The 63,773-nt window shown below is 38.5% G+C and overlaps 2 protein-coding genes across 6 annotated transcripts; both read left to right on the top strand.

The window, feature by feature from the left end:
* Positions 1-19,829: 19,829 nt before the first annotated feature.
* LOC104000039 (cell division cycle 20.2, cofactor of APC complex-like) lies at positions 19,830-22,023 on the top strand. Its single transcript, XM_065135971.1, has one exon. It carries the CDS (start codon positions 20,527-20,529, stop codon positions 21,820-21,822), a length of 1,296 nt encoding a protein of 431 aa, XP_064992043.1. The 5' UTR covers positions 19,830-20,526; the 3' UTR covers positions 21,823-22,023.
* A 1,339-nt stretch (positions 22,024-23,362) lies between these two features.
* Positions 23,363-41,440, top strand: LOC135628334 (protein FREE1-like). Of its 5 annotated transcripts, XM_065134948.1 has the most exons (14): positions 23,363-23,613; positions 24,412-24,464; positions 25,595-25,646; positions 28,431-28,508; positions 28,604-28,689; positions 30,580-30,703; positions 31,139-31,204; positions 31,301-31,411; positions 33,088-33,180; positions 33,375-33,402; positions 33,496-33,566; positions 33,701-33,763; positions 34,290-34,351; positions 38,344-41,440. In XM_065134948.1, the coding sequence occupies exons 6-13, from the start codon at positions 30,662-30,664 to the stop codon at positions 34,302-34,304; spliced, it is 489 nt and encodes a 162-aa protein (XP_064991020.1). In that variant the 5' UTR covers positions 23,363-23,613; positions 24,412-24,464; positions 25,595-25,646; positions 28,431-28,508; positions 28,604-28,689; positions 30,580-30,661; the 3' UTR covers positions 34,305-34,351; positions 38,344-41,440. The 5 variants fall into 5 exon arrangements, 3 of the variants coding, with proteins under 3 accessions (XP_064991020.1, XP_064991019.1, XP_064991018.1); XR_010492822.1 differs by lacking the exons at positions 23,363-23,613; positions 24,412-24,464; positions 25,595-25,646; positions 28,431-28,508; positions 28,604-28,689 and having other exon boundaries at positions 29,709-30,703; positions 38,344-38,559; positions 41,168-41,440; XR_010492821.1 differs by lacking the exons at positions 23,363-23,613; positions 24,412-24,464; positions 25,595-25,646; positions 28,431-28,508; positions 28,604-28,689 and having other exon boundaries at positions 29,709-30,703; positions 38,344-40,219; positions 41,168-41,440.
* The last annotated feature ends 22,333 nt before the right edge of the window (positions 41,441-63,773 follow it).

Genomic DNA, 63,773 nt, shown 5'->3' with positions numbered 1-63,773 from the left:
GCCTAGTACTTCCGTAGTCGATGAGTCGAGTGAATTATTACAGAGATAATAATTCACTGAGTTAGAAGGAGTTCTGACAGGTATGACTCACGGCCAGCTCGATATTGGGCCTAGAGGGTCACACACATATGGTAGGCATTGCGATGAGTAGAGGTTCGGATATGAGATATCCGACGGAGCCCTTGTCTTATTGGATGCAGATCCAATACCCACTAGGGAAAGGACCCATTAGGGTTTTGACACGGGATCTCTATAAATAGGAGGGATTCACAGCCTCATAGGCTAGAGTCTTTGCTTGCCCTTCCTATTCTCCTCTCCCTCTCCACCTCAGAGTAGGCCTGGAGTTTTGAGGAGCGTCGTCGCAACCCTGCTGTGTGGATCACCGCTAGAGAGGAGGACGCTTGACCTCCTTCACCCTCTCCTAAGGATCTGCAAGGAAACAGGGATATACGATCTCCCTAGGTAACACAATCTCTATACGCAGTTTTGTGTTTTTGCGGATTTTGCGCACCAATCTTCGCACGACGATGAACATCTTTTTGGGAATCGGGGATTTTTGTTTTCTTGTTCTTCCGCTGCGCATATGATGTCGCCCCCTTATGATTTCCCAACAGTGGTATCAGAGCCAGGTTGTTCGTGCGAATGATTGGTTTTTGAACTGCGTGTGTTGTGTTTAGGAAGAATATTGACGTCAAAATCGTTGACGCAAAAGCAAGGAAGGGCAGCAACAGTTGCTGCCCTCGATCTGCATGCCTGCAGCCAGCCGCAGCCGCAGCCAGGCAACACAGCGCCGGCGCATGCGTAAGCGCTGTGCCTGCAGCAGCCGGCCGGCGGTCTGCTTGCAGCAGGCTTGCGGCCGGCGGGGCTGGCAGCCCGCTCGGTAGAAGCGCCTGCGGCCACTGAGCCCGCGGGCAGAGGCGCCGCGGGGCAGCAGCGCGGGCTGAGGCACCGCAGGGCAGCGGCGCCTGTGGCCGCTGCTCCCACGGGCAAAAACCCCGCAGGGGCGGCCGCCAGCGAGGCAGCACCACCTGCGGGCGCTGACTCGCAGGCAGAACCGCCCGCGGAGGCGGCGGCGCCCGAAGAGGGCGCCCACCCGCAGCGGCATCGCCGCCAGCGGGCGTGCCGCCTGCAGGCGAGGGCAGTGCCCTCGCCCCGCCGCACAGGCCGCCGCCGGCAGGGTGGCGGCGGCGGCAGCAGCGAAAAGGGGAAAGGGTATTAGGGTTTTCTGCGCAAAAGACAGTTTTCCCCCTCGGAATTTGAGAAATTCCAGTTTCTGTCTTTTGTCCAAATTACGAAAATACCCTTAGGAATTGAGAAATTCCCTATATATCCCTGATTTCAGAAAATATTAATTAATTAAAAGGTTTAGTTGATTATTATTTTTTATTATTATCTAGTAGTCCTACATGATGATGATTATTTATACATGTGATGTATGATGAGTGGACGGATGATCATGGACCGTGTGATGTGTGTACTTGTGATTATTATTATTGAGGTCTGCGAACCTCCATTATATTTCTCGTTTATTGTCGGGCCTGCGTGCCTATGATTAAGTTGTAATCACATGAGGAGGCGCAGCGGGAGCGTGGAAGCCATAGCGGGACCCACGAGACGGACGATCGTGATGCATGGAGATGCATCAAGATGTCGACGGAACCGACGAGGACGAGATGGACGATCACAAGGCATGGAGATGCACCGTTGCACACATAGATCTTGATGTGAGTGATTAGGCCTACTGGCTCGGGCCTAATCATATTAGGTTGTGGTCCATGATCATCTGGTGTGATTGCTTATACACATACTAGATATGTAAATATATTTGCATGCGATGTAGATATATATTAAATATGTATATGTGTGACATGTCATATTAGGAGACCAAATCATAGAAACATCTCTCGATAATATTAAGTCGGTAAACGTGAGGCAATTAGATTGACCCACGTGGCCTTCCATCGTTATGAGTAGGAACCGAATCCCGGTGTAGGTTGAGTTGGTCGAATCCCTCGAGACTCACCTATATCACGATTCGCTATCTTGCTTACGACATAGAGATGTCACCGGTGACCTGAGGGCATGATATGCTTGGTCGAGTCCCTCGAGGGTATATCATCAAATCAGACTCATCTTGTAACGAAGGTGTTGACTTAACCGAGCATCATGGTTGGTCGAGTCCCTCGAGGCCATGGTGATTCGGAGGCCGAACAGGACGGGAATCACAAGGAGTTGTGATCGGCAAGAGTTGTCTACCTTTTAGGCTTAGTGTGATTGGTCGAGTCCCTCGAGGTTACACTAAGACGCTGATTGGATCCTAATCCCCACTAGAAGTCTGCCGGAGACTTCCGTTTCACGTGCTGAGGGTGTCGCGTGACTCGTTAGTAAAATAGTGGGAGCATATTAAGATAGAAGTCCATATCTTGATAGTTTATTTCTTGCAAAATCTGCATGTTATTCATTTTTGCTACATCTTTATTTTCAGAAAATGTCGCTTTCAAATCCCTTACGTGGCATACTTGATGTCAACCGCCTCACTGGTCCAAATTATACGGATTGGCTCCGTAACTTGAGAATTGTTCTCACAACGGAGAAAATCGTGTACGTCCTTGATACAGTGATGCCTACGCCCGAAGAAGGGGCAAGCGAGGATGAGATCGCTCGCTACGTGAAGTACATTGATGACTCCACTCTTGCTCAGTGCTATATGTTGGGCTCTATGACTCCAGAGTTACAGAGACAACATGAAAAGATGGATGCCAGATCCATTCTCCTACATGTCCGCAAATTGTTTGAGGAACAGGGAAGGACTCAACGATATGAGATATCCAAGAGCCTTTTCCGCGCTAGGATGACTGAGGGGACACCGGTTCAGAACCATGTCCTAAAGATGATTGAGTGGATAGAGAAACTCATAGGTCTAGGAATGGTCCTAGAGGATAACTTGTGTGTGGACATTGTGCTTCAATCCCTACCAGATTCCTTTTCACAGTTCATAATGAATTTTAATATGAACAAGCTTGAGGTGACTCTCCCAGAGCTCCTCAATATGTTGAGGGAGGCAGAGAGTACTATTAAGAAAGAGAAGCCAGTTCTCTACACTGGTGAGACCAGAAAAAAAAGGAAAGCAAAAAGGTCCCTTAAGAAGGGAAAGGGCAAGGGCAAACAAGGTAAAGCAAAGGTTGCTAAGAAAGACCCAACAAAGGACAAAGGCCAGTGCTTCCACTGTGGTAAAGATGGGCACTGGAAGAGAAACTGCAAAGAGTACCTTACAGAAAGGGCGAAACAAAAGCTTGATGAAGCTTCAGGTACATTCATGATCAGTCTCCATTTATTAGACTCTTATGATAACACATGGGTATTAGATACCGGTAGTGCTTATCATATATGTAATTCGTTGCAGGTTCTGGCAAGGCCTAGGAGACTAGAGAGAGGCGAGATGGACCTCAAGATGGGTAATGGAGCAAAAGTTGCTGTATTAGCTGTTGGCGAGGTCGCCCTACATCTGCCTAGTGGAGCTTTTATTGCATTAGATGCATGTTATTTTGTTCCTTCTATTATCAAAAACATTATCTCCATTTCATGTTTAACAGTTAGTGGATATAAATTTGTTTTTGAGAACAATGGTTGTTCGATATTATTAGATGATAAGATCATCACGAAAGGAACATTGCATAATGGTTTATTTATGTTAGACACCACTCCACATATCATGAATATAAATGTGTCCAAAAGGAAACGAGATGAGTTGAACAGTGCATACCTGTGGCATTGTAGGCTAGGTCACATCCATGAAAGAAGGATTCAAAAGTTGCTAAATGATGGATATCTAGATCCATTCGACTATGTGTCATATGCAACTTGTGAGCCTTGCATTCGTGGAAAACTGACCAACTCTCCATTTAGTGGAACTGGAGAGAGAGCCACTGAGTTGTTGGAACTCATACATAGTGATGTATGTGGACCCATGTCAACTCATGCCATTGGAGGTTACTCCTACTTCATTACATTTACTGATGATTTCTCAAGGTATGGATATGTGTACTTAATGAAGTACAAGTCCGAGGCCTTTGAGAAATTCAGAGAGTATAAGAATGAGGTGGAGAACCAGACTGGAAAGAGTATCAAAACTCTACGATCAAATCGAGGAGGTGAGTACTTAAGTACAGAGTTTACTCACTTCCTCAAGGACCATGGGATATTATCCCAATGGACACCTCCTTATACACCTCAGCTCAATGGTGTCTCTGAAAGGAGAAATCGTACATTATTAGATATGGTACGGTCCATGATGGGTTTCGCTGACCTACCCATCTCATTCTGGGGATATGCCCTAGAAACCGCAGCTTACCTTCTGAACAGAGTTCCAACTAAGTCGGTGGTGTCTACACCATATGAGATATGGAAAGGGAAGAAGCCTGATCTTAAAGTAGTTAAGATTTGGGGCTGCTCTGCCCATGTTAAAAGACACAACCCCGATAAGTTAGAATCAAGGACAGGGCGATGTAAATTTGTGGGATACCCCAAGGAAACTTGTGGGTATTACTTCTATCATCTCGAGGACCAAAAGGTCTTTGTAGCTAAGAGAGCAGTGTTCCTTGAGAAGGAACACATTCTTGACGGAGACAGTGGGAGAATGATAGAATTGAGCGAGGTTGGAGAACCAAGCTCAAGCACCACTCTACAGCCCGAGTCTGTTCAGGTATCTAATACACAAGTTTCAACTTTACGCAGGTCTGATAGAGTATCCCATCCTCCTGAGAGATATGTGGGACATATTAGAGCAGAGGATGTAGAGGATATTGATCCTCAGACCTACGAGGAGGCTATTATGAGTATAGACTCCGGGAAGTGGAAAGAAGCCATGAATTCTGAGATGGATTCTATGTACTCCAATAAGGTTTGGAACCTAGTTGATGCACCCGAAGGTATTGTACCCATCGGTTGCAAGTGGATCTTTAAGAAAAAGATCGGAGTAGATGGAAAGGTAGAGACCTATAACGCAAGGCTAGTGGCTAAGGGGTATCGTCAAAGGCAAGGTGTTGACTACGACGAAACTTTCTCACCCGTAGCAATGCTAAAATCCATCAGAATTCTATTGGCTATTGCAGCACACTATGATTATGAGATCTGGCAGATGGATGTGAAAACGCATTCCTCAACGGGAACCTGGAGGAGGAGGTGTATATGATGCAACCTGAGGGATTCGTGTCCAAGAACTGCCCAGATAAGGTGTGTAGGTTGCTTAGATCCATTTATGGACTAAAGCAAGCTTCCCGAAGTTGGAACATAAGATTTGATGAGGCAATCAGATCTTATGACTTCGTTAAGAACGAAGATGAGCCTTGTGTATATAGAAAGGTAAGTGGGAGCGCTATTAGCTTTTTGGTGTTATATGTGGATGACATCCTCATCATTGGGAATGACATAGGAATGCTATCCACAATAAAGGCTTGGTTATCTAGACACTTCTCCATTAAGGACTTAGGGGAAGTATCCTATATCTTGGGGATTAGAATCTATAGAGATAGATCCAAGAGGATGCTTGGCTTGTCCCAGTCCAGGTACATAAAAACCATTGTCAAAAGGTTTGGCATGGAAAATTCCAAAGGGCAAACATGAATATGATACCTTATGCCTCAGCAATAGGGTCTATCATGTATGTCATGCTATGTACTAGGCCTGATATAGCGCATGCTCTGAGTGTCACGAGCAGGTATCAGGCGGATCCAGGCTTGGAGCACTGGAAAACAGTAAAGTGTATCCTTAAGTACTTGAGAAGGACTAAGGATCTTTTACTAGTATATGGAGGTAATAGCCTTAAGGTTGAAGGCTACACTGACTCAAGTTTTCAGTCTGATGTCGATGATAGCAAGTCGAATTCAGGGTATATGTACACCTTGAATGGAGGAGCAGTGTGCTGGAAGAGTTCCAAGCAAGATACCACTGCTGACTCGACCACAGAGGCGGAGTACATTGCTGCATTAGATGCAGCAAAGGAGGGAGTCTGGGTGAAGAAGTTCATCACAGATTTGGGAGTCGATACAGATAGTGACAAGTCGACTTACTTATATTGCGACAACTATGGGGTGATTACTCAAATAAGGGAACCCGGGTCTCATCAGAAGTGTTCTGAGGAGGTTCCAGCTTATAAGAGAGATCGTAACCCGAGGAGATGTAGCAGTGGAAAGAGTTCCATCCGAAGATAACATTGCAGATCCACTAACAAAGCCATTGTCTCAGATTGTCTTTGAGCGTCACAGGGGTCTGATGGGGATCAGACACATAGGTGATTGGCTTTAGGTCAAGTGGGAGATTGCTAGTCATAAGTGCCCAGCAAGCCAATCACGTGAGTGATGGCACGTGTGACTTGATACAGAATCTTTTTGCTTATTATATTTTGGCGTATATCACTTTATAACTATTGCATAAATGCATATATATTGTGATGTCCTTGGATTTGTGCAATGGGAATCGGATCGTGATGAGATCACGATAATGAGATCGATTCACCTTTAAACACATATCCTAAATAATCCCGGTCATAGGTTACTCGAGAGGGACATCGTGATAACCGGATAGACTGGTGTGCTGTATACCCGTCCATATGATGGATGCAGCTGGTCTCATAGCTGCTCGTGTAGGGACACTAGGGATACAGTACAGGTGCTCATTGGAGAATGAGTTCACTGATTGATCCGCTTACGGAATGCTGGATGGTTGATGATGCCTTATTGTCAGACAACGATTCCGTAGTCCTAGTGGTGTATCTGGTTCTTAGACTTGAGACACCAAGGATGTCCTGTATGAGTGCTCCACTCTTTGATACCAGACTTATAGGTTTGGCTGTTCCCAGATCTAGTACAGCTGGTCATTGGGAGTGGTAGTCGACCTTACGAGGGCTATTGAGTGTCGATAGAGGATCATCCACTCTCGGTATCATGAGAGGAATATCCCATGTGTTCTTGCTCAGACAAATCCCTGGCCAGGGTCATTCGGGTTGAGAGAGAAAGAGTTCTCCGGGAGAATCCGATTAGAGCGAGACTCGAGTAGAAACCGTATGGGTCTGACAGCACCATGCTCGATATACGGTCTCTGGGATATTAGATGGATGAGGGACTATAGGTACATGGTAACTGAGGACAGACAGGTCCAATGGATTGGATTCCCCTGTATCGTCTGGGGACTACGGCGTAGTGGCCTAGTACTTCCGTAGTCGATGAGTCGAGTGAATTATTACAGAGATAATAATTCACTGAGTTAGAAGGAGTTCTGACAGGTATGACTCACGGCCAGCTCGATATTGGGCCTAGAGGGTCACACACAAATGGTAGGCATTGCGATGAGTAGAGGTTCGGATATGAGATATCCGACGGAGCCCTTGTCTTATTGGATGCAGATCCAATACCCACTAGGGAAAGGACCCATTAGGGTTTTGACACGGGATCTCTATAAATAGGAGGGATTCACAGCCTCATAGGCTAGAGTCTTTGCTTGCCCTTCCTATTCTCCTCTCCCTCTCCATCTCAGAGTAGGCCTGGAGTTTTGAGGAGCGTCGTCGCAACCCTGCTGTGTGGATCACCGCTAGAGAGGAGGACGCTTGACCTCCTTCACCCTCTCCTAAGGATCTGCATGGAAACAGGGATATACGATCTCCCTAGGTAACACAATCTCTATACGCAGTTTTGTGTTTTTGCGGATTTTGCGCACCAATCTTCGCACGACGATGAACATCTTTTTGGGAATCGGGGATTTTTGTTTTCTTGTTCTTCCGCTGCGCATATGATGTCGCCCCCCTATGATTTCCCAACAGTGGCACCGCTTGAGCTCGGTCTCCGAGCTTTGGCAGGAGGTGCAACCGCCCCTGACAGGAGGTGGCACCGCCCAGAGGCTCAGTCTTCGAGCTCTGCTAGGCGGTGCAACCGCCCCAGTCAGGCGGTGCAACTACCAAACCTAGGAATTCCGGGAATTGATAGTTTTGAGCTCGGAATTCAAACTGGGTTGGGGCCTATAAATACCCCACCCTTTCAGCAATGACAGAGTAACCGAAATCCTGATCTTACTTTGTGTTTTTTTTAGAGCTCAAAAGTGTTGTATGAGTTAAAAGTACTCCTTCCTCTTTTCTTCCAAGTTTTGATTTGTTAAGAGAGGAAAGAAAATTCTGTAAGGGTTGTCTCCTAAGCCCGTCAAAATGAGTGAAACTGTAAAAGGGTGGTTGGTCTTCGCCTATTGAAGGAAGGCCTCTAGTGGACGTCGGTGACCTCATCGGTGGAGGAAGCCAAAAGTGGATGTAGGTCAAGATTGACCGAACCACTCTAAATCTCGGTTTGCATTTACTTTGAGCATATTATCTTTACTGCAAACCCCCTCAATAACTTACTGCCTTCTACGCATTTACGATCGTGTTTCAAAGTTCAATATTTTTCGAATCGGCGTTTAGACGTAAATCAGTTTTATCGTACGAACATCATATTTTAGTTTACGCTTACATTCTAATTTCCATCACAACTGCAAATGGCCTTCGTAGACTTACTTTAACTGCATCTTGCTTGATCACAAGTTAAAGTGATTTACGAATCGGCTTTTCTACCGAAATCGCTCTTATCATACGAACGTAGTTTTAATCGTCGAAAGTTTTCCACTGCACTAATTCACCCCCCCCCCCCCCCTCCCCCCCCCTCTTAGTGCTCTTGATCCTAATAGAATTTTCACATTGATATCCTCCTTCATGAAATGATTTCTTTGCATTATTGTCTTGTATGCATCATGTGATGATTGAAATATTGATTGATGCAAAGTTGATGTAAAAGTCTAAATCATTGGTTCCTCTCCTTCTTTTTGACATTGACAAAGGGGGAGAAAGTTATTGCTAGCTTGCACACTTGAATGAAGAATTTGCTAGCTCGATCATTGTAATGAAGAAATTTGCTATATCAAATATCATAAATATTGTTACTTGCAAAGAAAAGCAAAGTGCAATCTTGCACAAAAATTCAAGTGTTGAATTGCCGTGATTGAACTTAAGAATCTTGCTATACTTTTGTGCTTATATGTTGTGATGAAAATCTAGCTTCATGTTGCAAAAACTTGCATATCTTTTAAAATAGCTAGAGCTACTTATCCTTTTTGTTGATGACATAAGGGGAAAAGAATATTGATGACTTATGCATTGAATTGAATATTTTATATATATTCGCATGATGGTTTAAATGTTTTTCATAACATGTGATGAATGTTACTTGGATTTGGGATAATCCAAGTGTTCTATCAATGGCATATTGATAGGGGGAGTTTGGTTAAACTCCGGGGAGTTAAGGTTAACTCCGTTAGTCATCAATTAGTTGTCATCATAAAAAAGGGAGAGATTGTTGAATCTCGGATTTTGATGATGAAACTAATTGATTGTGTTTAGATGTTTAACTGCATTTTGAGTGATGCAGGTCTACTCGATCAGGATTAGACAGTTGACGCAGGAGGAATTGACGTTGCGCTGGAGGAGATCACATCTGGATATTGGACGGCAGAAGGCTTCGGACGTCGGGCATCGGGCCAAGGAGAGCGGAATTGCGCCAAGGATATCGGGGTTGTGGAGGTCAACCGCCGATTGGGCAACAAGCCATAAGAGAGGATGATGCGCTGAAGAATCGGACAAAGCGCCAACCAATGACATGCCGGGCAACAGAATGTCAATTCGCGTTGTAATAATTGTCTAGATCGAAGTAGAGTTTTGGCTTGTGTGTGCAGGATTAACTACGATAACGATGAAGACATAAAGCGAAACAAAGTGTCAGAGTCAAGCGCGAAGGATTCGTTGCGAGTTCGAGAGTTCGACGGAAGTCTGAAGGTTCGTCGGAAATACTGCCGGAACTAGCCAAGAATGAGTAGGGAGCTTGCCAAAGGGTTATTCGGAAGCTCGCCGGAAGGTTTGTTGGAAGTTCGCGAAGCTCGCCGAGAAAAATCGGAGCTTACCGAAGAAGCTCATTGGAACTCGCCAAGATCAAATCGTGAAGTCTAGGAGCTTGTTGGGAGTCCGCCGGAAGAAATCCGAGAGTGTATCGATCGACGTATCGGCAGAAGGCTTCGGGCCAAGAAGAGTGGAAATTACACCAAGTAAATTGGAGTTGTGGAGGTCAACTGGCCGATTGGGCAATGGGCTGCAAGAGAGGATGATGCGCCGAAGATTCGAACGAAGCACCAATAAACCAATGACATGCCGGACAACATTTGATTTGCTTTGTAATAATTTTCTAGATCGAAGTAGGTTTTATGTGTGCAGGATTAACTACGATAGTAAGGCATAAAGCCAAATGAAGTCCTGGAGTCAAGAATGTGATTTCGTTGGGAGTTCAAGAGTTCGTCGGAAGTTCTGTCGAAATTGACCGAGAAGTCTAGCAGCTTGCCAAAGAAGCTCGTCGGAACTCGCAAAGAAGATTGTCGTGAAGTCTAGGAGCTTGTCGAGAGTCCGGTGGAACATTGCCGAGAGATCGTCGGAAGTTCACCGAAAGAAACATAGACTTACGGACTTGTTTAGCTTAGTAAATGTCTTAAATTTCGTAGTTAGCACATAATTGAGATTGAAATTGGGCCAACCCAATTAGTGGCCAGTTGGGCCCATGTATGGACTATGTTGGGCCCAATGAAAGGCTCAAACAGTGACCCAACAGGTGGCACTATCGTAACACAATCTCCGAGATTGTGTTAGGCGGTGGTACCGCCCAATGGTAGTGTCAGGCGGTGGTACCGCCCAGACACAGTCTCCCAGGTTGTAACGGACAAACTTCTAAACAAGATGTTGGATGTAATGCTTATGTCTGTCCGTTGTCTTTTGGCATGTTCATGCCTTGTACAGCAGGTAGAGGGGCGGCCGAAGGCTAAATAGTCCCATGTTAGTTGGGTTGGTAGCCTCTTTAGGCTTGTAAATAAAGGTTGTGTCATGTGGACACGTGCGAGAGCTTTTCGGTCTGTAATGGATCATTTTACCCTTTGTTGTGCCACTGTTCAGAGCTTGTAAAGTCTGTTTGTAATTTGCATTGTCTATGAAGTGTTTTTCGGACATGTTTGCTTGTGGATCCCGATTGAGGCGTTCTCTTTAACCCGTTCTCTCTTTTGTTGGTCCTAAGGGACAATGGGAGGCTTCGGGGAGGCTGACCTTTGCGGACGGACGCGCGAGGGTGCCGCACGCCTTAGGCAAAACCAGCTAAGGTCGTGACATTATGGTATCAGAGCCGGACAAGCACTCATAGAAACACTTGACATGCAAACGTGGGGGACCTAGCGGGGCTGCGTTGAGGGCAGTCAGCACATGCACGACCGTTTGGGGGAAAACGGGCATGGTGATGTAGGGAAAAGGAGTCGCTCAGAAGAGCGGGCATCTGAGATTGGCATTCAGAGGAATGGCCAACCCTTCGCGCAAGAGGTGCTAGTCATAGGTGCCCAGCAAGCCAATCACGTGAGTGATGGCACGTGTGACTTGATACATAATCTTTTTGCTTATTATATTTTGGCGTATATCACTTTATAACAATTGCATATGTGCATATATATTGTGATGTCCTTGGATTTGTGCAATGGGAATCGGATCGTGATGAGATCACGATAATGAGATCGATTCACCTTTAAACACATATCCTAAATAATCCCGGTCATAGGTTACTCGAGAGGGACATCGTGATAACCGGATAGACTGGTGTGCTGTATACCCGTCCATATGATGGATGCAGCTGGTCTCATAGCTGCTCGTGTAGGGACACTAGGGATACAGTACAGGTGCTCATTGGAGAATGAGTTCACTGATTGATCCGCTTACGGAATGCTGGATGGTTGATGATGCCTTATTGTCAGACAACGATTCCGTAGTCCTAGTGGTGTATCTGGTTCTTAGACTTGAGACACCAAGGATGTCCTGTATGAGTGCTTCACTCTTTGATACCAGACTTATAGGTTTGGCTGTTCCCAGATCTAGTACAGCTGGTCATTGGGAGTGGTAGTCGACCTTACGAGGGCTATTGAGTGTCGACAGAGGATCATCCACTCTCGGCGTCATGAGAGGAATATCCCATGTGTTCTTGCTCAGACAAATCCCTGGCCAGGATCATTCGGGTTGAGAGAGAAAGAGTTCTCCGGGAGAATCCGATTAGAGCGAGACTCGAGTAGAAACCGTATGGGTCTGACAGCACCATGCTCGATATACGGTCTCTGGGATATTAGATGGATGAGGGACTATAGGTACATGGTAACTGAGGACAGACAGGTCCAATGGATTGGATTCCCCTGTATCGTCTGGGGACTACGGCGTAGTGGCCTAGTACTTCCGTAGTCGATGAGTCAAGTGAATTATTACAGAGATAATAATTCACTTAGTTAGAAAGAGTTCTGACAGGTATGACTCACGGCCAGCTCGATATTGGGCCTAGAGGGTCACACACATATGGTAGGCATTGCGATGAGTAGAGGTTCGGATATGAGATATCCGACGGAGCCCTTGTCTTATTGGATGCAGATCCAATACCCACTAGGGAAAGGACCCATTAGGGTTTTGACACGGGATCTCTATAAATAGGAGGGATTCACAGCCTCATAGGCTAGAGTCTTTGCTTGCCCTTCCTATTCTCCTCTCCCTCTCCACCTCAGAGTAGGCCTGGAGTTTTGAGGAGCATCGTCGCAACCCTGCTGTGTGGATCACCGCTAGAGAGGAGGACGCTTGACCTCCTTCACCCTCTCCTAAGGATCTGTAAGGAAACAGGGATATACGATCTCCCTAGGTAACACAATCTCTATACGCAGTTTTGTGTTTTGCGGATTTTGCGCACCAATCTTCGCACGACGATGAACATCTTTTTGGGAATCGGGGATTTTTGTTTTCTTGTTCTTCCGCTGCGCATATGATGTCGCCCCCTATGATTTCCCAACAAGAGGCACCACGAGAGCAGGCAAACTTGGAAGAATGTGGAGCGCACAAAGGTTGGGATGGCTGAGTTTGAGCTACGGCTCAACGTTGACAACTATACTTGATGGTGCTCTAGGCAAGCGAGGCGCTTGGCAAGAATGAGACCTTCCAAGGTGGAATGAGTTGCTCAACGACCAAAAGAGTTATGCAAAGCTCACAGAGGTGAGGGGAATTGCTAACTCAAAGAATTTGGTACTCATGCATGGGCTTGTATGCGGACGATGGAATGTTCGTGGCCATCCCAAGGCGACCGAGACTCGGCGCCATGGAGCATTGAAACTTTCTCTTCGGCATGTGAAGGATACATCCGTAGGAGGCTGAAGTGTGCAATGAGTTTAGCATGTTGCTAGGCCTTGAGGGGTGTGGCGGTGGCTGTATTGATGTGGAGGCACAATCTAGCAAGTGCGTTTGCAAGAGGCAGAACAATGCACAGTTTGTTTAGCAGATCGGAGTAGTCCAAGGGGATGGTGGTCTCTGAAACGAAGAGAGATGTTGCTCCAACGGGATAGTTATCTAGGAGGGATAAGTCTCGGCACTCCAGAGGGAGAATCATGTGAGACGGACTTCACATGTTGAGGAGGAATACCTCACAAACAACAACTTCACGAAGCTCAATGGACTGAGCAAGCGACGAGGAGTTGTCGCATGATCTCGCTCGAGAGAATGCATTGGTGGATGCATTGCGAGATCAAGTGGGGGAGCGACCCAAAGCAACTTATGAAGGTACACTTGGAGTCGATGTGGAGATCGGACTCAAGGGAGGGCTGACCCGTGGAATGGTGGGCGCGAGGGCCACCATCGACTCAATGCAAAAACGAGGAGCGGAGCAACTTGGGTGTAACTTGGCGAAGTACCCAAGCCGCATGAAGGGAGCCAGCATAGAAGTTGGAACATGGAGCAGAGGCACAGTGCTTTCCTTAGACAGAGGTCAAGGACATGAGCTCTTGCAGAGGCAAGAGTAGGATCATGTTATTCCATGGGTCCTTCTTTCTGATGGAGCGGACTCATCTTGCATGGTGCCAAAGATGAAGGGAGCTTCGTGGCACATGCACCTTAACTCGGAGAAGCATTGGATGGAGGAACTAAGGCGACTCAATTTGCGGAGGCGAAGTTGGGTTCAGAAGGGCCTTAGCACGGGGCAAGAGGACGCAGAGGCGGGTACTCTTGAAGAATATGCCACAGTGTTGTCATTTGAGTTGCTATGAAGGAAGCAGTGCGTAGCGGAGATTGTGCTGGTAGGGGCAAAGGCCCAGGATCCAGATAATGGTGCACAGATTACAGTGAAGTCGGTGGACTTCGAGAGCTACTAGGTGACGGACTGTCCTAGAGCGGTGCTTCATCTATGTGTGACCCAGGAGTGGGTGGATGAAGGTCGATTGCCAGAGGAGCGAACAAAATCGAAGGTGGAAGGGACCCTACGATGTATTGGCAGAGGCCACACATGGAGGGTTCACAATTCGAGTTTATTCCACAAGGATCAGAATGCAATGGAGATGTCACCAGGAGACGACATGGTGCAGCGGATCGTGGTGGAACAGTTCGTGGCAATGCGATACACACAATCAGTCCCGTGAGGGATGAGATCATATGGAGGTATGATCGGGAGCTACTGGGAGCTCCGCTTTGGTGAACAACACGACGGCAGGAAGGGCTATGGATTCAAGGAGTGAAGGCCATGGTACCGCAAAGGCGGGTCTTTCGGGCGTGCACCGAATTTTGCATCGGATGAAAACCTTGGTCATCAGCATATGGGGGCTGAGTTCCACTAAGGGAAAAGTTCGAATGCAAGTACCAGTGAGTTCCATGGGAGGGACTTGATCATACAGAGGTATGATCGAAGCAGCTGGAGAGTTGGACTGCTCCAGAGCTCATATTCGCTTAAGGGAGCCCGACAAGTCAGAGGACAAGGTCGAGTAAGCGAACGTTGCTACCAAGGAAGCTAAGGAGAACAGAATCGGTGCAAACTCTACAACGTGATGGCAGAGGCCATGCATGAGAGTTGCAGTCTGTCTTTCCATCGACCAAACGGACTGCTTGGAGAACACAGTGGTGTTGAAGCAGGGGGTCGAAAGGGGTGAGGAAGCGACGACGAGTCCAGAGGGACTTAGCTACCCAAAATCAAGCATTAGTTAGAATGGAGGTGGACTCAGAGGAGTGCCACGGAGACATCTCTACTGATTATGAAGGAAAGGGATACAGAGGCGAGGCGACGGATAGTAGGGCCATGGGCATGGTAGCGCCATGGTACCGCAGAGACGGGACTTCCGTGCAAGTCATTGATCCCTTGCTCTCACGGAGGGAGAGCGCTTGGTCGTGAAAGGGGCCGAGGAGGTGGAGCATGCAGAGGCAATCTCCAAGTACCGAGACAAGGCTGAAGGGCAAAGGCCAAGAAACTCCGTAAGACCGGTGTCAACAAGTTTCTCATCAAGATAGCCGTAAGTGAAGGACTTCGGGTCATGCAAGAGTGCACGACCAAGGAACGAAGCAGGCAGTACGCGGTGCTGTACCTTTGCTACTCAGTGGAGTAGGCGGCAGGGTTGATGGAGAAGACGGTACAATCCTAGAGGCGACCTCATCTATCAGAGAATTACTCCAAGTTGGGGTGAAAACTTCCTGCATTCCAGAAGTTCAATGGCATTGAGAAGGTGAATCACAGTAACTAACTCAACGCAAGGAGTGCAAACACTTCAAGTGCTTCAGAAGTGTGAGCAAAGAGCAGGCGAAGGCCAGTAACCAGCTCGATGCATGAAGTACAACCTCGAGGAGGCGGGCGAAGTCAAGTAACTTTTGCCTTCTCAACTCTTAAGAGAATGGGCGAAACCGAGTACCCCAATTCTCTTATCTATCCAGCAGAGGAGCGCTGCACAAGTTCAAAGACCCTTCGAAGATAATGGAAGACAATAGTTGTCAAATCCTCACCAACGGTGATCAGTGCTACTGAGAGTAGATTGTCCGCCTCATTTCCCAACGAAATGCCAATCGAAAGCGGAAGTGATGCGAACCTACTTGGATGTGACAACTAACTGAAAGAAGAGTCAATAAGCAGATTTTGTGGAGGAAGGACCCAAAACTTTAGAAGTTTGCGAGGCGATGCTCGTTAAAGATCCAACAAGCATCCACCCAGTTCAAGCAGCATGTGGAAATTTTGAGAGACTGGCGCACTAAGGATGGTCTTTTCCTTCATTTGGTGGATCCGTAGGAATCAACGAGGATCAATACAACTCAGCCAACCCCACACCAGAGTCAAAGTCATTGGCGAGTTGAAGCAGCATGGCGGATCAAAGGTTCGACTACTCAGAAACAGCAGCGAAGAGCAGCTGGGAGCCAGGAGGCGCATTGCAGCTGGAGCGGAAGATTGAAGACTCAGCAAAGGCGAAGAGTTGCAGTGTTCACAAAGGCTTCGACGAGGACGTCGAAGGGATAAGTGGGGGAGAATGTAACGGACAAACTTCTAAATAAGATGTTGGATGTAATGCTTATGTCTGTCCGTTGTCTTTTGGCATGTTCATGCCTTATACAGCAGGTAGAGGGGCGGCCGAAGGCTAAATAGTCCCATGTTAGTTGGGTTGGTGGCCTCTTTAGGCTTGTAAATAAAGGTTGTGTCATGTGGACACGTGCGAGAGCTTTTCGATCTGTAATGGACCATTTTACCCTTTGTTGTGCCACTGTTCAGAGCTTGTAAAGTATGTTTGTAATTTGCATTGTCTATGAAGTGTTTTTCGGACATGTTTGCTTGTGGATCCCGATTGAGGCGTTCTCTTTAACCCGTTCTCTCTTTTGTTGGTCCTAAGGGACAATGGGAGGCTTCGGGGAGGTTGACCTTTGCGGACGGACGCGCGAGGGTGCCGCACGCCTTAGGCAAAACCAGCTAAGGTCGTGACAAGGTGGTGGTACCACTAGACTGGGCGATGGTACCGCCCAGAACAGGCGGTGGTACTGCCAGGACCCGGAAAACTAGCGATAAGATATTTTTAGGCTCCAAGTTTGAATCAACTTGAGGCCTATAAATACCCCTCTCATCCCTAGTTAACCTACACAAGAATTGAGAGTTAAAAATAAAAAAAAAGCTGTTGTAATCTTGTGTGAACTCCTCTGAAAAATCTAAGTATTAGAATAGTTTGAGAGAGGAGTAAGTGGGGGTGTAAGGATTCTCTCCTAAACCAGGTAAATGGAGAAAGAGATGTAAAAGGTGGTTGGCCTTCGGATATTGAAAGAAGACCGATAGCGGTTACCGGTGGCCTCGACGGAAGAGGAATCGGTAGAGTGGATGTAGATCACGATGACCGAACCGCTATAAACTCGGTTGTTGTACTATTTACCTTTACTACAAACTTACTTGCTTTACATCCATTACGCTCTTCCGTACGCTTTCAATTTTAAGTATCTTTCCAAAATCGACTTTAATCGAATGAGAGATTTCGAACCGATGTAATTTTTACCGTTGCAGTAATTCACCCCCCTCTTAGTGCCGACTCGTTTCTAACAAGAAGTTGTAGCATTGGAATAAGTGTTACAACAACACTTGTCCTAGAGGATGTTGGAGAGCAAATAATGGAGTTCTAATATAAAGCAAGATAGCCAAGGTTTGAGAGGAAGTAGAAAAGTTGACAAAGGGGTTTAATTTATGGCTGAGGTGAGCATTAGAGTACTAAGAGACCGAAAGAGCATGAGAGAAAGAAGAGTCAATTGGATTCAATTTCAACGAAGAGAAGTATATTTGATAGCTATTCTAATAGTAATCAATGGGGTCGGATTAATCAATGGGGTGCCTTCGACCGATCCAACATAATAGCGAGAAAGAGGGATGACAATATTTTAAGAGATTGTTTTGTATACCACCTTTTAGAGTGGGGTGACTAATCAGGAAAAACCTATAACATAGGTATTTTCCCAAGCAATCACCTTTCTTAATATACTATCCAATTGTTGTAAATAATTTTATTAATATCAGTTATTACCATTCTTGATATTTTTTAGCATAATGTATTTTCAATATTATCATTACCTTTTAATACTAATTTTAATTATATTTAAAAATAAAAATATGAGGAATTTCCATAAATGCCATCTAACCTATCAAAAAGAAAAATATAGTGTATTTTCACATCTCATTAAGTTGTAGCACTCCTTGTATTTCATTACATATTAATAGATCAGATATTTTGCATTGGTTGGCAGTAAAATCATTTTCAAATTAAATATGAAAATATATATTTTAACTTCAGAATGCTTATGTCAAAATTTTAAAGTCTATCATTTTAACTTCAGAATACTTAGAATACTTATTGATTGGACCTCAAACTTTCACCAAAAATGGACAAACAACTCGATAATAAATACATAGGATTTAATATTGTTTAAGATTTATCAATTTTTAAATCCAATTTGACATATTTTTGAATTAATTTTATGAACAAATTTAACCACATACATTAATCAATTTAACCATTGGAATATATTCATTTCATCTCAGACTTTCACCAAAAATGGATGATAGTATCTTAATAATGAATCAATATTTTTTTTCTAATTTTTGGCAATATTAGAGATTTTTTGCAGTATAATTCGGGATATTTTGATATTGTTAACGAAAATAAATGCAACCAGCTTCATTTATTAATGTATCAATAAAAATGAAGTTCATTATACTCTAGACTTTTACCAAATATGAGATACAACATTTGAAAAGTGAGTCAATATTTTTTCGAAATTTACTAATTTTAAGATTTTTTAAGTTTAATCTAGCATATTTTTTAGGTGAAGCGACATGGGTGAGTATGGAAGGCATATAAGGCGATGAGGGGTAGTAATGAAAGAAAGGGAGAGATCGCGTATGGCTAAAGACAGAGAGAATAATAAAATAGTATATAAAAAAAGTGAATATATCCAAAAATTAAGAAGATATTAACGATGAGGAAAAAGAGATAAGAGCGTGATGGGAGGCGAAAAGACCAGTGATATCAATATAGGAGAGAAAGTAGTGGAGGAAGGAGAAGATACCATGTGAGGCATATTTGGTTCGGATAAACTAGTTTGGTTCATTTCACAGTTAAATCATCTAAACTATATAATAAAAGTCAAGAACAAGAGCATACTTATTCTATTACCATATTGATCACATAATATTTGATGGTATTTATCTTTTTCTATAATAATTATTTTTAAAACATATCAACGGAAGCTATTTTTATCGGAGCAAGGTAAATAATATTGTCTTACCATGATATTGAGTTTTGATCTCGTCTATTGATGATAACAAAAATTTATATAGTATCTGGCATAAGCTCATGATACCGTTAGATGTATAATGTGTTGGAATCAAAATTATTCTTATGTCGAAAAAAATTACTAAGTTTAACATTATTGTTAGAATCTTATTTGTCATATATGAATTATCATATTGTGAGTTGATGATCATAACATATAATACTAATGATAATTTTATTGGTTTATAAGTATTAATTAAAAATGATAATATCAACAACTACAAAATTAGGATTTTCTTTACATAGACAAGTAAATCTTATTTCTCATATATGATATGATCTGCTTTCATCTCTACTTCCGTCTGAGTCTGTTCTCTAACGTATTTTATCGTTGAAGTGAAACGGTCAATTACAAGCAATTGTTGCTACCTCTTCGACGACAGAATTCCAGAGGAAATTGTAACGCAACAGAAATTTGACGGTGATTATGTGTATATAACGGTGCGATTTCAATGCCGTTACCTTATTAGTTAAACATAGCGGGACGTTTCAACGTCAGTACACATTGGTCGGTTGAATATAACGGCACGATTTCACGATATAACACAAGGCTGGGTCGGTGGCGTCTATATAAGCCGAGACCACCCTGTTTCGCATCTCATAACCTCTGTCTTCTCTCTCGCGCGCTCTTCTCTCGGCTCTCCTTTTGCTCTCTTGGCGATCTCGTCTTTCTGCGAAGGTCGGAGCTGCTCTCCGACGAAAGGACAAAGCTTCGAGCGATCGTTGGCTGGGAGTGAGCGTCCTCTCCTCCGATTTAGGGGAGAATTTAGATTCTTGTCGTGGTGATCTCATTCCTTTACCTTTGCTTGAGGTTTCGTTTCGCTTCGCTCTCGAAATTTTTTAGGGTTCAAGATATTGTTGAATTTTGATGATTTGGCTTCGTTTTGATTGATATAATTGACAATTTCGGTGACCAAAAATCAGAAAATTTGTTGTTCTCGGGGTTCTCTTTGATCAATTCTTCGTTAGGGGAGTGAGCGTCCTCTCCTCCGATTTAGGGGAGAATTTAGATTCTTGTCGTGGTGATCTCATTCCTTTACCTTTGCTTGAGGTTTCGTTTCGCTTCGCTCTCGAAATTTTTTAGGGTTCAAGATATTGTTGAATTTTGATGATTTGGCTTCGTTTTGATTGATATAATTGACAATTTCGGTGACCAAAAATCAGAAAATTTGTTGTTCTCGGGGTTCTCTTTGATCAATTCTTCGTTATCGATCGTCTGGGTTTTCAAGTTTCTTTTGGGAAGTTCGATCTTTCTGGTTTTCTTGTTCGTCTCTCGTCACCTCGGCGTTTCTCGTTCTGGTTTCGATTCGCAAGATGGCTTCTTCTCGTTCCAGGCGTGTGGAGTACGACCGCTTCATCCCGTTCCGATCGGCGATGGACATGGACTTCGCGCGCTGTGCTCTAACCATGCCTTCCAGACCTCAGCGTGATGGTTCGATAGAATCCCCATCGAGTGTGGCGTACCAAAAACTTCTTGTTCAATGTATTTTTAAGAACAGATCTCGCATCTTCGCATTCAAGAGTGCACCCGAATCACCGGCCGACAAGGTGTCCCAATTTGACGAGGACAATCGACCGCACAAGAAGCAACAGAGGCGAATCCCAAAAGATGCAGATAGGGTTTTGGCTGCTTATGATATCTTAGATGATGATAGGTTGAATCTACTCGACTGGGGAAGCAATAACGTGTTGGCGATTGGCCTCAATGACAAAGTGTGCCTATGGAATGCTGCGAATAAGTCTAGTACAGAGTTTTCACGAGCCCTAGAAGACAACAGCCCTGTCACTAGCATCAGCTGGTCCCCAGACGGCAAAGTTCTAGCTGTGGCATTAGGCAATTCAGATTTAGATCTGGTTGATGCAGCAACAAGACGTGTGTTGGTTGGGATCCAAGGTGACAGCCACTCCTTTGTTTGTTCACTTGCGTGGAGAAGTAATGCAATCTTGACGGTTGGGAGATCCGATGGTAGTATTGTTGATTATGACATTAGAAAAGATGACCGGGCCATCTGTGACTATAGAGGGCATCGACTAGAAGTTTGTAGTCTTAAATGGTCCGAGTTGTTTGGGCGGTATCTGGCAAGCGGAGGGAAGGACAAACTTGTGCACATATGGGACACCCGCATGGCTGTTGCAAATCACCATCCGCGCCAACATCAATTGCTTCACAAGATCAGCAACCACACTTCCACTGTGAGGGCCCTTGATTGGTGCCCTACCAGGAGCAATCTGCTGGCTTCTGGTGGAGGGCGCAATGATCATTGCATTAAGTTTTGGAATGCTGTTAATGGTGTTTGCTTGAACTCGATTGATACCGGCTCTGAAGTTTGTGCGTTGTTGTGGGACAAGAACAAATCTGAATTGCTGACCTCTCATGGGTTTCCAAACAATCAACTCACCCTATGGAATTACACATCCATGATGAGAAAAGCTGAGCTTTTTGGTCATTCATCTCGTGTTCTTTACTTGGCTGGGAGCCCATTGGGAGGTGTAGTAGCTTCTGCAGCAGAAGATGAGACACTCAAGTTCTGGAATGTCTTTGAGACTCCCAAACCACCAAAACCTGAAGCAAACACTGTGCCCTTTGCCCAATTTAGTGTCATAAGATGAAAATGCTGATGGTTGGAAAATACTACGAGAGTAATACGAAAAACTTCTTTAGTGCTTGACAAGAAGATCCATTGTTGATAGCGTTGCATAGAGCAGTTTGTGGCATCAAAGAGGCAACATATTTTCATACAAACATTATACATTTAAGATCTTCGGATACGAGTGCAAGCGCATAAGTTAAGTAAGAAATTTACAACCATGCTTTAATTTTTACAGCATTTTAATAGGTTTATTATACAACAAACCAATGTGGTTGCAGTTGCAAGTTTGATTTTTGTATCCAATTTTTCTTTCAGCTTTGCATATATCTTGGGTATAACCTTTACCATATTGATGACACATACAATCTATAAGCACTACATTATTGTTGCTATATTTTATGTGTTCTAGTTTTAATATTTTTATCCATGTTACATTCTTATTGTATGTTTTTAGGTGATTTGTTAAATCTTCCTTCTTTAAATTTGAGAATCTTCATGTTGACTTCTCAAGTACTAGATGAAAATGCTGATGGTTGGAAAAGATTATGAGAATAATACAGAAGACTTCTCTAGTGCTTGAGAAGAAAATCCATTGCTGGTAGCATTGTATAGAGAAGTTTGTGGCATCAAAGAGGCAACATATTTTCATACACGCATTATATATTTGTGATCTTTAGATATGAGTGCAAGTGCCTAAGATGGAAAATTTAGAACCATGCTTTAATTTTTACAGCATTTTAGGTCTATTTACAACGAGTCTATGTGGATGCAGTTGCAAGTCTGATTTTTGTATCCAATTTTTCTTTCAGTTTTGCATATATATTTGCTATAACCTTTGCCATATCGACATGCAATCTATAACCACTACATCATTGTTGCTATATTTTATGTGTCCTAGTTTTAATATTTTTAATCATGTTACATTCTACTATTATAGTTCTGTCTTTTTATGTAAATTTTTTTTTTCCTTATTTAAATTTGAGAATCTTCATGTTGATGTTATTCTTTGTTTGTTTATGCTAATTATGCATAATTAGACCAACGAGGTAGCTGTTTATATATTTTTTTTGTTTCTGCTGAGTTGTGGTTTCTTATGATTTTAATGTAGTCACCAGAATTTCAGACTTTTTTTGCTGTTGAAAATACTGGTTATAAAGTGTATAATTTTGAATCTTAAATGGTTTCAATATGTTACTATATAGTGAATAACCTCCAAGTAAGATATAAGTTCAAGAGTGAAATCCAAGCTTAAAATATTTCAATTTTAATAGGATATGTCATAATTTCTGTAGAATGCAGTCATCATACCTATAAGAACTGCAAACCAAATTGAATATTTAATAGTAAAGAGATATCAAACAAATAATTTTATGAGTTTGTTAAAGATGAGGCATTATGATTCTGTTTATTACGTTTTTTTTCTGTGATATAAACAGAGGCTCATGGCTTCCATTAATAGACTGTCTTCTGCTGGTCTCAAGATTGAACCTGACAAATGAAGTCAAATAGGATATTATAGTGATAGTGTCGTTCTAGTCCTTTTGGATTATAGTAATAAAAAGATCTTTGTTGAGTCTGAAGGTTCTAATTTGTGATTATTTCGGTCTGCAGGATTTTTCTTGCTGATTAGCTGTTGCATTGTAGCAGACTAGTAGCAATCTTCATGAGATTGTTAGAGAAGCTTGCTAAGTTTCATACAAATGCTCACCAACTAATGATATGGCTACTGTTTCAGTATTTTGAATTATGCTATTGCAGTCATCTTTCACGAGTTTCAGTATCCACGTGCTGTAGTTTGAATCTGCTACTTGTGAGTATAAAACTGACATCTGAATTGGTATTTCTTCATGCCACCTTCCCTGTTTATTTAAGGAGAATAAGCTTTCAGCTGCTGTTGTGATTATTAATTTTAATTCCTAATATCATATATGTAAAAGGTTTAAATTGACATGATAATTCCAGTTGAAACATTTAAGTGATTGTTTTTTTGAGTCATTTAATTGACATGCTTATTTTGGCCCAGTTGTGTGGCTTTGACCATTCTAGTTAGTTTGGCTTGAAGATTTTCAACCTAACAAAGCTAATCTCAGATCTGAAATCAAAATTGGCATCAGGTCCAGTATTTCCTGTTTGATTGAGCTCAAATTGGAGCATTTATAAACTCCATAGTTCTTCCTATCTGTCATGTCCATCCTTGTCTAGCTTTATTAATTAGGAATTTTGCTACATAGTTTACTTAATGCTAACCAGATTCAGTTTTTCTTTCATATCAAATTTTGTGTTGTTCATGAGTTGATATGCAACATGATGTGCACTTCTTTTTGTCAACTTGGTAATCATATCAGTGCAGGCCCCATTTGTTTTCAGTTTTGTACAATAGATTTGCCTAACATCTTTTGATTACAATCATCGTGATGATTAAGTATCACAAATCAAGCATTTGTTAATTGTTTTAGATTTGTGATGCTTTAGATTTTCCTAACATCGCAGATAATTTCACCTGCAACAACTTTTTTATAGACTGCCATTTGTGATGCTTTAGTCATATGTTGAGGCTTATCTTTCTTTTATTTTATGATCAAGACACATTCTTTATTTGTTCATTCAGGGACAAAAAGACCTGGAGCATTGATGCTTCACTTATTAGAATTTGAGAATCAGGTTTGAGTATCATTTTTTGTTGAAGCTATTATATTAGCCCTTTACTAGAGAATATCTCTAGTGGTTTCTCAAATTTGATTATTGAAAAGTCTAGTTTATTACTTGCTCTTCTGGCTTGCCTTTTAACATTCTATAACCTTGCTTGTGAATTATTGACAATTACTATACAGGAATTGTGACTTCTGTCAGTCTTTCTGTTAAGAAAGAAAAAAGAGACATTATCTCACTCTTGAATTGCATCCTAGATATTCTTTTATCACAGATCATTTATGAATAATATTTTTGGACACATTTAAATTTCTTTAGCCTTTGGTTTTTCTCTTTTATTTGTGTGTTTTTCACTTTGCACTTTTCTGGCAAAATATATTTCAAACTGATATTTAGATCATTTTGTCATCATTTTAAAACTAAAGAATTTTCATATTAAGAATATAGGTTTGTCTAGAGGAAGCCTACCTTGTTAGAGTTGAATGTAAAGGCACTGAATATATAATTCATTTTCTGTTAATGAATCACTTGAAGAATTTGCACAATTAGCTCATGCTGTTACACTTATCGAAAGTATGTTTCTATTTCCCCCATTGAACATGATGCAACGAATAGTTCTATGGTTATTCTAAGTGTGCATTTCTAGAGGTCTAGAATCTAGGGGTATATTATTGCTTTGGCTGTCATTTAATGATGAAATTTAGAAAATATATCTTTCTATCATTAGTAAACTCTACTGTTCTTTCTATGTATCATGTCCATCCTTGTCTAGCTTTATTGAATAGGAATTTTGCTACATAGTTTTATTTGATGCTAACCAGATTCAGTTTTTCTTTCATATCAAATTTGTGTTGTTCATGAGTTGATATGCAATGTGATGTACATCTTTATGTCAACTTAGTAATCATATTAGTGCAGGCCTCATTTGTTTTCAGTTTTGTACAATAGATTTGCCTAACATCTTTTGATTATAATCACTATGATGATTAAGTTAGCAAATTGCTTCATGGTTCATGCTACGCAGATAATTTCACCTACAGCAACTTTCTTATAGACTGTCATTTGTGATGCTTTACTCATATGTTGAGGTTTATCTTTCTTTTATTTTATGATCAAGGCACATTCTTTATTTGTTCATTCAGGGACAAACATACCCAGAGCAAAGATGCTTCACTTATAGAATTTGAGAATCAGGTTTGAGTATCTTTTTTTATTGAAGCTATTATATTACCTTGACTAGAGAATATCTCTAGTGGTTTCTCAAATTTGATTATTGAAAAGTCATTAGTATTTTACTTGCTCTTCTGGCTTGCCTCTTAACACTATGTAACCTTTCTTGTGAATTATTGACAATTACTATATAGAAATTGTAACTTTTGTTAGTCTTTTTGTTAAGAAAGAAAAAAGAGACATTATCTCACTCTTGAATTGCATCCTAGATATTATTTTATCATAGATCATTTCTGAATAAAATTTTTAGACACATTTCAATTCCTTTAGCCTTTGTTTTTTCTCTTTTATTTGTGTTTTTTTCAATTTGCACTTTTCTGACAAAATATATTACAAACTGATATGTAGCTCATTTTTTCATCATTTTAAAATTAAAGCAAGGTTCGCAATACCGTACCGTACCGGTATTTCGATCTGGGCTCGGTACCGGTACGGTAGGTATACCGAGCGGTACACCCAGGTAACAGTGCCTCGGACCGGTAACAGTCGGTCTGCGTACCGAAAACCTATCGGACCGGTACGTACCGCCCGTACCGGGCGGTACGACTCGGTACGGCAGACCCTGAATTAAAGAATTATCATATTAAGAATATAGGTTTGTCAAGAGGAAGCCTACCTTGTTGGAGTTGAATGTAAAGGCACTGAATTATCAACATCATCATTTGCTGTTGATGAATCACTTGAAGAATTTGCACAATTAGCTCATGCTGTTACATTTGCCAAAAGTATGTTTCTATTCCCCCATTGATCATGATGCAGCAAATAGTTTTATGGTTGCTCTAAGTGTGCATTTCTAGAGGTCTAGAATCTAGGAGTATATTATTGCTTTGGCTGTGTCATTGAATGATGAAATTCAGAAAATATATCTTTCTGAGGCATCTTTCTGACTTGAACTCCATTCTTTAATCTTACATAGGAAATATTTGATTGATGTCGCTTATCTAGTCCTACATGACATGTCATATTTAGTAATTTGTGCATCTCTTTATATATGTCTCCTTCAAGATTCATAAAAGTCATCCAGTGTTGTCAACAACACTAACAGGTGAAGACATCATGGATAGCTATTGTCATCCATTGAGATGTTGTATAATTGGTTATATTTATTGGGGTTGTATAATGTTGAGTTTTTCAATGGTTGTGGTTTAAATTCAAATAGTCACAATCGTAGTTGCTTTCTATCTGGTTGAATAAGCTTTGGTGTTGGTGGGTTCTTTGGTTACGTTAATGTCTCTTGAAGCTAGGGAATTGGGTTAGAGAAATTAAAAAAAAAAATCTGAGAATCTCAAAAAGTCTGAAATTATGAAAGAAAATGTAATTTTCAAATTTTTTTGTGGCCTTAAATAGAAATATTAAATGCAAAGCTACCTTTTTTGTGATCTTGGAGTTCTCTCTTGGTGGTTGTTATTCGTCATATTCTTGAGAAGGATTAGTGACCATATGACACTCCTATAATATGGGTTATTTGCTTTCTCCTTTTCAAAATTTCTATGGAATAGTACAACCAAAATTTAATGATCTATAAATTCTTCTCAATCTTAGATTTTTTCTAATTGAGTGTGTTTGTTCTAGCGAAATTAGGGAGTAACTTATTGACTAGATGACACTCCTATAATATGGGTCGTTCCATTCTCCTTTCCAAAATTGCTATGGAATAGTATAACCAAAATTTAATGATCTATGAACTCTCCTTGACCGTGGGTTTTTCCCAATTGAGTGTGTTTGTTCTGATGAAATTAGAGAGTAACTTATTAATGGTTTTATTCTCTTCATTTCTTGGGTAACCACAATTGCGATATGTAGAATGAATTTTCTTCATTGTCAGGTCTTATGCTGTCTAGTTTGAACTTACAGTAGCTTTCTAGAGTCCAAAGTTTTGTTTAGGCTTGCTTATTGAAATCAAAGGCTTCATATTGGCTCTAGAAAGGGTGATGAAGCCAAGTGTGCAATCCAAGCCCTTGATATTGAATGTGTAATTTTATCAGGAAGAAGTTTCTATGCATTTATGATATAATTATTATGTAGTCATTAAAGCTCTCTAATGTTGTATTTTATATTGCTTACTATGCTTTAACTAAAATGACTTTACTAGCAACAATATGAACTAAAATGACATTACTAGGGGTGAGGAAGGGAGGAGGAAAGAGGAAGAAAAATAGAGGTAGAAGGAGGCTATGGTGGAAGAGGAAAAGAAGATGAGAACACTTGGCGGTGGTTGCACAAAGAGCAAAACAGGCTTATGAGGAGACACGAACCTTAGAAGGAGAACCAGTTCAAGTAATTTTAAAAGAAAAAATGGTTTGATTCGGGTCTTCGAAAAGGGAAAACGAGCCTAGCATTTTTTTTACAAAAAAGGTAAAAAACCATACCATACAGCCTGAAATGAGGTAGTCCACGTCTTAAATCGTGCCCGGACAGTCATTATCAATCAAACTAACTAAAATTGAAATCAATGAAAATTGTGTTGTGTCTCAATTTCTGATGTAATTCATTACTTTCTGAGTTACTTTCTGCCATTTGGTAAAAAGTGGGAAAGATCAGTTAATTTCTGCCATTTAAATGTATTTTATAAATGTAATGAAATCTTCTAGCTCACCATTTTAGAGAAAGAGTAATGCATAGTTGGTAGAAAATTTCTGTCAAGATTTCTTTCAAGTCGAGTATATCTCAATTAAGACATATTTTTATGATGTTTGATGATATCTATCATTTGTTGTCTATATCTAATTATCTTACACTTTCATTCAGATTTGTCGATGATATTTCTTTAATGTTGAAAACGATAGAAAACTTCACAAGCATGGATAGTTTTAGTATCTGAATAGTGTAAGTTACAAAAACTTCAATGCATTATATTCAAATAGTATCCTTGTCTTTTAATTGTCTTTTGCATGGATTTAAATAGTGTGCTTCTACTGCAGTACCTTCGACTATGGATTGGTTTCAGACCATACGGTCCGACGCTAGTTTGTTTTGTTTTTTCTATTATCTTTTCAGGTGATATCAGGTATGACCCAATATATTAGTACCATGCTGGTCTCATAGAATATTGAAACTGATATTAGAGAGATTCTAGACCTTGTTGTGTATATTTATTTTTTTTAAGGAGTAATTTTGATGCATCTTTGATTTGAATTAACCTTATTTCTGGTAACGTATGGAATGTTACTTCTAGATGATTGTGTAACTTAGAGAAGGCACTTGGTGGGGACGTTAAGATGTATGATGGAACTACTCTCATTGTCAGTATCTTCAACCAAAAGAGTGCAAAATTCATGAAGCAGCCTTACAAACAAGTGCCCACTAGGCTTTTTTCAATTTTAGCTATTTTAGATTTCATGGGAGCCAATGTCATGTCACTAAACATGCATTTGTTATTCATTTTTAGTGTTTGACTTCCCTGCATTAGATGTTATTGTTGCTTGTTTCATTATACCTTAGCAACCTAAAAGTTAGGGATGCAATCCTAGAGACACATTATATGTAATCCAAGTTACAAATATTGTATATATTATTGCAGAACTCTTAGGGTCTGCTGAAATAGAAGTTGCATTTGACCACAACAGCAAACATGATGACGGATAACTCAATTTCTGATAGTTTGAGAAATTTTGAACATTTGTTTTTTGATATTACAGTATGGCTCTTTAAGTCAAGTCGTTGATGGTTTGAGCAATTTAATTATTTCCTTTCATATAAATTTTTATCTAAAAGATTCTCTTCCAATCTCTTGGTAATTTTTTACTTTCCATTTATTTTCTTTTAATACGCTTGTTAATGAAGTTATCTCTTGATCTTCGAATGTCTTCCCTTATGAAGAATGCCATCAAATCATTTTCTATTATGATCATCTGTGCTAACTAGTTCATATATTGATTAGAAAATTGAACAGGAAGTAAAGCCATATACTTGGACATACTTATTTCCATTTCTACAATTGTCATTTTCAAATTCCTACTAGGTTTTTCAGGTTTTATCTTATTTAAAAGAAAGATTTAGTTTTTATTCTCTCTCTTGTAAGGAGAATATCCGTCCAAATGTTTTTAACACCGCCGATGTCGGTCCCAAGCCCGAATGAAAAAGGTGGAGGGTTGTGGAAGGCCGCTAAGAGCCAGCTTGAAAAACATTTGAGAACTCATATGCATGATCTTAACTGTTTCGTAATAAACCTAGGTCATCATTGAGATTAGATGTGAGACAAGATTGTCTGGAAGAAAACTATGATATTATCAGCTGGGACTAATCATTTGCTCACGAGACATGAGACATCTGGTCTAAGGGTAAACCCTATGTATCTGAGAGAAAAATTAGAAATCTTGTCGTTCAGTATATTGGCAGATTTACGATAATTTGAATTTTCAAGACCCAACATCACTATCTATTTTTCGACCAGATACTCTAAAATCATACAGTACTTTCAGATTTACCAATTATTGTTCTTTGATCTCACAAAACACATAGAATCATCCTCTTATTTCAGGTTGATCATGTTACTAGAGGATCTGCACGGCCCAAACTTATCTAACCTTGCCTGATCTTAGTATTGTGCAAAACATGTCAAGCTCAAGAAGAAACAGCAGAAAGATCAGTTCTTCATGGCAAACCATTAATCCTTATTTTGTTAGATGAGTAGCTTCTCTTTTGAATGTAGATAACTTTCTTGAACTCCTTGAATTACTGGTCAAATTCCTGCTACAGGCATTAATTAGATATTTGGACTTCTTCTGACACTATAGATCATTATAGTGTCTGTAATTGTAAATAAATTTTCTCTCAATATGTCACTCAAACTTCTTAGCTATTTTGTTTCTTTTTTTGGTTGTAATCTTTACATGTTTCCATAGTATCTTTTTATGTATTTCAATGTCATTTGTGCAAATATGGGTGGAAATGGTAGCCTAACCAAAGGCGAAGAAGCTGCTGATGCTAGCAAGGTATCTGATCAATCAGCTGAAAGGAAAAAAAGTTTGGTGGACTGGATGAACTTGATTAAACCTGCTAATGGGGAGAAAGATCACTGGGTAAGTTTAGATGCTTTTTCTTTGGTTATTAAAGAATTTTTTCAACTTGATATTTGTTGGTGTGAAAAAATGATTATTCTCGAGATACTTTCATTTGTTTTTGTGACTTAAAACCTTATTTGTTTCTGGAGCTGGTGCTGGCTCTATTGCCTTTTGTTGATTTTATATTGTTTGCTGCATATGAGAGGCTGAAGTGTCCCTTTTTTTTGTGATGTATTTTGTTTATGTATTCATATATGCTGGTTGTTTTGGTCAAAGAAGCTATTAGTAAATCTGGCTTGCAATGTATACTGAATGAGACTATCCATATTATTGACTGGCCAGCTGGGTATCTTAATTTTTGAGTTATTGTTGTATTTCCCTTGATTCAAAATTGCTATTACGATTCTTATGATCTGCAGTAGTTGAAGCATACCTGTATTGCCATACATTTAGGTTCCGGATGAAGCTGTTAGCAAATGCACATCATGTGGATCAGATTTTGGAGCTTTCAATCGCAGGGTGATGATTTTCATCTAATCAGTTTTCTTTTCAATGTTGTTTGATATCACAATTTTCCTTGTGATATAGCATGACAATTCCATTCTTTACTTTCAGCATCATTGCAGGAATTGTGGTGATATTTTCTGCGACAAGTGCACAAAGGGTAGAATTGCTCTCACTGCAGAAGAAAATGCTCAGCAAGTCCGAGTTTGTGATAGATGCATGGTATATTAACTGGTTTATCCTTTGCTTTTAACATCGTTGCTCAAATTGGTTTTTGTACTTTTGATGATGTCATTTCTTACTCCTGAAAATTGATGCTTGTAGAGATATGCAGTTTTAAGTTTGAACTATGTCAGGTTGGTCTTCACTGATAATGTATATTAAATAGTGGTTCAAATTTAGGTGTCTGCATAACCTTTTGGGTTCAGGAGAAAGTTTCGGTTGTTGATATTCTGGAAGTCGAGATGATGATGGTAATAAACATTATTTAAGTCTTTTAAGATATTATATTTATAATGGGTCTTCTTCTAGCAGTAGTTATTTGTTGTTCCAATCTCATATAAAATCTGATGTATCGTTGCTAAAAGGAGATCTTTTTCTTTTTTGGAAGCTAGGTTTGCTAAAAACATTTTACCCCTCCACTGACCCTGACTGTCTTTTAAAGAGATTTGTGTTTTTATAAGGATCCTCCTTGAAACAATCTGCAGTGATAGACTCATATATTTTAGTATTATCATTAATCATAAGGGTGAAGAAAGTGGTTTTTAAAGAAAATATGATTTGTTTAGCCAATTGAGTGAATTACTTTTCATTTTACATCTTTATTGAATTTCCATCCAGAGGATTTGCTGCAAGTCCATTAGCTAGATTTTGCACCTTAGGTTGATAAAACACTGTTATCAGCCAGCGGTAGTCTCGCTTATATTATGGCGTAAATTGTCTTAGTTGATCAATATTGTATTCTTTGTTCAAGGATGTTCTACAAAAGATCTAAACTAGTTCTTACATTATGGCTATTATTAGCCAGTGGTGGTACACTTACATCATAGCTTGAATTGTCTTACTTGAACATTCTTTTCTTTGTTCATGGATGTTCTACAAAAAATTTGAACTAGTTTGTCCTCGAGAAATTCACTGTCTTGTCTTGTGTTCAGGCCCTCTGAGTTCATATCAGGGTCTGCTGTACCGAGCCGTATCGCCCGGTACGGGCGGTACATACCGGTTCGATAGGTTTTCGGTACGCGGAACGACTGTTACCGGTCTGTAGCAGGGTGTACCGCTACAGACCGGTAACAGTCGTTCCGCGTACACCCGGGGTTTTCCAACTCTGTACACCCAGGGTGTACCGCTCGGTACACCTGGGTGTACCGCTCGGTATACCGTACCGTACCGGTACCGAGCCCAGGTCGAAATACCGGTACGGTACGATATTGCGAACCTTGGTTCATATTACATGTAAGCATTAGAGTTGGCAAGTTGCTTTTCATTTGTGAACTTAGTGTTGACTTGTCACCAAATGCTGACAGGTCACCAATTTTGATTAACTTTCACTAGAGAAAGGTGTTGTCAATGGGGCCAGATTATGTACTTTGTGGTTGCTGAACTAATTTCTTGGGATAGTGAAAATTACTGAATTAACTTTTGTGAACTATGTAAATCTCACTGTCATGTGAAATTTAATTTTGTATAAAGCTTGAAAATTTCGTTTTTCTTCACATATAGTGTAGAAACTGTGGAAATAAAACAGCCCTAACATGCTTGATCTGCTAATTTAAGTACTGAAACTTAAAATTGCATGGTTGTTAGTATGAATGTTAGATATTCTGAGCATTAACTAAAAAACACGACTTGAGAAGTGATTTGCTTGATGTTACATGGGAGTCTCTCACGTTGAATAGGTAGAAGTTTCTCAAAGGTTACGCAATGCAAAAGAAGCTGTCAGCAAACCTGCCGGTCTGCAAAGTCATGAAGATCTTGCGCGAAGGCTTCAGGTGCAGTCTTTTTTATTGCTATAGACCATCATGTTTAGACAGATGTCTCGCTGTGGTACTTTATATGGAGGGCATATTTTTCTCACTGTTGGAAAATGATCCATTTAGCCAGCTTTATTAGTTCTTGCATCTAACTTCTTTAACCCAGATATTATGATGAATAATTAAGGTTTTGGTCTTGATTTTTGCAACAGGAGGAATTGAACAAGAATCGTAAGTCGGGTACTTTACTACTATATTGTAGAACATTATACTATGTTTTCTGATATAACATATACTACTATTGACTAATTTATGGTAGTACCTATTTCATAGGTTCAAATTCTGATGAGTCTTGGAAGCCAACGAGGGAAGTAGCATGTCCCATCTGCACAGTCCACCTTCAGGTCTATAATATCAGAACTTTTATTTTTCTGCAACATGATAAGCTTTCTCCTTATCTCTTCATCTATTTTCCAAACTGGAATTTTGCTGATGTGTTGTTAGGACTGAATTCTACGATATTTACCTTGAGTTTCAGGTGCAAGTTCCTGCCTCAGGCTCCCAAACAATCGAATGTGGTGTCTGTCAACACCCTTTCTTGGTCAGTGCTGATTGATATCTGATTTCGCCTTGCCATGCCATTGCAATTTCTATCCTCCTATAATTCTCTTTGACAAGCAGTAGCATCGCACATGCTCTCTGCGGTCACCTTGGTTGTATACCCAAGTTGCCTGCATTTTTGTAAGTGAACTTTCGTAAGCATTCACCTCATAAAAGGTCAAGTGTGGAAGCTATGTTTTCCGAGAGTAGTGTGAAGATGAAAACCAGGAACTGGATGAGCAAATAAATAGTAATGCTTGTAATGACTGTTGGTGTGCAAAACTTGTTCGGTGACCACATAGATTTGTTGGTAGGAATTGCTTTTGGGCACAATTCGTGGCTACTATGGCGGTGAAGTAAACATAGTGATGAGTGCTTTTGTATGCTTTCATATAGAAATGATAACTGTCATTGACTTTTACTACCAACTTTATTTTTTTTTTCCTATCAGAAATGTAATTCTATGATATTCTATTTCTTTCTTTTTTGACTTAAGAGAATATTTCATAGATGAGATTATTTGACAGGTTGATGCAGGTTGAGTCAGCCACAGCCCCACATCGAGTCAATAAACCGTGGCCGGTTTCAGGTTTCATTTACTGCATTCTTCTTTTTCCCTTGTTTGAGTTCTGCAGCCTTCCATCTATGAAAATGGTTTGTAGTTAAACTAAGGAATTTGATAGATGCAGACAACTTCATGTTTTGGTTGTCTCATTCTATTTGTTCCTATCTACTGCTAATATCCTATGCCAATTTAATGTATTCATGCAAAGCTCAAAAAAAACTTATAGATATGCCGACGTTGTTAGTCTTCATCAATTGATTGTTATAATGAACTCAAATTGATATTAATATTAGAAACATAACTTGTCAAACAATCATCGTTAGTAAAATGCGACAGAATAAAAATATGAATCAATGTCTTCATTATGATTGTTGTTGTTGCTAATTAAAACAACTAGGACATTATAAATGATAGGATCTTTGTAATATCAGATATGTAAATCAGGCACAATATACAGATGATATATCATGGGTATATAAAAATATAAATAGTAAAATATATATAATTTTATACTCGAAACCACCAAAACATGTGTGTTTGTGAAAATTCTCTAGTCAAACCACTCTAAAAAAAATTTCAATGAACAATAACTTGGCACAAATTATTGAAAACATTTGATTATCAGTATAAAAATAATAGTAGACAAATGAATCAAAATATGCAGATTGACAAATAAATAGTGTTTCAGAAAATCAACATAAGATTAACTTGGTTTGATAAATTTCTACCTATATTTATAGAAAAAAATTGAATTCTTCATTATATAAGATTAACTATGAGGTTTTTTGAGTTATTCTCCCTCACATGATTTTTTTTTAACATCTTCTTATATAAATCTAAAGTACTTTTCACTTTAACTCTAGATCTCCGAGAGCACTTAAATGTCTTACTTTTTTCTCTCATCAAAATCTTGAGATTTATTAGAATAAATCGTAATTCACCTAGAAATTTTAATTTAACTAGAAAATTTTTTCAACTAAATTGAATATAATTAGAACTCCTAAAAAACTTACCAAATCTAAGGAGAATCTTTTATTCAAAATCTATAATTGGAGGACATTTGATTGATTATATAGGGAGAGAAGTATGACAATTATGCAACTATAATTGTGTTTGACAATCAAAAGAGCTGTCCTCATCAACCACTCAAATGCTGTTGAAAAAACTGATTATAAATTGTATAATTTATAATCTGAAATGGTTTCAATAAGTTAGTATATAGTAAATAATCTCCGTAAAAGATAAATTCAAGAGTGAAATCCAAGCTTAAAATATTTCAATTTTAGTATGATGTGTCATAATTTCTATTTTAAAAAACAGTCATTAGACCTATGAGAATAGTAAACCAAATTGAATAATATAATAGTAAAGAGATATCAAACAAATAATTCTATGAGTTTGATGAAAATGAGGCATTATGATTGTCTATTATGGTTTTTTTTTGTGATATGAACAGAGGTACATGACTTTCTATGAATAGACTATGTCTTCTGCTGGTCTCAAGATAGGGCTTGACAAGTTCTAAATTGTGGAAGTTAGCTTACTATATCAACAGTTAACAAATGCTTGATTATAGTGATAGTATAGTTCTGGTCCATCTGGATAAAAGGATCTTAGTCGAGTCCAAAGGTTATAATTTGTGATTATTTTAGTCTCTGGGATTTATCTTTTGCTGAATCAGCTGTTGACTTGTTAGAGAAGTTTGTTAAGTTTCAATTAAATGCTCACCAACTAATGACATGGCTACTATTTCAGTATTTTTAATTATGGTGTTGCTATCATTTATCACAAGTTTCAGCATCCACACCTTGTGGTTTGAATTATACGCCTTGCAAGCATAAAACTAACCTCTGAATCAGTATTTCTTCATGCCAATTCTCAGTTTATTTAATGAGATTAAGTTAGCAACAGCTCTTGTGATTATTGTTTGCAATTCCTAATATCACATATGGTAAAAAGTTTAAATCGACCACAGCCCTCACGGGAGGGCTTGCCGCTATCGCTTGTAGCCCTCGAGCGAGGTTTGTTGCCGCACCTTGGTCATTAGTTGCATAGGGACTGCATAGCCTCCTCGCACCCCTTCCTCGTCAGCATGGTCTCTTGGGCATCCTTGCCATTGGCTACAGCCTCCATTGTTGGCCGCGGATGTTGCACCTTCATCGTGGGTCCTGCGAGGGGGTCGATTGGTCCGGTAGAGGGGTCAATTGGTACGGCGATGGCATAACTAGGGGCTAGGTGGAGGGTGGTGGCTAATGGGAGTGGAATGTTCATTTTGACAAAAAGAGGTACTCTCTAGGAAATTTTCATACTTTGGGTGTTATCTCGAAAATTCTCAAACTTAGGAGTTTTTTCTGAAAATTTACCCCATATATGTGTGTGAGAACCAGTTTTGCATTCTATATTTGATGAGACTAATTACATTATTCTCCTGGTTTGATTTAATTTTATGATTCATTTTGGATGTCGTAGTTGTTTGTGAGCTAAAACTTTATGGGTATAGTCAAGGTTTGCCATACCGACCCGTACCGCCCGGTACGAGCGGTACGTACCGGTCCGATGGGATATCGGTACGCGGACCGCCCGTTACCGAGCGGAACGAATAATAATAATAAAATAATATATATATATATATATATATATATATATATATTAATAATTTAAATAAAATCGAGGCGACGTCGCGTCGCCTCGGCGATGTCACCGAGGCGACACGACGTCTCCTTTCTCGGCGATGTCGCCGAGGCGACGCAGCGCCTTTCTCGGCGACGTCGTCGAGGCGACACGACGTCGCCTTTTTTTGCGACGTCGCCGAGGCGACACGACGTCGCCTTTTTCGGCGACGTCGCTATATATATATATATATATATATATATATATATATATATAATTTAAATAAACGTCGCCTCGGCGACGTCGCCCCGTGTGGGGAAGGAAAAGGCGACGTCGCCGAGGCGATGCGACGTCGGCCAATAAAAAAAAAATATATATTATATATATATATATACATATATCACTCGGTATACCGCTCGGTATACCGAGCGGTATACCGTTCCGTACCGTACCGAGAGATCATCGAAACTCCGGTACGGTACGAAATTTCAAACCTTGGGTATAGTGCACCTTTGTTTTTTTTTTTTGTTTTTGCTGCAATAACCTATAATTCTTCAACTGAACCATGAGAGATACACCGAGTATGCAGGTCCATCTGTTGAAAGGATTTGGATTGCCATGTACCAGGATTATTACCAGGATTATTTTCCACAAATCTAGTTATATGTTTTTTCTTTTGTTTCTTATTTCTTGTCCAGACATTTTGTTCAGTTATTTTTGCATTAAATGCTGAAATAATTGGAGATGATATGTTTGATATTAGTTACTGGTAATTCTTTTGTGTTATTGTTTTCCACATGCTCAACATTGCTAGTTGCTTAGATTAGGTGATTCAACAATGAGTTTATGAAGAAGCTTACATTAATTAAAATTTTCTTTGGACATACCATGTGAATGCATACAGTTTCTTTTCAAATCAATTTAAGACTTGATTTAGTGATTTTGTACGACAATCTATGTTTTCGTTGTGTAACATTGTTGGTCAACATGCTGTTTGTAAATTCTAGGTGATAAATTTTATTTTGCATTTTCTTTCTTATCTCTAGCTCTCATCATCATAAGATTGATCTCTGGGATTTTAGTCCGCATAGCTTCTGCATATCTCTTTGAAGCATATACAGATTTGGTATCTTCCGACACACTCTATTTGGGATTCCAGTCTACATTAGCTACTGGAAAATGATTTTTAAATTTTTTTCAATCATTAATCCCTAATATTCTTCTAAATGAGATAAGTGGGAGGGGAAATGTTTTGATTTGTTTTGTGAGAGAGCATAATTTATCCTAATTCTAGAGTGATATTCCCATCAAATACTTCCATCTGCACGAAGATAATTCTTATTTGATGATGTTTGCATGTTTCTATCCTTTAGCTTTTGTATCAAGTTATGGTCATACAATTCCAGGTTACAGCAAGAAATCCATGCCCGGTGCTTTTCAGACATGTATTATGGTTCATCATCATAAGTCTGAATGTACTGGATCAATCAGCAGAGTTAATGGACAACCATTAGAGGTTTCACGGAAACAAGGACTTCATTGGGGAAGTTCTTTCTTTCCTTTCTCGGCCTTACCCTCGGTCAAATGCAATCAGATTATGCAAGGTAGAAATGGCTGCCACGGTAAGAGGCTTTGGTTACTACAAAATTTTGGGAATTCAAATGTATGCAGTTGTCTCTCCCTGTGCAGTAAGATTTTTTTCCTATTATTGAAGTCCTTGGTGCTTATTTGCTACCTCCACCTTTCTGCACAACAAAAATGGTCTACAGATTGGAGGAACGCCATTGTGGACCTTCTATATTGGTTTGGTATGAAGCCCCCATTCAGCACATAGGCTGGTCTTTCCATGCTAGTTGGTAGATATCATGTGTCAAGGTTGGCAACCTTCTTTCCAAAATCTTTGCATCAAAATGCAAGTGCAGCCAAAAGAAGCAAATGGCAGACCCTGTTGAAAATATCATATGTTCGTTGCTGCTAAATCAGTGGTCTGATTTAGCCTTGAGATTGTTATTTAAGTTGCTGCTAAATGAATTCTTCCCATGAATCAGAATCTGTTCATGGGAAGAATTCATTTGTAAAAAGTACAAAAATCAAAACCAAAGCATAGCACAATCTACACTTTGGCGGGCTTCATGTATTGACTCAACCATGATTAGTTGACTATGATGAAAAGCTCAGAATAGATCTATTTTTAAATTATGGTAAAAAAAGTTAAAATGTTGTCGGCTATAGATGTCAGATTTGAAGTTGAGTGGAAGTAGTCCTATTGTACCTTTTCAAAAATAAGCTCATGGTGACATCTAGATGAGTGGAATATTGAACAATACATATATGAAATTTCACATTGTCTCTATGAGCAGGGTTTGATGTCTCCTCTAATGTTGTGTTACGTTTGCCTTTGCCTGGAATTGGTGTTCCAAAATCATTGCCAAAAGGTTTTGTGTCCTTTTTCAATATTTGTGACATTTCTTTATTGTATTATCAGTTTTGTGTATTTTTGGCATAAGATAAAGATACTTATATAGGTCATTAGAATCCAAAAACAAAGCCAAAAAATCATGGATCCTTTTCTTATATACGTGTTCTGTTGCATCTTTCTTGTGTGTCCTTGCATGTGATAACATATGGTTCTATAGTTTATTATACTCTAAAACAATTAAGTGCTACTTATGGTTATGGATATATATGATTATATTTTAGGATTATTTAGATACTGCAGAATTCAGATCATATCTACAACCTCCTAAAGGACAAATGGAAGTTATCTTGACGAATTATATTTTCAGTATTCTGGAATGTACATTTCTGCATGCACAGACCTTAAGATATCGACTTAATCCAGCTTGGTACAGTATAATATTTTTTCATGATTGTATTATGCTTCAATCTGCTGATCACAATAACTTAAATAACATTCTTTTGGTCGATGTACTTCAGGATGTAGATTGTTTGGAACATGCCAAATACAACACTAGTAATGATGTGGAGTATCTGAAAACATAAAAACATTTGTGAGGCAGTTGCTCTACAATCCTAGACTTCTATCTGCATGTCCCGCAGCTTTTGTTGAAGCAAAGCTCTGTCAAGTTGAACAAGAGCGTGAGCTGAATTAGCAGATTCAAAAACAGTCTTGAAACTTTATGTTCACATTGAACTTGATTGTTTATTTAATTGTGTGGATGTACCTGTTAAATTTATGAAATTTGTTTTCATGTTGAAGTGTAGTGATGGCCTATGTAGGATGTGAGAAATGTCGACTGTGAGAAAATCTTCAAACTCAAGGTTTAGTTCTCGTCTCCATTTACAGTCTGAAACCATTTATACTAGCTTTTGTCAAGGTTTCATATGTTCATTTGCTAGGTTTCTCCCAAAAAATCATGAATCAGAAAACGATTTGTGGTTCATTCTATGATTGACATTTCATATCTTGTTGAATACTGGTGGCGAATTCTTGGGTAGGTTTTTGTTTTTCTTTTGACCTTTTTAATTAATATATCTTATATACAAAATATAGATCTTATTGTTGCTAGTGTTCACAACCAAGCAGGTTAGCCTTATAGTTGCACTCTCTCGAAAGTTATTTTCACAATGGAAACTTAATATTGCTCTGAAGGTAAATTTGGTAAAAAATATATAATTTTTCCACGAAAAGCTTTTTTTTGTTTTTTTTTTACGAAACGTCCCTTCATAAATATTTTCTTTTTACCTTTTTATCTCTGTATAAACCTGTGGATCTTAGACCACCTATTCAAGTGTATAGTTTGGTTTAGTAAATGTCTTTTGTATTATCAGTTTTGTGTATTTTTTGCATGAGATAAAGATACTTATGTAGGTCATTAGAATCCGAAAACAAAGCTAAAAAATCCTGGATCCTTTTCTTATATACGTATTCTGTTGCATCTTTCTGGTGTGTCCTTCATATGATAACATATGGTTCTATAGTTTATTATACTCTAAAACAATTAAGTGCTACTTATGGTTATGGATATATATGATTATATTTTAGGATTATTTAGATACTACAGAATTCAGATCATATCTAGGAAGTTATCTTAACGAATTACATTTTCAGTATTCTGGATTGTACATTTCTGCATGCATAGACCTTAAGATATCGACTTAATCCAGCTTGGTGCAGTATAATATTTTTTCATGATTGTATTATGCTTCAATCTGCTGATCACAATAACTTAAATAACATTCTTTTGGTCGATGTACTTCATGATGCAGAGATTGTTTGGAACATGCCAAATACAACACTAGCAATGATGTGGAGTATCTGAAAACATAAAAACATTTGTGAGGCAGTTGCTCTACAATCCTAGACTTCTATCTGCATGTCCTGCGGCTTTTGTTGAAGTAAAGCTCTGTCAAGTTGAACAAGAGCGTGAGCAGAATTAGCAGATTCAAAAATAGCCCTGAAACTTTATGTTCACATTGTGAACTTGATTGTTTTGTTTAATTGTGTGGATGTGCCTGTTAAATTTATGAAATTTGTTTGCATGTTGAAGTGTAGTGATGGCCTATGTAGGATGTGAGAAATGTCGACTGTGAGAAAATCTTCAAACTCATGGTTTGGTTTTCGTCTCCATTTACAGTCTGAAACCATTTATACTAGCCTTTGTCAAGGTTTCATATGTTCATTTGCTAGGTTTCTCCCAAAAAGTCATGAATCAGAAAACGATTTGTGGTTCATTCTATGATTGGCATTTCATATCTTGTTGAATACTGGTGGCGAATTCTTGAGTAGGTTTTTATTTTTCTTTTGACCTTTTTAATTAATATATCTCATATACAAAATATAGATCTTATTATTGCTAGTGTTCACAACCTAGCAGGTTAGCCTTATAGTTGTACCCTAATTCGGGGATAATATTTTTATTTATAAAAGATATTAAAAGTTTAAAGGATGCTTATTTTAAAGGTGTCTCATTAGTTTCTAAGGAATTCAATATTGAAACCATTAGGACTGAGGCTCTTGTTAGAACTCATTTGGAAAATGGCTTGATCTCATCAAGAGTGAGAGTTAAAAATGTGCTCCCTATTAGAGTTTTGAATTTGAGGAAGGGAAGAGATAGAGGTCCAGTTGCTTGGAAAAGCTTTCTTTTGTTTATTTTTTACGAAACGTCCCTTCATAATTTTTTCTTTTTATCTTTTTATCTCTGTATAAACATGTGGATCTTAGACCACCTATTCAAGTGTGTAGTTTGGTTTAGTAAATATTTTTTTACTAAACTTCAAAATAGGTTTAAAGTCGATTTAGGATATATATATATATATATATATATATATATATATATATATATATATATATACAAATAAGAGGTCATGGGCTTCGAAGCATATCCAAGTGCATAGGAGCGTAATGACCTATAAAGATTGATATAATTATATGCTAAACAATTAGAGTTTATATCAAAATGATTGAAGCGAATAACATATAATCATGAAGTTAAGGCCTTAATATCTAAAATAACATTATTTAGAGTCCAAGGAGGATCTTTGTCGAAATTAATAATATTAATGAGTTGAAGTGAATCGATAAAGCCTTTCAAATGATGTAGATGGAGGAGCAAGGCTTGCTTTAATCCCTCCAAAATTATCATTCCCTCGGCCATGAGTGGATTGGAAACACAAGGAAAGCCACTAGCCATCAGTAGGTTGCTTTCAGGATCTTTGAGAGCAAATCCACCACTTTTACCCATAGAAATAGGGCTATGAGAATGATCACATTCCAAACTAAAAGGTGATATAAGAAGTGTTTTTCATTATTGCTAGTCCCGTGGAATCTTCTATAGCTAATAAATTTTTTAGAATCAACCGTAGCCTTATAGAATATGGATAGAAGAGTAGATTGATGATTGTAATTATTATGATATAACCAAGAAAACTAAAGATAACTAGTAATAAAACACCTAATATAAAGTTCACCCTAAACCTCTAAGTTTGTTCCTTCCTTTAACCAGGACTCTTCATCCTAGCTATTGAAGGATAGGAGAGAGTATAGAAGCATTTTCATTACTAAGGACCAAATAGAGGTAGCAAATTATACTAAAAAAGAAAATGTTTGGAGAAGTCAGTAAAGAGGTGACAATTCAGGTATAGTTAAGATTGGAAGTGCAAGATTTGGGCAAATAGATCGGTTGTAGGTAGGCCCTTCTAAAAGTTTCCCAATGAAAGATTTGATCTTTGGGCAACTACAAGTTACCATAATGCCTTTCAACTTGTCTAATAATTTTTCTTATTCTAGTCATCCTCTTTGATAAAATTTCTATATGCATCAATGGCGTTGATTAGACCTTTAGAGGTAAGGGTCTAGATTCATACATCAGCATAGGGGACTTGGAGAATATGAATATGAAAAATACTTTAAATTAGAAGAGGGTGGAAAAGACCTTACAAAATAACTAAATTTCAATTTCCTCTAATAATAAGATCGGATACGGTATCAATGTTCATAGCAACATTAGTATTAAAGTAAGTGGTCCATCTACTCAACGGAATATTATAAAGCCAAGGGTCATCCCAAAACTTTATTGTGCTACTAATATTGATGATTCTCTTAAGCCCGCTCTTAACAAGGGAAATCAAATGGCAAAGACCACACCTAGTCTTAAAGATTCTATTGTGTTTATAATCAATCTTTGAATATCTTCATTTTTAGTTTATTGTATAGTGGTCTAAAGTTTATCTTCATGGTTTCTAATATAGGAAGGATCCATTAGGCACCAATAGATTTCTTGACTACTAGAAGGCACCAATAAATGTTCTTGATGGGAGAATGTCTATATAAACGAGGGTTTTGGTCCCTGGGCTCTATCTCTCTCTCAAGTCTAAAGGATTTCCTACATCATCTAATGTGAGAGTTCTTAGCCGAGAAGTGTCAAAATACAAAGAGAAACCATTGCTGAAATTCTCGACAATAATGGCTAAAGGTACGCAATTTTCGTTTCCGCGTTAGTTTTCTTGTGTTTCTATTATGGTGGTTTAGAAACTCATTTTTGTATTAATTTTTTAATAGTTGGTATCAGAGCGATTAACCTTTACCTTGATATCAAAGAGTTTTTATTTTTATACCATGAATGTAGCTTGATTTCGGTTTCGTTTTTAAACCTTTTGATATATTTCATGTTGAAAATCATGAAGATATAACATTTTCAGTATTTTTAGTCTATAAAATGCACATATATTATATATGAATATTTGATTATATTAATTTATAATTTACCCATGCGGATTATGAATTGGAATATAATTTGATAGTTTTATCTTAAAGACCATTTGAAACTATTTGAATTAAAATATTGACCCATAGGTAATTTTTATGTTATGAGATTCATCTTTTGGAATGTTTAACATTGGTAAAACATGTAATTTAAACTATTAAGCCTCAAATTTTGACATAACATATTTGATTTTATATCGTTTTTTAAACTATTAATTTCTTTGATATTCGATGTGACATTCTTAGGGTGACAACTATAAGATATGAAAGGAGAGGATTCTCCTCCATTTAGAGTGGATGGATATTGATTATGCCATTAGGAAGGAAGAACTACCTACAGTCACTAATACCAGCACTCTAGTTGAGATCGCATTATATAAGCGATGGGAGCGATCCAATCGGCTCAGCGTGATGTTTATCAAGACTAAAATAACTGTTGGCATACATGGTTCTGTTGACCAGCATGAGAAGGTCTGAGACTTGCTATAAGCTATCGATGAGCAATTCATCACTTCGGAAAAGGCACTAGCAAGTACCCTAATAATGAAATTCTCATCCCTCGGACTCATCAACATAAATGGTATGCATGAGCATATAATGCAAATGCGAGATATTGCAGCTCAACTTAAGAAACCCGAGGTTAATATGTCAAAATCTTTCTCGGTGCACTATATTATGAATACCCTTCCACATTAATACGAGTCTTTTAAGATTTTATATAATACACATAAGGACAAATGGTCAATTAATGAATTAATTGACATGTGTGTTCAAGATGAAGAGAGGCTAGTGATGGAACTAGGTGAGAGTGCATTGGTGGTAACTACTTACGAGAAGAATAAAATTGATAAAAATCAAGTCAATCAAAAATCTAATCAATAGGGAAAGGGTAAAATACCACCCTAAGCTTGTTAGGATCAATACGTCACTAAGAGGGGGGAGGGGATTAGTGCAGTGATAAAAATTACGTTGATTAGAAAGTTTCATTTGACAAAATCGTTTCGTCAAAGCTCATATCGAAAAGTAATGAAAGTAATAACTTAGGGTAAATGTAAAGCTTAGAGCGTAGATAAGTAATAAAAAAAAGTAGTAAGGAAAGAACACACCGGATTTATAGTGGTTCAGTCGTTGTGACTGACGTCTACTTTTGATTCCTCCTCCGTCACCGGCATCCACTAATGGTCTTCCTTTAATGGACGAAGACTAACTACCCTTTTACAATACTTTCTCCTTTTCACGGGTTTAGGAGATAACCCTTACAAGCCTCTCACCTCACTTTAATGATTATAAAACATAGAGAGGGAGGAGGAGGATACTTAGCACTTTTACAATTCTTTCACACCCCAACACTTCAAGATTTTATTCATAGTTTGATATAGTTTCATGCAGAAAGGAATGAGATATTTATAGGCCCTAATGGCTTCAAAATTGGAGCCTAAAAGTGTCTCATCTTGGGTTTCCGGGGTATTGGCTGTACCACAGCCTGACACTAACACTGGGCGGTACCACTTCCCAGGCAATACTACCACCTAATAGAGCCTCGAAGACTGGGCTCTGGTGGTACCACCGCCTGACAGGATGGTTCCACCTCCCTAGTCTGGTGGTTCCAACGTCAGACAAGGTTTAGCAACCTGTTTGGACCTTGAATCCAGTCCAAACTAGTCCAATTACGGGCCCAATTGGCCCTTAATAGGTTTAATGGGATTACCTCCCAAACCTAACCCTAATTATGTACTAACTTCGTTTAAGGCATACACTAAACAAAATAAGTCTGGTAAGTCTAGGTTTCTTCTAGTGAGCTTCCGGCAATCTTCCGGCGGACTTCCGATGATCTTTCGACAATCTTCCAACGGACTCCCGGCAAGCTTCTGGACTTCATGATGATCTTCTTAGCGAGTTCCGATGAGCTTCTTCTTGGAAAATTCCGGCGGCACTTCCAACAAACCTCCGGATTCCCAACGACCTCTCGAACTTCCAAAGAATTCTCGATCTTAACTCCGGTACTTCGTTTTGCTTTATGCCTTAATCGCTATAGTAGTTAATCCTGTATACTTTTCTCAATATATAGATTGGATCAAATAATTTACCAATTGATTTCATCATCAAAATCTAAAATTTAACAATCTCTCCCTTTTTGATGATGACAATCAATTGATGACGGAGTTAACCTTAACTCCCCTATCTATATGCCATACTTGAGAAAAAGTCACTCTTGAATTCAAGGTCTTTGAATTTAAGCATCAAAGTGATAAGTTATATGTATTTAAACTTATTGACATGTACATTATGATACTAATCATGTTTTACCATCTCAAAATATGATACCATGTATTTATCAAAATGATGTAAAGGCATGACATCCATTTTTAAGTCCAATATCGAATGATCATTTTCAAGTATGATACAAATTTCAAATATGAAATTTAGTAAGATTCAAATTTTAAGTTTGATAAAAGATGACAATTAATCAATCCGAGGCATGATACAAATTGGAAGTAGGAAATTAAGCATGATAAATTCGATACCTTATCATAATGAAAGATATTTATCATTTTGATACAAAATCAAGCATGATTTTAAGAATGAAACATTTTCAAATATCCATGCCATATTACGATGTGTTTTAAGCATTCATGATACATATAATGCATATCTGATACATTTTGATATTTTTCATGTATTTACGATGTATTAGATGATACCAATCATATTTCAACAAGTATTCGCAATGCATTCAAGCATTTATGATACGATACATTTTACACATTATTTTAAACATTTATAATGCCAAGTTGTCATCAATTTACCACATTTATCATTATGATATGAAATCAATCATGATTTTAAGAATGAAACATTTTCAAGTATTCATGCCACATTATGATGCGTTTTAAGCATTCATGATACATATGATGCATATGCGATACATTTTGATATTTTTTAGGTATTTAAGATTATACCCATCATATTTCAAGTATTCGCAATACATTCAAGCATTTATGATATGATATATTTTACACATTATTTCAAATATTCATAATGTCAAGTTGTCATCAATTTGCCACATTTCTCCCCCTTTGTCATCAACAAAGAGGAGAACCATTCAACAATGCAAGTGTTTTTTTTTTTAATATTTAAGTAGGTTCTACACCAATTTATCCATGCTAGCAAACATGAGAAGTTAAGTAAAAACTTTGCATGAAAAGTGAGAAGCTAGCATTTTTGCTTAGAAGATTTTTGGTTCTTCTTAAGATATGCAAGTTTCTTTCTTCCTTTGGCATAAAAATAAGATGAAGAGGAAGAAGAGTAAGGGAGGAATTAATTCTCCATGAGAAATCAAGAACCAAATTCATAAAAGGATTTGAACCAAGTCAAATCCATAATAAATGAGTTTTATTGAATCAAGCTTCTATTTTAGCAAAGAGAAAGGATTCATTAAAACGATCAAGATGTCCATACAAAATCAAATCCCTATTCTTGCAAATGATCATCACATACTAAAAGTACCTGAATAAAAATTCGTCTTTTGTGAGAAGAGTGAGGAAGAATTCATGGGAAAGGATCATCAAATGAAAGATCAAAAATCCATGAATCAAACTTCGTAAATCAAATCTCTTTTCTTGTAAATAGAATGATAAAGAATTCATAGGAAACGATCTCAATTTAGAAAGAAAATTCAAGTTACAAAAAATCAAGAAATCTGAAAAGTATAAAAGAGAAACTCATGCATCAAAAAGATTTAACGTGCCTAATTCTTTGAGTTTTGTATGCATTATACCATCAACAAGAAGCGTATCATAATATCAAAAAGCACTATATACTTAGTACATAGTTATACTTGTTGCTCATTATTCTACATTCATTGAACAAATCATAAAAGGCACTTAAAAGCTAATTGAAAGATAAATTTGGAAGGTTGTTCTCAAGCTCTTCATGAGTATTACAAGTCATCTCATAGGTCATTAACGACCCGATAAGTTCTTCAAGAGGAAAATTATTTAAATCCTTGGTTCTTGAATGACCGTTACTTTAGGGTCCCAACTCTTTGGAAGAGATCTCAATATTTTATTAATGAGTTCAAAGTTAGAAAAACTTTTACCAAGCACTTTTAGACTATTGATGACATCCGTAAACCAGGTGTACATATCTCCAATGGTCTCACTTGGTTTCATCCGAAATAATTCGTAAGTATGGACTAAAAGATTTATCTTGGACTCCTTTACTCTATTAGTGCCTTCGTGAGTGATTTTAAGTATATGCCAAATATCAACAGTCATTTCACAAATAGATACTTGATTGAACTTATTTTTATCTAAATCGTAAAACAAGGCATTCATAGCCTTACCATTGAAAGAGAAAGTCTTCTTCTCCAACTCATTCCAATCGTTCATTGGAAGAGAAGACTTTTGAAAGCTGTTTTCCATAATGTTCCATAACTCAAAATCCATAGAAATTAGAAAAATCCTCATTCTATTTTTCCAATAGGTGTAATTCATCCCATTGAACATGGGTGGACGTGTGATTGAGTGACCCTCTTGGTTGTCATCAAATGCCATCTCTTTTGGGCTTCAAATCAAAATGAGAGTGACCTGCTCTGATACCAATTATTAGGATCAATACGTCACTAAGAGGGTGGGGTGAATTAGTGCAGCGATAAAAATTATGTTGATTTAGAAAGTTTCGTTCAACAAAATCATTTCGTCAAAGCCCATATTAGAAAGTAATGACTTAAGGTAAATGTAAAGCGTAGAGTGCAGATAAGTAATGAAAGAAAGTAGTAAGGAAAGAACACACAGGATTTATAATGGTTCGGTCGTTATGACCTACGTCCTATCACGGACAAAACTATAAAATGATGTTTAATATAATGCTCATATATGTCCGTATCTTTTGGTTTATTCATGCTTTGTACAACATGTAGAGGGACAGTTGAAGGCTTAATAGCCCCAATTTAGTTAGGTTTGGTGGCCATTTTAGGTTTATAAATAAAGGTTGTGTCATGTGGACACTTGTGGGAGATTTCGATCTATAGTGGATCATTTTGGATCCTTTGTTGTATAACCATTCAAAGTTTGTGAAGTCTGTTTATAATTTGCATTGGTTATGAAGTGTTTCCTAAAATGATTGCTTGTGGATCTCGAGTGAGGCACTTTCTCTAACTCGTTTTCTCTTTTGTAGGTCCTAAGAGACCATAGGAGGTTTTCGGGGTACTAGCGGTACCACCGCCAGTATTGGATGGTACTACCACTTGACACTCTAACACTAGGCGATACCATCGCCTAGTCTGGCGGTACTACCGCTTGATAGAGCCTCGAAGATTGGGCTCTAGCGGTACCATCGCTTGACAGAGCGATACCACCGCCTAACAGGGTGGTACAACTGCTTGATAGCAATAATTGTCGACGGTACCATCGCCCAAGCTTCTTGGTGACTAAGCACTAGGTGGTTCCATCGCCCCAATCGGGCGGTGCCATTGCCAGACAAGGTTCAGCAACCTATTTGGGCCTTGAATCCAGCCCAAACCAGTCCAATTACGGGCCCAATAGGCCCTTAAATGGTTTAATGAGATTACCTCCCAAACCTTACCCTAATTATGTACTAACTTTGATTTTTTAGGCATACACTAAACAAAACAAGTTTGGTAAGTCTAGGTTTCTTTCGACGGGCTTCTAGTGATCTTCTAGTGGACTTCCGATGATCTCTTGACAATCTTCCAACTGACTCCCAGCAAGCTCCTGAACTTTACGATAATATTCTTGGCGAGTTCTAACAAACTTCTTCTTGGTCAATTCCAGCGGCACTTCCAACGAACCTCCGGACTCTTGACAAACTCTCGAACTCCCAAAAAATTCTCGATTTTGACTCTAGCACTTTATTTTTTTTTATGCCTTGATCGACGTCGTAGTTATTCCTGCACACTTTTCTCAATATATAGTTTGGATCAAACAATTTACCAATTGATTTCATCATTAAAATCCAAGATTCCACAACATCAAGATAGAAATCCATATCTTGATTGCTTATTTTTTATAAAATCTGCATGTTATTTATTTATGCTACATCTTTTGTTTGTCAGAAACATGTCACTTTCAAATCTCTTAGTGGCATACTTGATGTAAACCGCCTCACTAGTCCAAATTATATGGATTGGTTCCGAAACTTAAGAATCGTTCTCATGGTAGAGAAAATCGCGTACGTCCTTAATATAGTGATTCCTACGCCCGAGGACGGGGCAAGCAAGGATGAGATCACTCACTACGTAAAATATATATATATGGCTCCACTCATGCTTAGTGTTACATGTTAAGCTCTATAACTTCCGAGTTATAGAGATAACACGAAAAGATAGATGTTAGATCCATTCTCTTGTATATCTACAAATTATTTGAGGAATAGGGAATGACTCAACGATGTGAGATATCCAAAAGTCTCTTCCATGCTAGGATGACTGAGGGGACACCAGTTCAGAACCATGTCCTTAAAATGATTGAGTGGATAGAGAAACTCACGAGATTAGGAATGGTTATACAGGATAACCTGTGTGTGGATCTTATACTTTAATCCCTTCCAGATTTGTTTTCTCAATTCATCATGAATTTTAATATGAACAAGCTTGAAGTGGCTCTCCCTGAGCTCCTTAATATGTTGAGGGAGGTTGAGAGCAATATTAAGAAAGAGAAGCAAGTTTTCTATGCTGGTGAGACCAAAAAGAAAATGAAGACAGAAAAGTCTCTTAAGAAGGACAAGGGCAAGGGCAGACCAGGTAAAGCAAAGGTTACTAAGAAGGACCCAGCAAAGGACAAAGGCTAGTGCTTCCACTACATCAAAGATTAGACCGAGAAGGTGAGAACTTGAGTACAAAGTTCACCTAGTTCTTCAAGGACTATGAGATTCTATCCTAATGAACACCTTCTTATACATCTCAGCTCAATAGTATATCTAAAAGGAGGAATCACACACTGTTAGAGATATTACGGTCCATGATGATTTTCGCCGACCTATCTGTCTTATTCTAGCGATGCCCTAGAGACCGCAACTTACCTTCTAAATAAAGTTCCAACTAAATCGGTATAGTATCTACACCATATGAGATATGGAAAGAGAAAAAGTTCGATCATGAGGTTATTAAGATTTGAGACTATCCTGCCCACAGTAAGAGACACAACCGCGACAAGTTAGAATCTAGGATGGAACGGTGTAAGTTCGTGGGATACCCAAGGAATCTTGTGAGTATTATTTCTATTACCATGAGGACCAAAAGGTCTTTATAGCCAAGAGAGTAGTGTTCCTTAAGAAGGAACACATTCTTAGTGGAGACAGTGGGAGTGTGATAGAGTTGAGTGAAGTTAGAGAACCTAGCTCAAGCACCATTCTGTTGAATCTCAAATTTTGATGATGAAATCAATTGATGAAGTTATGATCTAATGTGTATTTTGAGTGACACAGAACTAACTTCGGTCATGGAAAGACAATTTGATTAAAGTAAGAAGAATCAGACATTGAGCCAGAGTGGAACATATTAGAAGAGTAGACGTCAGAGTGAAATATGTCAGAAGAATCAAACATTGGGTCAGAGTAGAATATGTTAAACGTTGGGACTGTTTTGGGCCAAGTGTAAGGCCCATTCAGTGACCCATATAGCCTTGACAATACCATTGCCCAGGTTTCTCAGAGACGTACATTGTCTCATAAGTGATTCCACTACCTGACCTGGTGGTACCAATCTTCGGCCTAACGTCCAATCTTCTTAATACAAGGGAGTGTACATAATAAAATTATCAATCCTTTCTCCCCTTTATCATTGTCAAATAGAAGGGAATAATATAATATTATAATTCTTTTTTCTTTAAATCAATTTTCAAATCATAACAAAAAGAATAAATTTAAATCAAGAGTAATGAGGTATACAATTCATGAATATAAGGGAGTGTACATAATAAAACTCAAGTTTTAACCATCAAGAAGTCAAGTAACATATCATGAACATATCATGATTTATTTGGATAAATTTCCTCTTTAGTAACTAACAAAAAGATTCATAAGAGAATAACATATCTTGATTCATGTGGAATAAATCTTAAGTTATAAATATAGAGGAATCAAGCGAAAGAACATGATTCATTAGGATAAATCTTCTCTTTAATGACAAAATCATACGTGAACAAAGAGTAAGGGATCTTGATTCATCATAAATGTCATAAAAATCAATAATATAACTATTAATAAACCATCTTCAAGCAAAAGATTTCATTAGTTACAAAGTTAGGGTCAATACAGCACTAAGAGGGTGGGTGAATTAGTGCAGCGATAAAAATTTCGTTGATTCAAAAAATTTCTTTCAATACAATCATTTCGACAAAGCCCAAATCGGAAAGTAATAAAAATAATGACATAGAGTAAATGCAAAGTGTAGAATACAGCTAAGTAGTAAAAGAAAGCAGTAAGGAAAGAACACACTGGATTAATAATAGTTCGGTCATTGTGACCTACATCCACTTCTAATTTCTCTTCTGTTGAGGTCACCGGCGTCTACTAATAATCTTCCTTTAATAGGCGAAGACCAACTACCTTCTTATAAAGCTTTCTCCTTTTCATGGGTTTAGGAGACAACCCTTACAACCCTCACACATCTTCTCTAATGATAACAAGGCTGAAGAAAGAGAGGAGGAGGACACTTAACACTTTTATAATTCTTTAACACCCTAACACTTCAAGATTTTATTCATAGTTTGATACCCTTCCATGCAAAAAGGAATGAGATATTTATAGACCCCAATGGCTTTATAATTGGAGCCAAAAAGTATCTCATCCCGGGTTTTCAAGGAACTAGCAGTACCACCACCAGTACTAGGTGGTACTATTGCCTAACACTCTGACATTGGGTGGTACCATCGCCCAGTCTAGCGATACTACCGCTTGACAAAGCCTCAAAGACTAGGCTTTGGTAGTACCACCGCCTAATAGGGCAGTATCACCACTTAATAACATTAACTATCGGTAGTACCACCACCCAGACAACCTAGGAGACTGAGTCTTAAGCGGTGCCACCACCAGCCCTAGCTTGGGTCACCGAATGGGCCTTTCTCTTGGCCCAATTCAGTCCTAATTTGGGCCTAGTTGGCCCCTGACTAAGTTAGTAAGATTACCTCCTAATCCTAACTCAATCTATGTTCTAACTATGATAATTAAGGCATTAACTAAACAATCTTTGTCTTGGATTTTCGGGGTACTAGTGGTACCATCACCAGTATTGGGCGGTACTACCGCCTGACACTCTGACAATAGGTGGTACCATCGCTTAATCTGGTGATACTACCACTTGACAAAGCCTCGGAGACTGAGCTCTAGTGCTACCATCGCTTGACAAGGTGGTACCACTACTTGACAACAATAATTGTCGACAATACCACCGCCCAGGCTTCTTGGTGACTAAGCCCTAGGCAGTTCCATCATCCTGGTCGGGCAGTGCCATTGCCAGATAGGGTTCAGCAACTTATTTGGGCCTTGAATCCGACCCAAACCAGTCCAATTATGGGCCCAGTAGGCCCATAACAGGTTTAATGGGATTACCTCCCAAACTTTATCATAATTATGTGCTAACTTCGAATTTTGAGGCACACACTAAACAAAACAAGTCTGGTAAGTCTAGGTTTCTTTCGGCGGGCTTCCAGTGATCTTCTGGTGGACTTCCAATGATCTTTCGGTAATCTTTCAACGGACTCCAAGCAAGCTCTTGAACTTTATGATGATCTTCTTGGCGAGTTCTAACAAGCTTCTTCTCGGTTAATTCTGGCGGCACTTCCAACGAACCTCCAGACTCTCGACAAACTCTCGAACTCCCAAAGAATTATCGATTTTGACTCTAGCACTTTGTTTTTCTTTATGCCTTGATCGCCATCATAGTTAATCATGCACACTTTTCTTAATATATAGTTTGGATCAAATAATTTACCAATTAATTTCATATCTTGATTGCTTATTTTTTTATAAAATCTACATGTTATTTATTTATGCTACATCTTCTGTTTGTCAGAAACATGTTGCTTTCAAATCTCTTAGTGGCATACTTGATGTAAATCACCTCACAAGTCCAAATTACATGGATTAGCTCCGAAACTTAAGAATTATTCTTATGGTAGAGAAAATCGGGTATGTCCTTGATATAGTGATGCCTACGCCCAAAGAAGGGGCAAGCAAGGATAAGATCACTCACTACGTAAAATACATAGATGACTCTATTCATGCTTAGTGTTACATGTTGAGCTCTATAACTTTCGAAATATAAAGATAACATAAAAAAGATAGATGTCAGATCCATTCTCTTGTATATCCACAAATTATTTGAGGAATAGAGAATGACTCAACGATGTGAGATATCCAAAAGTCTCTTCCGTGATAGGATGATTGAGAGGACACCGGTTCAGAACTATGTCCTTAATATGATTGAGTGGATAGAGAAACTCATGAGACTAGGAATAGTCCTATAGGATAACCTGTGTGTGGATCTTATGCTTTAGTCCCTACTAGATTCCTTTTCTCAATTCATAATGAATTTTAATATGAACAAGCTTAAAGTGACTCTCCCTGAACTCCTTAATATGTTGAGGGAGGCTGAGAGCACTATCAAGAAAGAGAAGCCAGTTTTCTATGCTGGTGAGACCAGAAAAAAAATGAAGACAGAAAAGTCGCTTAAGAAGGATAATGGCAAGGGCAGACCGGGCAAAGCAAAGGTTACTAAGAAAGACCTGGGAAAGGACAAAGGCCAGTGCTTCTACTATAACAAAGATGGGCATTGGAAGAGGAACTACAAAGATTACCTTATAGAGAATGTGAAATAGAAGCTTGAAGAAGCTTTTAGGTACATTCATGATCAATCTCCAATTATAAGATTTTTGTGATAGTACATGAGTATTAGATACCAATAGTACTTCTCACATTTGCAATTTGTTGTAGGATCTAATACGACCTAAGAGATTGGTAAGAGGTGAGGTGGACCTCAAGATGGGCAATAGAGCAAAAGTTGTTGTATTGATTGTTAGCGAGGTCACCATACATTTGCTTGGTAGAGCTATTATTGCATTGGATGTATGTTATTTTTTTCTTCTATTATCAAAAATATTATTTTTATTTAATATTTGATAGTTAGTGGATATAAATTAGTTTTTTCGAATAATGGTTATTCAAAATTATTAGATGATAAGATCATTACGAGAGGAACATGTATAATGGTTTGTTTATGCTAAACATTACTCCATATATCATTAATATAAGTGTGACCAAGAGAAAACGAGATGAGATGAATAGTGCATACCAGTGGCATTGTAGACTATGTCATATCCATGAGGGAAGGATTCAAAAGTTGCTAAATGATGGATATATAGATCCATCTAACTATGAATTATATACAACATGCGAGCCTTGCCTTCGTGGACAACTAACCAACTCTACATTTAGTGGAACTAGAGATTTAGCTACTGAGTTGTTGGAACTCATACCTAGTGATATATGTGGTCTCATGTCAACTCTTGTCATAGGCGGTTACTCCTACTTCATTACTTTCACTAATGATTTCTCTAGGTACGAACACATGTACTTGATTAAGTACAAGTCCAAAGCCTTCAAGAAATTCAGAGAGTATAAGAATGTAATGGAGAACAAGACTAGAAAGAGTATCAAGATTCTTCGATTAGATCGAAGAGGTGATAACTTGAGTACAAAGTTCACCTAGTTCTTCAAGGACCATAAGATTCTATGGTATATCTAAAAAGAGGAATCACACACTGTTAGAGATATTGTGGTCCATGATGTGTTTCGCCGACCTATCCGTCTCATTCTAGGATATGCCCTAGAGACCGCAACTTGCCTTCTGAATAGAGTTCCAACTAAATTGGTAGGGTCTACACCATATGAGATATGGAAAGGGAAGAAGCTCGATCATGAGGTTATTAAGATTTGGGGCTGCCCTGCCTACAGTAAGAGACACAACCCCGACAAGTTGGAATCTAGGATGAAACAGTGTAAGTTCGTGGGATACCCCAAGGAATCTTATGGGTATTATTTCTATCACCACGAGGATCAAAAGGTCTTTATAGTCAAGAGAGCAGTGTTCCTTAAGAAGGAATGCATTCTTGGTGGAGATAGTGGAAGCGTGATAGAGTTGAGCGAGGTTAGAGAACGTAGCTCAAGCACCATTCTGTTGAATCTCGAATTTTGATGATGAAATCAATTGATGAAGTTATGATCAAATGTGTGTTTTGAGTGACGCAGGACTAACTTCGATCATAGAAAGGCAATTTGATTAAAGCATGAAGAATCAGACATTGAGCCGTAGTGGAACATATTAGAAGAGTGGACGTTAGAGTGGAATATGTCAAAAGAATCAAACATTGGGTCAGAGTAGAATATGCCAGACATTGGGGCTGTTTTGGGCCAAGTGGAAGGCCCATTCAGTGACCCATATAGCCCTAGTGGTACCACCACCTAGGTTTCCCGAAGATGTACATTGTCTCATAAGCGACTCCACTGCCTGACCTAGTAGTACCAATCTTCAGCATGACGTCCAATCTTCTGAATACAAGGGAGTGTACGTAATAAAACTATCAATCCTTTCTCTCCTTTATCATTGTCAAAAAGAAGGGAATAATATAATGTTATAATTCTTTTCCCTTTACATCAATTTTCAAATCACGACGAAAAAGATAGATTTAAATCAAGAGTAATGAGGTACATAATTCATGAATACAAGGGAGTGTACATAATAAAACTCAAGTTTTAACCATTAAGAAGTCAAGTAACATATCATGATTTATTTGGATAAATTTCCTCTTTAGTAACTAACAAAAAGATTCATAAGAGAATAACATATCTTGATTCATGTGGAATAAATCTCAAGTTATAAATATAGAGGAATCAAGCGAAAGAACATGATTCATTAGGATAAATATTCTCTTTAATGACAAAATCATATGTGAACAAAGAGTAAGGGATCTTGATTCATCATAAATGTCATAAAAATCAATAATATAACTATTAATAAACCATCTTCAAGCAAAAGATTTCATTAGTTACAAATGTTACGGTCAATACGACACTAAGAGGGTGGGTGAATTAGTGCAGCGATAAAAATTTCGTTGATTCAAAAAATTTCTTTCAATACAATCATTTCGACAAAGCCTAAATCAGAAAGTAATAAAAATAATGACATAGAGTAAATGCAAAGTATAGAATACAGCTAAGTAGTAAAAGAAAGCAGTAAGGAAAGAACACACTGGATTAATAATAGTTTGGTCATTGTGACCTACATCCACTTCTGATTCCTCTTCTATTGAGGTCGTCGGCGTCTACTAATAATCTTCCTTTAATAGGCGAAGACCAACCACCTTCTTACAAAGCTTTCTCCTTTTCATTGGTTTAGGAGACAACCTTTACAACCCTCACACCTCTTCTCTAATGATAACAAGGCTGAAGAAAGAGAGGAGGACACTAAGCACTTTTATAATTCTTTTACACCCTATCACTTCAAGATTTTATTCATAGTTTGATACCCTTCCATGCAGAAAGGAATGAGATATTTATAGGCTCCAATGGCTTTAGAATTAGAGCCAAAAAGTATCTCGTCCTAGGTTTCCAAGATACTAGCAATACCACCGCGTGGTACTATTACCTAACACTCTAACAATAGGTGGTACCACCACCTAGTCTAGCGGTACTATCGCCTGATAGAGCCTCGGAGACTAGGCTTTGGTAGTACCACCACCTAATAGGGCGGTATCACCGCTTGGCAACTACCGATAGTACTATTGGGAAATCTTGGGGGTGACATCATATGCGCAGCGGAAGAACAAGAAAACAAAATCCCCGATTCTCAAAGAGATGTTCGTCGTCGTGCGAAGATTGGTACGCAAAATCCGCGAAACTTAAAACTGCGTATAGAGTAGATTGTGTTACCTAGGGAGATCGTATATCCCTGTTTCCTTGCAGATCCTTAGGAGAGGGTGAAGGAGGTCAAGCGTCCTCCTCTCTAGCGGTGATCCACACAGTAGGGTTGCGACGACGCTCCTCAAAACTCCAGGCTTGCTCTGAGGTGGAGAGGGAGAGGAGAATAGGAAAGGCAAGCAAAGACTCTAGCCTATGAGGCTTTGAATCCCTCCTATTTATAGAGGTCCCTTGTCAAACCTTAATGGGTCCTCCCCTAGTGGGTATTGGATCTGCATCCAATAAGATAAGGGCTCCGTCGGATATCTCATATCCGAACCTCTACTCATCGCAATGCCTACCATATGTGTGTGACCCTCTAGGCCCAATATCGAGCTGGCCGTGAGTCATACCTGTCAGAACTCCTTCTAACTCAGTGAATTATTATCTTTGTAATAATTCACTTGACTCATCGACTACGGACGTACTAGGCCACTACGCCGTAGTCCCCAAACGATACAAGGGAATCCAATCCATTGGATCTGTCTGTCCTCAGTTACCGTGTACCTATAGTCCCTCGTCCATCTAATATCCCAAAGACCGTATATCGAGCATGGTGCTATCAGACCCATACAGTTTCTACTCGAGTCTCGCTCGAATCAGATTCTCCCGGAGAACTCTTTCTCTCTCAACCCGAATGACCTTGGCCAGGGATTTATCTGAGCGAAAACACATGGGATATTCCTCTCATGACGCCGAGAGTGGATGATCCTCTATCGACACTCAATAGCCCTCGTAAGATTGACTACCACTCCCAATGACCAGCTGTACTAGATCTGGGACATCCAAACCTATAAGTCTGGTATCAAAGAGTGGAGCACTCATACAGGACATCCTTGGTGTCTCAAGTCTAAGGACCAAATACACTACTAGGACTATGGAATCATTGTCTGACAATAAGGCATCATAAACCATCTAGCATTCCGTAAGCGGATCAATCAGTGAACTCATTCTCCAATGAGCACCTGTACTGTATCCCTAGTGTCCCTACACGAGCACCTATGAGACCAACTGCATCCATCATATGAACGAGTATATGACACACCAGTCTGTCCGGTTATCACGATGTCCCTCTCGAGTAACCTATGACCGGGATTATTTAGGATATGTGTTTAAAGGTGAATCGATCTCATTATCGTGATCTCATCACAATCCGATTCCCATTGCACAAATCCAAGGACATCACAATATATATATATATATATATATATATATATATATATATATATATATATATATATATATATATATATATATATATATATATATATATATATATATATATATATGTAATAGTTATAAAGTGATATACGCCAAAATATAATAAGCAAAAAGATTCTGTATCAAGTCACACCTGTCATCACTCACGTGATTGGCTTGCTGGGCACCTATGACTAGCAAGTACCACCGCCCAAACAACCTAGGAGACCGAGTCTCAAGCGGTGCCACTGTTGGCCCTAGCTTGGGTCACCGAATGGGCCTTTCTCTTGGCCCAATTCAGTCATCATTTGGGCCCAATTGGCCCCTTACTGAGTTAGTGGGATTACCTCCTAATCCTAGCTCAATCTAAGTTCTAACTATGATAATTAAGGCATTAACTAAACAATCTTTGTCCGGTATGTCAATCATTCTTCCGGCAAAGTCTCAACGCACTTCCAATGAACTCTCGGCATGCTTTTAGTGAACTCTTGACGAACTCTTGGCGAGCTCTCGACAAACTCTCAACAAGCTCCCTACGAACTCTTGGCAAACTCTCGACAAACTCTCAGCGAGCTCTTGACGAACTCTCGACGAACTCCCAATGAGCTCTCGGTGAACTCCTGACGAACTCTCGACGAACTCCTAACGAGCTCTCGGTGAACTTCTGACGAACTCTCGACGAGCTCCCAACGAACTCTCAACGAGCTCGCCGACGAGCTCTTTGGTTCCTTGATGAGGTATCTTCAAGGAACCAAAGATTTTTAAGGAACCAAAGATTATATGCTTATGTATAGACATACAGACAATCTGGATGTGATTAGTTACTTAAATTTAGACTTCACCGGTTGTGTTGATTCTCGTAAATCTATGTCATGATATATTTTTATGATGGTTGGTGGAACTATTTCTTGGAGAAGCATCAAGCAGACCTTGATTGCTACTTCTACTATGGATGTTAATACTCGCTCTTAGATGACTTATCACTATGATTCATATATTTATTTTTTAAGAAAATTATTCGATAAAGATTAATTCAAATTATTAAGCTAAACATATAAACCAAGTGGGAGAATGTAACTATTCTCATTAAATTCATCGTTCATTATCATCAATTTCTTCATTTATTATGATTTAAATATTTTAATTTTTTATTTATTATAAATATAACTGTTATTATTAAATATTTTATTTATTATTATTAAAATTCTTTATTATGGTCCAAATGTTACAAATTTGAATGAATTCTTGAGCATTACGAAGTTGGTGATAATAAATATTCTTGATGGGAGAACGTATATATAAATGATAGTTTTGGTTCCTAGGCTCTATCTCTCTCTTAAGTCTAAAGGATTTCCTACACTATCTAAAGCGAGAGTTTTGAGCCGAGAAGTGCTAAAATATTAAAAAAAACTATTGCTGAAATTCTCAACAACAATGGTTCGAGGTATGTAATTTTCGTTTCCGCATTAGTTTTCTTATGTTTCTATTATGGTGGTTTAGAAACACATTTCTCCTAATGACAATGTTGGAGGCGATTCTTATCTCTTGCACGATCTCATTTCTCCTGCTTTACTATTATCTCCTTCGGCTTTCGCTATTCTCTCGGATGGCCTACTCAACCATGTTGCTAGTGGTAATCTTTATTTCATGTACTGTCTCATTTCTCTTGCTTCACTATCTTGTCCAATGCCTTTAGCTTCATGTAAGGTCGGTGGTTCTTTGTTGACAGTGAGGATCGAAATTATCATTTTTAGTGTCATTTTTGTACGTAACAATATATACGGTATCTTCTTCAGTAGAGTTGATGGTATGAGGAGAAGCATTGTTAAAATCTTTACTTTCATAAATATAAATATAAATTTTAAAGTATAAAGATCAAAATTCTAAACATAACTAACTATATGTGATAATATTTTCCATATGTAATTACCCCTCCCTTTAGTCATGCCTACCTCTCACTCTCCTCAACTGTAATCGCACACCTTATCTTTCGTCGTACTCACCATTCCTCTCCTCGACGACTACTATCGGTTCATCTACAACCTCCTTTTTTCTTTTTGTTTTCTTAGTTAATGTCACAATCTCACCTCCCCCTCTCCTCAACCATCGCCTCCTTTATTAAGAATGAGTCGGCAATAAGAGGAGGGGGGGGTTTGAATTAGCGTAACGATAAAAATTACATCGGTTCAAAATCTCATTGCAATTAAATCCGTTTCAGAAGATGTTAACTTGAAAGCATACGAAAGAATATAATGGATGTAAAGCAAGTAAAGAAGGGCAGTTTGTAGTAAATGTAAATTGCAAGAAGTAAGTACAAATCGAGTTATAGCGGTTCGGTCGTCGTGACCTACATCCACTCCACTGATTCCTCTTCCGTTGAGGCCACCAACATCCACTAACGATCTTCCTTTAATAGGTGAAGATCAACCTCATTCTTACAACTCTATTCTCCTTTTGCAGGCTCAGGAGAGAACCTTTATACCCCCTTTTTACAACGCTCCCCTCACTCTCTCTTAGAACGGTCTCTAAACTTTAGAAAGAGGGACTCTATACTTTATAAGGGTTTTCAACTCTAGAAACATAGAGTTTTTTTATCACTTTTCTTGCTACTCTATGCAGGAATAGCTAGGGTATTTATAGACCCCAAATGACTTCAAATCTTGGAGCCAAAATTCAAATCCCCGAAATTTCGAAGTATGAGCAATACCACTACCTGCACTGGGTAGTACCATCGCCTGCAGCCTGACACTGGGTGGTACCACCGCCTAGTCTAATGGTACCACCGCCTAGAAGACTATGTCTGGGCGGTACCACCACCCAGATTAGCGGTACCACCGCTTGACACAGTCTCGAAGACTGTGCCATGATAGTGCCACCTGTTGAGTCATTGTTTGGGCCTTTCACTTGGCTCAACATAGCTTAAACTTGAGCCCAACTTCCCCTAATTAGGTTGGCCCAATTCCTTCCTAATTATGTGCTAACTATGAAATTTAAAGAATACAATAAACTAAATAAATCCGGTAAGTCTACGTTTCTTCCGGTGAGCTTCCAGCGAGCTTCCAACGAACTTATAAAGATCTCTCGGCAATATTCCAACGGACTCCCAGTAAGCTCTTGGACTTCTCGGTCAATTCCAGCAGAACTTCTGATGAACGTCTTGACTTCCGACGAACTCTCGAACTCCCAACGAAATCTCGTTCTCGACTCCGAGACTTCATTTTACTTTATGCCTTGATCTCTATCATAGTTAATCCTGCACAATTAAAACCTACTTTGATCTTAGACAATTATTACAAAACTTGAATCATGTTGTCTGGCATGTCATTGGTTCATCGACGCTTCGTCCGATTCTTCAGCGCATCGTCCTCTCTTGTGACCTATTGCCTAATCAGGAAATTGACCTTCGCAACTCCAATTTTCTTAGTACAATTTTCGCTCTTCTTGGCCCGATGCCCGAACTCATGGCCTGAAGCCTTCTACCAATACGTTGACCCCGATCCTTCGGCGTGACGTCCAATCTTCTGATATATTTCTCACCGACCCAACATGATTATTCCTACTTTAATTGTCTCTTCGTGATCGAAGCTTCTTGTATCAGTCAAAACACAGATCAAATCATAAACACTTATTTCACAAGTCAACTTAAAAAATGTAAAAACATCAAAAAATATTCAAAATAGGTGTCCATTGCACCTCAAACTTTCGTCATAGATGGATAACAAAATTTCAATAGTAAATACATAGGTATTTTTTTATTATTAATTTTATGGATTTCCTAAGTTTTCTAACACATTTTCAAGTTCAGTCTATAAACAAGTATAACCACAATGTAATTCTAGAATACTTGTCTAGTGCATCTCAAATTTTCATCACAGATTGGCAACAATATCTTAATAGTGTATCTATCTTTTTTTTTTCTATCTTTTCTAATTTTAGGGACCTTTTAAGGCTAGAATGACATGTTTTAATGTTGATTCTTTGAACAAGTGTTCTTCTATCATTTTTAACATTGGGATACTTATCCATTGGATCTCAAGCTTTCACCAAACATGGACAACTCAATAATGAATTCATCGAATTTAATAGTTCTAATGATTTTATAATTTTTAAAGCCAATTTGACATGTTTATAAGTTGATTTTACAAACCAGTTTAGCCACATAAATTCATTAGTGTAACTGCTAGAATAATATTCATTTCATCTCAGACTTTCACCAAATATGGGCACTAGTATCTGCATAATGAATCAATATATATTTCTATTTTTTGTTAATTTTAGGGATTTTCTAGGTCTAATTTTAGATCGTTTCATATTGATTCTAAAAATAAATGTAATCATGTTCATTTATTAGTTCGTTTATTTGTGTAATAACAAAAATAGTGTACATTATATATTAGACTTTTACCAAATATATGAGAAATAATATTTCAATGATGA

The sequence above is a fragment of the Musa acuminata genome, chromosome BXJ3-1, assembly GCF_036884655.1.
Source record: "Musa acuminata AAA Group cultivar baxijiao chromosome BXJ3-1, Cavendish_Baxijiao_AAA, whole genome shotgun sequence".
Lineage (NCBI taxonomy): Eukaryota > Viridiplantae > Streptophyta > Magnoliopsida > Zingiberales > Musaceae > Musa > Musa acuminata.
Note: the sequence above shows the minus strand (reverse complement) of the source record. Positions and strands in the feature narration are given on the sequence as shown.

What these genes read in the sequence shown, in the direction of transcription:
- LOC104000039 (XM_065135971.1), top strand. Translation starts at nt 20,527, where the DNA reads ATGGCTTCTTCTCGTTCCAGGCGTGTGGAGTACGACCGCTTCATCCCG.
- LOC135628334 (XM_065134946.1), top strand. Translation starts at nt 30,536, where the DNA reads ATGTATTTCAATGTCATTTGTGCAAATATGGGTGGAAATGGTAGCCTA. An exon ending in GAGTTTGTGATAGATGCATG is followed by an intron (nt 31,412 to 33,087) that starts GTATATTAACTG and finishes CACGTTGAATAG; the next exon opens with GTAGAAGTTTCTCAAAGGTT. An exon ending in TCTGCACAGTCCACCTTCAG is followed by an intron (nt 33,567 to 33,700) that starts GTCTATAATATC and finishes CTTGAGTTTCAG; the next exon opens with GTGCAAGTTCCTGCCTCAGG.